At 36.4% G+C, this 60948-nt stretch overlaps 2 pseudogenes; one reads left to right on the top strand and one right to left on the bottom strand.

Annotated features, from left to right (window-relative positions):
• The first annotated feature begins 12701 nt into the window (after positions 1 to 12701).
• LOC102128071 (olfactory receptor 10J1-like) lies at positions 12702 to 13576 on the top strand (annotated as a pseudogene).
• A 39259-nt stretch (positions 13577 to 52835) lies between these two features.
• On the bottom strand, positions 52836 to 56312 carry LOC102135005 (olfactory receptor 10J3-like; annotated as a pseudogene).
• Between the last annotated feature and the right edge of the window lie 4636 nt (positions 56313 to 60948).

Genomic DNA, 60948 nt, shown 5'->3' with positions numbered 1-60948 from the left:
TAAGGGCTTTTGACATGACAATTTCCATAAAATTAAAGCAACTGAGTTAGAAGTAGATTAATAAAACACTATTTATTTACTCTTCCTCACTTCAAAAATTTTTTTCTTAAATCAGGGTGAATTTTAGACCCAATTTGTGGAACAAAATATGTGATGATTAAAACTATGATTAATAGTTATAATTACTGACCAAATTAATGTTACAATACTAAGATATTTATAAGAAGACATACAAGAAATATATGAGTACGCAGGATTCTCATTGTAAAATATTTTTAAAATGCAGAAATGTCAAATAAAATGTGTAATCTAATTGTGAGTTATATATGCTATCTATGCAAGTGTGTACAAAGGTTACTTTAAGAAAGTTCTGCAATTCATTCTACTTTGTGTTTCTCAGTTCCCAAACTGCTTGATGAGAAAAAAGCAATCTAAACCTTTTCATGTAAACACAAGCAATGAATGATTAATAAGTCATGTTATGAGTAAAAACAATAAAGTTAAAGGTTTTTCTTCTCCCCTTTCTTCCACTTCCTCATTATACTTGGGGTGAATCAAGTTCAGGTCAAGGTTTCCAGCTTTCTGAAAGAAGAAGAACTTTATCCAGGTTCATTTCCACCTCCTCAGATTGGATTATCTGGAGATACATGAGCCCCAGTGGCCATCTCTGTTGCCATTAATAGAAATGATTCTGGTCTTGCCATGGTCCTTATCAGTATAGTCCCTGCACTTCCCATCTTCCTTATGACCATTTTGAGGCTACTCTAGGTTCTCTGGCCTTCTCTCTGCCACTTCTTTAGGGCACCTGGTCATTTAACTGCACCCTTGATCCTGTAGAGGAGTGGATGAAACTCAGTGAGGTGTCATTGAGCTATCACCTGCTGCCTTACTCACCTATTTCTACTCCACCAGTATTCAAGCCTTTTCTAAGAGGCTTCTCTGAAAAGTGAGGGTCATACCTTCTCTGCTTCAATCAGATCCCTTCCTTCCTTCCTTCCTTCCTTCCTTCCTTCCTTCCTTCCTTCCTTCCTTTCTTCCTTCCTTCCGGGTTTATTTGGGGTAGGACCAAGAGTGGGCTTTCCACAATGTCTAACCGTGGTTAGATCTTCTCCAAAGGCTGGATTATTATGTTTTATTTTGGCAAAAGAAAAAAAAAAAAAAAGAAAGCCTGAGTTCTTTCCAACTCCACAATGCACAGTTTACATTTCATATACAAAGTACTTCAGTACTTAGGCTCTTGATATTCAAAATCATTCTTTGTAAATTAAAAGAGGTTTTCCACTCTAGAAAAGTGTGCTAAACTTAAAAATTATTTCAGCTTTCAATACAAATGTTTCAGTTATGAGTTTTATAAAATTATTTTTGAAATTCCGTTGACTTTTTCCTGCATTCTTTTGGGTTTATCCTTCCCTGGGGCAAATAAATGTGCCCTGGAATAATAAGAATTTTAAAAAGAAGGGAAACATTAGGTTATTATCTTATAACATTATTCCATAATATTTCTTCCAAGAGTATTTTTGTGGTGATTCATAAAACATTTGCTCCCCAGAATATAAAATTCTATTTAAAAATATGACTCTCCAGTAATAGGTGAGTCTTTAGCCATAGGGGATGGAGTTCCAGACTGGAAGATACTTATATTTACCAGCAGCATCTACCTCCTACATGGTGGGTAAAGTTTTCACCTCCCCTAGGAGAAGGTGAAAACTTTTTGCACATGGCCAGCTCCTCAGAGTGCCCAATACAACCCTTGTGAAGTTATCAAGTCCTGGGCTTTTCTTTGACAGAAGACTTGTTACTGCTTCAAAATCATTACACATTATTAGTCTATTCAGGTTTTATATTTCTTCATGATTCAACCTCAGTAGGTTATATGTTCAGGAATTTATGCATTTCCCCTAGTTTCTCCAGTTTGATGGTGAATAGTAGTTCACAATGCTCTTTATTGATCCTTTGTATTTCTGTGGTATCAATTGTGATGTTTTTTTCATTTCAGATGTTATTTATTTGGGTCTTCTCTCTTCTTTTCTTGGTTATTTTAGCTAAAGGTTTGTGAATTTTATCTTTTCAACAAACCAACTTTTTGTTTTGTTGCACTTTTGGATTATTTTCCTAGTCTGAATTTCCTTTATTTCTGTTAAGATCTTTATTTTTTTCCATTCTACCTTTTTTGGGTTTGCTTCATTTTTGCTTTTCTAGTTCCTTAAAGTGCATCATTAAATTGTTGACTTGGAGTCTTTCTATTTTGGGGATGTAGGCATTTATTGCTATAAAATCCCCTTTTAATAATGCTTTTGCTGTATCCCAAAGGTTTGGGTATGCTGTGCTTCCATTTTCATTTATTTCAAGAAATTTTTAAATTTCCTTCTTAACATATTTGCTGACTCATTGGTGATTCAGGAACATGTTCTTTCATTTCCACGTATTTGTACAGTTTTAAAGGTTCCTGTTATTGTTTTCTAATTTTACACTGTTGTGATCAGAAAATATATTTGATATGATTTTGATTTCTTCTAATTTTTCAAGACTTGCTTTAGGCTCTAATATGCAGTGTCTCCTGGATAATGTTACATGTGATGATGAGAAAAAAAATGTACATTCTGCCGCGATTGGATAAAATATTCCGTAAATGTCTGTCAGACCCACTTAGTCTAGAGTGTAGTTTAATTCTGATGTCCATTTGTTGATTTTCTGCCTGGATAATCTTTCAAGTGCTGAAAGTGGAGTGTTGGAGTCCCCTACTATTATCATATTATAGTCTATCTATCTTTTAGATTTATTAATAATTGCTTTATATATTAGGGTGCTCCAGTATTGGGTACTATATATTTATTATTGTTATAACTTCTTGCTGAATTAACTCTCTTATTATTATAGTGATCTTCTTTGTCTCTTTATACAGTTTTTGACTTAAAGTCTATTTTATCTGATACAAGTATAGCTATTCCTGCTCTTTCTTGATTTCCATTTGCATGGAGTATCTCTTTCCATCTCTTCCCTTTCAATAAATATATGTCTCTATAGATGAACTGAGTCTTATAGGCAGGATATAGTCGGGTCTTGTTTATCCATTCAGCCACTCTATGTCTTTAATTGGAGAATTTAATCCATTTACATTCATTGTTATTATTGATAGGTAAAGCCTTGCTACTGCCATTTTGTTACTTCTTTACCAGTTGTGGTGTTACTCCTCTCTTCTTTTCTAACTGCCTCTCTTTATATTGAAGTTATTTTCTCTGGTAAAGTATTTTAACTTATAGCTTTTTATTTTTGGTGTATCTATTACATGTTTTTGCTTTTTGATTAGCATGAAGCTTACACAAATATTCTATAGTTATAACACACAATTAAAAACTTTTATTTAAACTTAGCTTTGATCACAAGAAAATAACAGAAACAAAGCAAAAACAAAATAAAACAAAAATGTGTACAGACTACCTTCTCCTCCACACATTTTGAATTTCTGATGTCACAATTTAAAATTTTTATATTGCCCATACCTTAAATTGCTGTAGTTATTGTTCTTAATTTATTTTCTCTTTCAGTCTTCTTAATAAAGATAGAAATGGGTCAAACACCACAATCACAATATCAATATAACAATCGTGTTAGCATCCTTTCCTTTGGGTTTGAAGAACTTTCTTCAGCAGAATACTCATTTTTCTCAAATGAACATGGAAAATTCTTTAGGATAGATCACATGTTAAATCACAAAACAAGTCTTAACAAGTTTGAAAAAATGGAAACATATCCAGTATTTTTTAATACCACAATGGAATGAAATTAGAAACCAATAACAGCAAGAAAATGGAAAAATTTACAATTACATGGAAATCAAACAACACACTACAACAGGTCAAAGAGAAAATCAAAAAGGAATCTAAAAAATATGTTGAAAAAATGAAAACAAAATTAAAACACGCCAACACTATACGATGCAACAAAAGCAGTACTAAAAGTTTACGACAATAAATGCCTACATTTAAAGAAAGACAGACCTCAGATGCAAAAAACTTAACTATACACCTCAAGGGACAAGAAAAAGAAGAACAAACTACACCCAAAGTTAACAGAAAAATAAAATAATAAAGATTAGAGCAGAAATAAACAGAGAATAGAAAAAAACATAGAAATATTAACAAATCTAAAAGTTGTTTCTGTGAAAAAGATAAATAAAATGGACAACCCTTAGCTAGAATAAAAGAAAATAAGAGACAGAAGACTCAAATAAATTTAGAAATGAAGAAAGAGACATTACAACAGATGCCTCAGAAATAAAAAAGATCATAAGGATTTCTATGAACAATTAAATGCCAACAAATTATATTTGTATAACCTGGAAGAAATTGATAAATTTCTAGAATTATACAGCCTACCAAAACTAATCAAGAAGCAGCAGAAAACTTGAATAGACAATAATAATCACTAGATTGACTCAGTATCAGAATCCTTCCAACAAAGAAAAGCCCAGAACCAGATGGCTTTATGAATGAATCCTAGCAAACAGTCAAAGAAGATTTAATATAGGTCCTCCTTTTTTTTTTTTTGACGGAGTCTCGCTCTGTCGCTCAGGATGGAGTGCAGTGGCACAATCTCGGCTCACTGCAAGCTCCGCCTCCTGGGTTCACGCCATTCTCCTGCCTCAGCCTCCTGAGTAGCTGGGGCTACAGGTGCCCGCCACCGCACCCGGCTAATTTTTTGTATTTTTAGTAGAGACGGGGTTTCACCGTGGTCTCGATTTCCTGACCTTGTGATCCACCCGCCTCGGCCTCCCAAAGTGCTGGGATTACAGGCGTGAGCCACCGCGCCCGGCCTAATATAGGTCCTTCTTAAACACTTCTAAAAAATAGAAGAGAAAATACTTCTATACTCATTTGATAAGGCCAAAGCCAAAGACACCACAAGAAAAGAAAACTACAGGTCAAAATCTCCGATGAATATAGATACAAAAATCCTGAATAAAATACCAGCTATCTAAATCCAATAGTACACCACAAAGATTATACACCATGACCAAATGGGATTTATCTCTGGAACGCAGGGTGAATTCAACATAAGCAAATTAATCATTGTGATACATCACATTAATGGAATGAAATTCACTAAAGGTACAGGATACACATTCAATGTACAAAAATCAATAGCATTACTTTACATCAAAAATAAATTATCCACGAAGAAAATTTTTAAAAGTCTCATTTACAATAACGTAAAAAAGAATAAATTACTTAAGAACAAATTTAACCAAGGAGGTGAAAGATTTGTATACTGAAAACTAAAAAATATTGATGAAAGAAATTAAAGAAGACACCAATAAATGGAAGGATATCCCATGTTCATGGATTGGAAGAATTTATATTAAATCTATAATACCTAAAGTGATTTATAGATCAAATATAATCTTTATTAGAATTTCATTTTTTTTTTTACAGAAATAAAAGGAAAAATTCTAAAGATTTGTGTGGAACCACAAAAGATTCCAAATAGCCAAAGTAATCTTGAGAAACAAGAGAAAAGCTGAAGGCATCACACATCCTGATTTCAATATATTACAAAGCTATAGTAATCACACAGTATAATACTGGCGTTAAAACAGCAACATAGTTCAATGGAACAGAGTGAAGATCCCAGAAATAAAGCCACATGTACAAAATCAACCAATCTTCAATAAGGGCACCAAGGATATAAAATGGGGAAGGGACAATCTGTTTAATAAATGGTGTTGGTAAAATGTGATATCCACATGCAGAAGAAAAGAAAACTACAGGTTATTATTTTACAGTATACACAAAAATTAATACAGAACAGATTAAAGAATTAAACACAAGACCTGAAATCATAAAAATTCCTAAAAGAAAACATAGGAAAAAGACGCTTAACATTAGTCTTGGCAACGATTTTTTTTTCATGTAACACAAAAAGCACAGGTTAACAAAAGCAAAAATAAGTGGGACTACGACAAACTAAAAATCTTCTGTTTAGGAAAAAAAAAGAACGTTGTGTCTATACTGAACATGCAAAGACTTTTTTTTCTTGTCATTATTCTCTAAGCAATACAGTACAACACCCATTTACATAAAACTTACATTTGATTAGTTATTATAAGTAATCTAGAAATGACTTAAAGAAAATGGGAGGATGTGCATAGGTTGCATGCAATTATTATGCCATTTGATATAAGGGACTTGAGCATTCTATGATTTTACTATCCATAGTGCATCTTGGAACCAATCTACGTGGATACTGAAGGACCACTGTATACCTTACTTTGTTTCTTACAACCAAATAAATTTCAGATGAATCAATAATGAAGCATACAAAGTATATAGGACAGCGTGGGTACTTTTTAAAAATAATCTTGGAGTTAGGAAGTTCCTTTTAAGCACTAATCAAAATGCATAAGCAGTAAAGTTTGATTTCAAGAGATAAATACATGAATATAATATTGAAAAAATTTCAAACACAGAAATCCAGTAAAAATGATAGATGGAAGAAAAATATTTGCAATATATATGATAAAAGGCATATTTTATTATCTTAGCACTCACGAGAAAAAGACAATTAACACTATGAAAAATGAGCAAGATACGTAAATGGACATTCACAGCAAGTAAAGTAGAAATTGCTAATAAGTATATGAAAAGATACTCAAACTCATTTACAATTAAATAAATTTAAATTCAAAGGAAAAAATAATAAGCCACTTTTACCTTTAAGTTTTCCCAGTTTTTAAGGAGTTGGTAATACTAATCATTGATGAAAGTGTGGGTGAGGAAGCATTCTCAGTGTTGCTGAGTGTGTAAATGAATGTATCCTATTTTGGTTTCAGTTTAGCAATAGTTATTACGATTTTAAAGGCACATATTACTGATCAAGGAATTTTACTTTCAGGAATGTATCCTATAGATATGCTGCCAGAAGCACAGAAATATATACGAACAATTCTATTATTCCTCAACAGTAGAATGGATTTAAAAATTGTGATATATTCACATAATGGAATAGTATGAGGCAGTTAGTGAACTACAGCTCTTTCTGGATATTATTAGTGTAACTGAATTATAAAAAGAAGCAAGTCTTAGAAAAGTATATGTATGTTTAAAAATACTTTAGCTACACCTACATTTTATAAAGCTCAAAAGTAGGTATAGCTAAATAATGTATTTTTAAACATACATACATATGTCATAAACGTATAACAATAAATAAGATAATATAAAAATTAGAATAATAGTAACCACTGGTGGGGGTGAGGGGTACAGTGTGAACAAATATGGAGGTGGGATAAATGAAAAATACATAAGTAAGTGTAGCTCTTGGGTTGAGTTGAGTTGAGTGATAGATTCCTAAATGTTTATCTTACTGTTATGCTCCACAACTTACACACAGTGTTTTGTAAACATCAAGTGTTATATTAAAAATAACAAAAATATATTTTTTTACATTAGAAAAGATAATAACATATGCCAAACCTATATGTGGACACAGAACGCTTAGGCAAATCACAACTAGTGGCTTCTTGCTTGCCTAGCCAGAGCTTTGTTAACTTTGATAGTTGTTTAGAAACTTTAGTCTTGCCTTTTACAGTTATCGTCTAGTCCACTAAATGTATATCTTTTACATTTTCCAACTCAAATTGATATCATCTTGAGTTTCTAATAGGTTAGCAGGTGATCTAGAACCTCCCTTTTTGGTGTCTTACGTTTTCCCTTTATTTTTCTAATCCCTGTAACTTAAGTATTACAATAGACTGATGAAGTTTGCATAAACACTTAAGTAGGGAGAGTCTAGAGTCTGATTTGTCTTTTTTTTTTTTCTTATTTCCCTTTGAGCGCGTCTAATCTAAATTGTCCAAGAGAAGATACTGGCCATCTGCTAATTTACTGTGGCAGACTCTATTTTCAGAAAATGGACATATCTCTTTTATTCCTCATGCTCTTCTTAGAGTGTGCCATTCCCTCATTAAGAGGTGAAATCTGTACTCTCACCCCTTGAAACTGAGTGGACTTTTGTTACTTCTTGACTAAAGCAGTGGGGAAGCCCAGGACACACAGAAAGACCATGTGTAGGTATCTCAGTCAATAGCCAATATCAGCTGACTGGCATGTGAGTGAGCAAGCTCCATCTACCTCCTGACCAAAATTGTATGAGAGACTCTAAGTGAGAATAGCCCAGTTGAAATCAATCACCCCTAGAGAGGTAATTACAAATGATTGTTGTTGCTGTATGCTCGTAAGTTTAGGGTACTGTGTTATGCAACAATAGATGACTAGGACATCTGGGTTACAGTACAAGCAATTATGGATATAGGCAGCTACGCTTATGCATGGGGACAGTCCTACATACTCAGTGCTAAGCAGAGGTAGAGGCATCAAGCATAGATCCCAGAGACATTGCACTTCCTGGTTCTCAGCCCTGTCAGTTGTTTATACAGCCGGACCTTGAGAAACCTGCCAAATAGGAGTTAGAAGTTATTTGACCATCAAACTCCTAACAGACCCCTGCCTACTGTCCTTCATTTTCCTGGTTATTTGTAAACACAGAATTTGGCTAGATTTCATATTAAACCCTTGAAACATGAAAGGACAGCCCTTTACTGGTAATTAAGGTTATTAGTACATTCACCCCCAAGATGGCCTCCTAATCTATTGATAGGAAGTTCAGATTGCTACAATACAAAGTTCTCTCTATCCTTTTTCTGTGTTGATAAAGCTGTCCTAATTTTCTCTGCTCAAAGGGGCTTTATATCTACTTCCTGTCTAGGGGAGGGAGCCTCTTTATGCCTCCGTGCAGATTTGTGTCTTTAATGATAACTAGGGTAACAGTTTGGCCCCTCTCTCACTAAAGCAGATAAAGAAAACCACATGTTTAATCAACAGAATGACACAAAAATGAATGATCCAATCATAATTCGACCCCCCAAGATAGTGCAGGTTTTAGTGCATATGAAGGTACTACTCAGCTGCAAACAATAAGGAAAAATTTGGGATGTTAACTTTATCAATGATGATTGAATTATAAATATTGGAGGTTTCTCCAGTTTGGCCAATATTTTCTTATGTCTATGAACTAATAGGAGTAAAAGCAAATGCTATTACCATTCTTATATTTGCTATAAACATTTTGATTTTATAATTTTTTAGATCTAAAACTTACCACAAACTGAGTGTGGTGTCTCATGCCTGTAATCCCAGTGCTTTGAGAGGCTGAGGCAGGAGGATCACTTGAGGCCAGGAGTTTGAGACCAGACTGTGTAGTATAATGAGACCCCCTTTCTAATTTTTTTTTAAGTTAGCTGAGTATGGTGGCACACACCTGTAGTCCTAGCTTCTCAGAAGGCCAAGACAGGAGGATAGCTTGAGCCCAGGAGGTTGAGACTGTAGTGAGCTATGATTGCTCCACTGCACTCCAGCCTGGGCAACCGAGCAGGAATTTGTCCCTAAAAATTATTTCTTTTAAGTTATGACAAATACGAAATATAAAACACAAATGAAAAAAGTCAGTATAAGGAGCATTTTTCAAGTTTATTAAGATATTAATGCAGCTACCTTATTTTTGGCCAAGTACAGAAAAATTAACTTGGAGGAGAATTGGCAGAATTTGTGATGAGATAGACATAAAATTAAAAAAAAAAAAATAGAATAAAGTACCGAGGGTTGTGGCAGGAAAAGCAGTGTGGGGATAACCCCAGATTTGGCTCATGAAACCCAGTGTATGTAACCATTTGCCTGATGGTCCCTTGGGATGAAGTCCTGGTTCATGTTTTTGGAGCACTAAAGTGGCCTCCTGGCCTTCTAGAGAGATTTCTATTGTCTAATGAGTTTTGATCTTCCATATCTGAATCCTACAGGACAAAAACTGGCCAAAATTGAGGGTTTTTTAGTTCAGAGAAGAAGAAAAAAAGCACAGCTTATAATATTGAACAAGGTTTTTAACGATAGAAAGAGCTGCAGGGTTTCCTGGAATCCAAGACAGTGCTCTTAGCTAGAGCTCGCTTGGGCTTCGTAACCATGGTTTTCCAAGGCTCAACTGTATAAAAATAGAATATTTATTTAAAAAATAAAACATGACAAATAAGCCACTGCTATTTCTACTTGCAGTGAAAACTGCCTCAAGTCTGCCAAAGTACAAGTTCATATAATCTGGTAAATGTGCCGCACACATAACGAGGTTCCCTGGTACTGGCAGTCTGCTTCCTCTTAGTCACAGGGTGACTCTTAAGAGTGCTCAGTGAATGACGCCGAGAAACCCTGAAACCCTGAAAGCTGTTCATCAGAGAGCCTTTCTTGGCATCCAAAGGTCCTCCTCAAGCTGGAGGAAATATCCAGTATCCAAAGAGCCCCCTGTAACTGTCCTTCGACCTCATCCCTAGACTGGTCCTACAGCAGATGGAAGGACTACATTCCGATGCCTTTTCTTCATAATCTTGATCTGTGAATACATGTGATCAAGGGGTCACATCTTTGACCTCTACCTCAATTTTTCTGTTGAGCCACAGATTTGCAGGAAGAGAAGTAAGTGATTTGGAAAGAGACTTCAATGTTTAGCAGAGGGAGCTTTATAAGAAATAAAATACATGCATGAGGGTTTTTAAAATCATTGTTAAAGAGCAAATTATATTAAGCTGGAAAGAATCCTGATGTCTATGAATATTTGGGTTTTCCTTGATTTATTACTTTCAAGGATCTCCTGTTAATCCTAAAGAACTAAAATTTATCAGGATTAAAGAGTGCCCTGATTAACATGATAATAAGGAATGTGGCTCTGCCACTTATCAGCTATGCATGCTCCCTTGTCTATATTCTTATCTTCAGACAATCCATAGTCCACAGAGACACGGTTTAGAAAGCTTCATAAAGAATGTTTACAGTTACTTACCATGCTGCACACATCACAAACAACTTTTCCTGTCAAGAAATGGTCTCCGATGTCTAACACAGAATTTATTTTTTGCAACCTCATCTGATTTTCTTTCATATCATGCACTGAGGAGCTGAGGCACAACCATGCACCAATTTCCTATAAATACTTTTTGTAGATTTTCTATGAAAAGGGGTATATTTCTGAAAAAGAGATAAATTGAATTTAATTTTAAAAGCACTAAAGAAGCTTACCTTTGAAATTCACCCAGTAGTAAATCATTTTGTGATGTGGATTCATTTGCTTTACTTCCAACAAATTGTACTTTTGAAGCAATTCCATCATTACATTTCTAAATTTATCTTTTTTACAATGAACCTATTATGTTATTATATAGTGATTACTGATAAGGCAAAGGCTACTAGAAAAGTTTTATTACCAGGGTATTTTTCTATTACTTGTTAATAATGTCATACTTTCTTCTAGTGTTATAATTCCAATGTTAAAATTTAGCCCAATTATTTAGTTGTTTGTTGCTATCACAGACCTAGACATCATAAAAAGTCAAAGATTAAAAACATTTATGCCTTCTCTTTGAAAAGAAAATCATTATAATGCTCCAGTATTCTACTTTCTAACAGACAATTTGTATGAAGGAGCAATGACTCATAATGATTCTACCAGAAGATATTTGTCCGCTATAGTGGAGTGGCCAACCTGGGGTCATAAAAAGAGGGAATACGTGGTCCCTGCTTAGCTATAGAGGGGACGGTTTTATAATGCAGTTTGGTGTAGTGGAAGGAACAATGGACACAGGGTCAAAAGATTTGAATTCCAATCTTGATTTAATCCTTTGACACCTGTCTGTCTAAAAATAATTACCTAACTAGAGCTGTTCTTCAGTTTTTGCATCTAGAGAGAAACAGTTCATCGTTGTCCTCCCTGCTCCATTGGATGTTAATAAGATTAAATAATGTATGCAAAAATATTTTGTAATCACAATTTCACTGTAAGGGGCTTACAATATAAAAATTTAAAAACCAGTAAATAGTTCTATGCCACTTGCATGTGCAGAGACATATAGGCCCCAGAGAGAGAGAGAGTAAGGAGAAAAAGATTTTTTTTTTTTTCTCCCTCTGCTGCCCAGGCTGGAGTCTGTGGCACGAACTTGGCTCACTGCTACCTCCACCTCCCGGGTTCAAACAAGGAGAAAAAGATTTTTCTAGAGGACATGGGTTTTATTTGGCTTTGAAAAATGAGTGGTGTCTAGGGAAGAAGAGCATAGAACAGAGTTGAGAGGAGCAATATAATCAGAGTCAAAATAATGGAATGAAAATGCAATGTGGAAATTACAGTAACACAGGCTCTATTCAAACTTTAGAAGCTCAAAAATTATCGGGTAGTTTGTGGAGCCTGGAGTTCTGCATGATACCACTGAACTCACATTTATTCAATGTTGTTTTTAAAATTCAAATATGAGTATTATAATTAGTATATGATTTTTCCATCAACAATTCTATAATGTTATCACTCTTACATCCAAAAGATGAGAAAACTGGTCTTGTAAATAAGTCCTTGCCCAAGATAAGTTAGCATATACTAGAACTAGGAAATTAGTTTGCAACATTTGACTTTTAAAGCCTTGTACTTTCTTCTGAATGAGGAAAGAACGTTTCTCCACTCTCTACTCCTAAAAGAAATAAGTATGAATGTCAATATAAAAAAGCAGAGACCTAAGGTGTATTAATCACAGGAATTTTCCCAGTCTATTATTTGACAGAAATCATCCATCTAGTTTCCTTACATTATTTTTTTCTTTCTTAGATATCATGTGTGATTTAATGAAGAAAGAGAATCATTCTTTGGTGAGGGTGTTTATTTTTCAAGGTTTCTCCAGCTTCCGTGAGCACAAGCTCACCCTCTTTGTTGTGTTTCTTACATTGTACATATTCACCCTGGCAGGCAATGTTATTATTGTGAGTATCATTAGTATTGATCATCACCTCCACACCCCTATGTACTTCTTCCTCGGCATGCTGTCAGGTCCAGAGACGAGTCAGCCCATTTCTTTGGCAGGTTGTGCCACTCAAATGTTTTTCTTCTTACTTTGGCTATCAACAACTGCTTCCTGCTCACAGCAATGGGGTATGACTGCTATGTGGCCATCTGCAACCCCTTGAGGTACTCAGTCGTCATGAGCAAGAGTGTGTGTATGCAGCTGGTGTGGGACGCCTGCAGCATTGGCCTAATTGTAGCAATGACACACCTGTCAGCTGTATTCAGGCTGCCTTTCTGTATTCCAAAGGTGCTCCTGCGATGAAGCTCTCCTGCATTGACACCACAGTCAATGAAATCCTGACTATGACCATCAGTGTGCTGGTGATCCTGATTCCCAAGGGCTTGGTTTTCATCTCTTACATCCTCATGATTTCTACCATCCTCAAGACTGCATCTGCTGAAGGCAGGAAAAAGGACTTTGCCACCTGTGCTTCTCATATTACTGTAGTTATTGTCCACTACAGCTGTGCCTCCATTGCCTACTTCAAGCTCAACTCAGAAAACACTAGAGATCAGGATCAGCTGATATCAGTGACCTACACTGTCATTATCCCCCTACTGAACCCTGTGGTGTACACTCTGAGGAACAAAGAGGTCAAAGACGCTCTGTGCAGAGCAATAGGTCAAAAACTCTCCTAACAGAATAGGCCCATTTCAAATAGAGTCTTAGAAGATTTTTTAGAGAAGAAAAAGTGGAACAGTGTGCACGGTCAATAGAGTTAAAAATTTGAAGCCTGTCAAGCAGTGGTTGGGCAAGAGGAGGAGAAAACAAAAGGATTCAGCCACTTGAGAAGGGGGAAGGTTCTCCAAAGCACAGCAGGTCTCCATCTCATAAGAGAACAGGGATATTATAGGGTACAAATGCAGAAGAAAGAACTCAGTGGTGTTGGAAAGTAGAAGGGTTGTGTGAGCAGCATGGGACAGAATGAAATCAGGAGAGCAGACAGAGTTAATGAGGGGAGGTTGCTCTAGGGCAAGGTTCAAGTTTTTTTTGTTGTTGTTTTTTGCTGTTTTTTGTTTGTTTGTTTTTCTGAGACAGAGTCTCACTCTCTCGCTCTGTGGCCCAGGCTGGAGTGCAGTGGCACTCGCCATCTCGGCTCACTGGAAGCTCCGACTCCTGGGTTCAGGCCATTCTCCTGCTTCGGCCTCCCAAGTAGCTGGGACTACAGGAGCCCACTACCACGCCTGACTAATTTTTTAAAAAATATTTTTAGTAGAGACAGGGTTTCACCGTGTTAGCCAGGATGGTCTCGATCTCCTGACCTCATGATCTGCCTGCCTCGGCCTCCCAAAGTGCTGGGATTATAGGCGTGAGCCACCGTGACCGGCCAGTTCAAGTTTTAAATATATTCTGTAACACTGCTTTTTGGATGTGGTGTTTCACCTTACCCATTTAGAGCTAAGTAGATTTAACACCTAATTGAATTAATTTCTTTATGGGAAATTTAAGGTTTTTTAAATTGACCAGTGACTATAAATAAAATGAGTATCAGAGATAATAAGCATCTGTAAAATTCAGCAGCCTTTGAAGTCTGGGTCTTTTTTATATAAGTTCCAAGTTGACCATATGAGAAAATGGATATCTAAGTTTTCAGGATCCTGTTTTAGAAATATTTTTGGAAAGTAACTAAAACCCCTTGGTGATAGAGTAAAAGAGGTAGCACCAAGTAATCATATTGCCATTTATTTTATGAGAATATACAAAGGTTGTTGGTGATATTGTATGTGAGTGTCTGAACCCAGGGTAAAGAAATTAAAATTTGCCTTTAGAAATCCTTGCAGAACAGAAAGAACAACTAGTGGATGAGAGTCAAAGAGGGAATCTAGAGCATAGATCATGGATTAATGGAATGAGAGATTTCAGAGGATTAAATGGGTAAGGAGAATGTAGCCATCAGGCAACTCAATAATTCAACAAAAGAAAAAGACTCATCAAATCATCAATCCATTTAAAATCCTCTAGGATGTGAACTAATACACCATGCTTCACCAGTCATCTCCACTTCCATCAGCTCCTTTCCTTACAGTCTGTCATCCACATCCACATAGCGCACAATCCAACAATACCTAATGACTGAGGGTTTCCCATTTTATTCTCATGCCTTAATACAGCTTATTGTTAATGAAAATCTCTTACTGATGCCCTCACTGCCCACTCATCAGAGTGTTCTCTGGCTCACTTTGAAATAACAACCTGAACACCCCTATTTTTATGAACCCTCTGATGAGATACCCACAAAGAAACAAAAGCACTCCTTTTACTCCTTCACATCACAACCTCCAAACACATATTGATATAAATGACCATAATGAACATTTCCCATAATGTCTTTATGAATGAAAGCATGAAATGGGTAGTGCGTGATGTTGTAACTGGGTGAAGTCTTACCTGGGTGGACAGTTACACCTGCTGTTTAGTGTTTCACTTGTACCAAGTGGTGAGTTTTTCATAGGACACATTCTCCTTTATGTTAATTTCTAAAGTTAGGGCTGTGTTCAAATACATTAATTTCTCAAATAGCCCATTATGGTTTAGTCTTACAAAGATTCAACTACATTTTTGAGGAAATTTATGGTGAAATGCAAGATAATCCAAAATGAAGTTACCCTGTAATTGCCAATGGTCACTTTTACTTTTACTCAGTAAATACAAATATCTTATTTTTATTTCAAATTGTAGTCTCAAAAATACTGCCCTATACCATCAGCCTTCTCAGTAATAGATAATCTATATTTGCAAACTTAGTTACTGAAAATATTAGGCAGAAGTCTTGAGAGATCAGCAGAATGAAGTGGAAAGAACATAACCATTTGAAGAAAAATACTCTATTTTCAGGCCTGGCTCTAATTTTATATACCGTAAATATTTGAATTAACTATTTAATTTCTTTGAGCTTCAGTTTTCTCACCTATAAAACTTATATTCAAAATTTATTGTCAAATGCATGAAATAATAAGTATAAAAATATTATGAAGCAGGGTCAGATATTCTTTATTCTTGTTAGAGTAAAACAGCTACACTCCCCATAAAGTGAATCTTTCCTTATCTGCAAAATGGAGTTACCAGTTGTTACTCTGCTTTTTTCTGTCAGGTTATTGTAAGAATCAAATACACTAGAATAATCACAGTAGAAATTGCTGTGATAACTGGAAAAAGTGTTAAGAAATATTATATATTATTATCATTATCATCACTGCTATTAGTTAACATAGTCCATATATGTTTACCTCTCTGATTTGTCTTGGCCATTTTATATTATTTAACTAAGTAATTTTGACTCCTACCTTCCTCCCACCTACTTTTAACTTCTAATTGCTATTGCATCTTTCATTAAGTCTGCAGGTCATATTATTTTGGTTCCTTACAAAAGAACATTTTCAAAATTTTGCATTATTTTCTTTTGTTAGCAATTCCAGAAGTTAATGCCTATCCTCCTGCTCCAAATTGAGCATCTTTTTTTTCCCTACTAGATCAGCGAATGTTAATCTCTTTCCCATGATCCATGGCCCTCAGTACCAAAATGCATGTTATCACATAACCCAGTATGTGTGTTATACTCACATACACAAACTGAAATCCAACAGTCACAAAACAGTACTTAGCCTTACTGCATGCAATGCATTTTGATGTTTCTCATTCTAGTCTATTCTGTTCAATTCTTTTTAGTTTTGTAATAATGTTAATGAATAGAAGTGCATCTAATATACATTTTGGCCAAATGCTCAATGCTTGAGAGTTAAAAATCTGTGTTCAGCTGAAGTCAGAGCTGGAGCCCAATATCAACAGACTGTTTTCCTGTGTTACTAAAATAAAATTGAAATCTTGTTTTAAAACAATGAAATTTAACTATTAAACATTTAGTAATTGAGTTTAAACATTTGAATTCTTAGAGGAAGAACATTTAGTCTTCATTGTCAGCTTCTAGAGTCTTCTAGCAGTCATTAAAACACATATTCATGATACTGGGTACATGTTCACTTTTCAACTGAGAAACTGAGATTGGTGGAGCAGCAAAATATCTTGGGGGGAAAATATCTTATTTTTCTCTAACTTTTTTCTTCATATTTTTTTGTTAAATATAGATTAAAAATAATTTATCCTGGATATTATCTTTTATGATTTTGGTGGCAAATTAGAATTCTGCTGTAAATTCATCTAGAAGTGTTCAAAAAATTCACTGCTTAAGTGGAATTAAGAAGCTAAAAATTAATAGAGTGCTTAAAACTAGCTCAATATTGCCAAATGATTTTAATTTTATAAATACTTATTGACTCTACAAGGCCATAATATGCTTTCTAAAGCTATCTAATAACCAACACACCATCTCTTATATTTATGTGAAATATTCATTTCTTTTCTCATTTATTTTACTACATAAAACCCTTGTTTGTCCAGAAAATTAACAGCTCTCACAAATATCATAGATTATTGCATTTTGCTCTTTCAATAATAAATATAATGTATATTTTAATTGACTGATAGAATTTCAACAAATAAAGCATATAAAGCTAACTCTAAGTGAGAGAATGACTGTATTTGACAATGCATTTTCAAATTTTTAAAAATCCAAATGACTCTCTTTATTCAGATTACTGATGCTGTTAGACTGATTAGAGCTAATAACCTGTGGTATCACGTGATCTTTTTTTCATCTAAATATTTAGGAATGCCCAAAAAATGCCACAGAAGAAGGTTTTCAGCTATTGAGTTTAAAGGGTGAAGCCAACATAGCAAACAAATAGCAGATTTTGTCTAAATACCAAAAGCAAATTACACTGATGTATCCCTCGTATGATCCACTACATTCAAGAAAAACAAAGAATATGGACACCATAAGAGAATACTCCAAGTGAGTGATTCACTGAGTTGGCTGAAATGGTAGCAAAGCATCTGAGAAGTAGGCCTCCTCTTCTTTTTATTCTTCTATTCTGAAATGATGGTACATTAATCAGTATTTTTCTGATTCAAAAGCTGTACCTTCTCTGTGAAAAAATTCAGACAACTGTAAGGAAGAAAATGGAACCTCTGGGCTTTGAATGTTTACTATGGCACACTGAGTATAGGTATCATTTATTCTCTCTATACTTCCCAACTCTGCCCCTACCAAATCCTAGAAGTGATAGGAAAGATTTAAGTAGGATTTTGACTAGTGCTTAAAAACAAAAATGGAATTTCTAATGAACTAGCAACTATGAGGAATGAAAGGAAGACTCGAAACAATGCAGTTAGATTGATGAGCCATCTCAGAAGTATATGAGAGTTAAAAGTAGAGTCCCGTAACAAAAGTTGAGGGCAACGCAAAAGTTATTTCATGTCCTGAGGTGAAGAAAAATAAAAATAATTTAGGTCTCCAGGGTAAATTAACAGGGGATATTAGCCCAGAGAAAGTAGTCCTCCCCATCACTTCTTGCTCCCAGACAAGCAGAAATAGACAGTGTTGGTGGTTTCCAGTTGAGAACTGCGCTTGGAGAGAGAGGCATGGTAGGGCACAAGAGTTTGGCAATAACAAAGATGTAGGGGATAAAGAACAGGACAAAAATACAGGAGAAAACAACTAGATACTAGAAGTATTGAACTAAAAAGTATTAATATTTTGTTTTTTAAAAATGTATTTGTTATAAGAAAAGTAAACTCAAATCTCTCATCTATCATTTAAAGCTTCACATACTGGAAAATACCCACCATTATTTAAAACAAACAAAGTTTTACAAATTATGTTCAATATAATTTAAAAGTAGATAGAATACTGATTAAATACAGATGTTACATGCCAATTATTTGCTTCTTTTTCTTAAAAACCCTATTAAATTTGAGTTAAGAAGGAAAATAGACTCACATCCATAGCAAAAGAGAATAGAAGATGAAAGCAAATAGAGCTCAACAAAATTTTGGAATCTGGAAAGCCCATTAATAAACCGTTATTGCCTCAGCACATAGGAGAATGCTGATTAAAGCCTGAGGCAGAGAAAACAACAAAAATGCCAATTTATCACCCAGAATGCCAGAAGTATTCAAAAGCTGAAAGTAGTAAGTATCTCTGAACATAATGCTGTGCAATTGGTCTAACAAACTAGAGTTGCTTGAAAGTTTTTATGACATGTTGCACAATCAGAGCCTCACCCCAACCTCAGCAGAAGGCTGGAGAGTTACTTTCCGGAAAGACTTGCAGAGATGAAGTGAAGCAGAGGGTGCTATATAATAATAATTTTTTAAAAAGTGGAGGAGAGGTAAAAGAACATCAGCAAACCTCACAAGATACCAACAATAAGCGTTATAGCTATCAATCAGAAAAGTGAAGGATTTTGCCCTGTGGAAATGAGCATTTCAAGGGCAAAGACTTACAAATCTAGACACTTCAATGTCCTATTTTGAAAAAGTAACCTTACCCTAATAAAACTAGCTACATCACATTACCCAGTTTTATCACACTAGTAAATAAAGCCCAGCAGTCTGCATATCCCACCCCACCACACACACACATATACTTGCACACAGAGCTTTCTCACAGTTTGTTAGTACATCACTCTAGTTATGAATGGACTTGAAAGGATCACCATGATTTGAAGAAAGACATTAACATAAAAAAATAAATATAATAAACAAATAACAAAGAAACATGGGAGAAGCAGGGTATGAAGTCTTTTGAAAGATAAGTATTTAACATTTTTAGAAGGATAAGACAAGATAATGGTGAAATAAAGCAGAATATTATATAAAAGCCAAGTTCTGAGAAGCAAAAAGAAATTTTACAAATAAAAAAATACATTAGCAGAGACCATGTGAGGGGAAGATGGCAGAGTAGGGAGCACTAGGAATCTGTTTTCCCACCTAGAAAATAACTGTGCTGGCAGAATCTATCTGATGTAAATATTTGGGAATTACGGAGTCTATTAAAGGCTTGCAACATCCAGAGGAAGGTATGAACTACAGTTCATTCTGGTCAATTTCGGTTCTATGCACAGTTGCAGCTACCCACCTGCCCACAACCAGCCACTTGGAAGACAATCTTGCACCTGTGCTGGGAGCAACCTGCACACAGCTTGCAGGAGCCAGGGTTACCCTGTCTTCCAAATGTCAGGGATCTGTGCTCTGATCACTGATTGTTACTTCCGATCGTAGACATACAAATAAAGAAGTAAGAGTTGTTGCATCTCCCCTGTGTTATTGCCAGCTCCTCCTTCAGCTGATGTGACTACCAGGGGATTTAAAGGGTCAGCACCTCTCCTTCAGTTTTATTTTTCTCTGTTTTTCTTTGGAGAACCAGACATTAAAGACTAGAACATTGAAAACCAACTGCATTTACAGGGAAAATCAGAAAGTAATCATCCATGCTCAGGGCAGGGTGCAGGCTCAGAAAAGACTTCAGAAGACCTTAAGTTTATAAACCAGGCTGATCTTTGGGACAAAGTTTACAATAACAAGAACAACAATAATAAAAATAACAAAAAACAGCAAACTCTGGGAAAGAAAATAATCTAATTTCTAGAGTTACCACATTATTAGATTCATGTCCAAAAATCAATAAACAATGAAAACGTGTAAAAAACAGGAAAGTATGTCCCATTCAAAGAAAAAAAATAAATTAACAGAAACATTCTCTCAAAAAGACATAATGACAGGTCTACTAGACAAAAACTTTAAAACAATTGTCTTAAAGATGCTCAAAGAGCTAAAGGAAGATATAGGGAAAGTCAAAAAATGCCATATGAAAAATTAGAAAAATTAAGAGAAAACCTAAAAGGAAAAAGAAATATTAGAGCTGAAAATTGCAATAAGTAAAATGAAAATCCATTCAAGGAAGTAAAATATTTGAGCAGGCAAAAGAAAGAATCAGCAACTTGAAGACAGGACAATGAAAATCACTGAGTCTGGGGAAAAAAAAAGTTGAAGAAAGGTAAACAGGGCCTCAGAGACCTATGAAACACCATTAAGTGGACCAGTATACATGCTGGGAGTTTCAGAAGGAAAACGGATAAAGGGGTTGGGAGACTATCTCAGAAATAATGATGGAAAACTTTCCAAATTTGGTGAAAGACATTAATATAAATATGCAAGAAGCTTAATAAAGTATAGACTCATACCAATACACATTATAAGCAAACATTCAAAGGCCAAAGACAAGACTATCTTCATAACAGCAAGAAAAAGCTACTCGTCACATGCAAACTATCCTCAGTAAAATTGTCATCAGACTTTTCGTTAGAAACTTTGGAGGTCAGAAGGCAGTAGGCCAATATATTCAAAGGGCTAAATGAAAAGAACGTCAACATAGAATTCTATATCCATCAAAACTTTCCTTCAAAAGTAAAATAAAATTTAAAAAAAACTTTTTATTTTTTATTTCAGTACGTTTTTAGGGGGACTGGTGGTGTTTGGTTACATAAATAAGTTATTTAGTGGTGATTTATGATGCTTTGCTGCACCCATCACCTGAGCAGTGCACACTATACCCAATGCGTAGTCCTTTATGCCTCACCACCTTCCACCCTTTCCTCTGCGTCCCCAAAGTCCAATTTATCATTCTTATGCCTTTGCATCCTCACAGCTTAGCTCCCACATATGAGTGATAACATGTGATGTTTACTTTTCCATTCCTAAGTTACTTCACTAAGAATAATAGTCTCCAATTTCATCACAGTTGCTGCAAATGTGATTATTTTGTTTCTTTTTATGGCTGAATAGTATTCCATGGTGTGTGTGTGTGTGTGTGTGTATGTGTGTGTGTGTATAGTTGACCACATTTTCTTTATTCACTTGTTGAGTGATGGCATTTAGGCTGGTTTCATATTTTTGCAATTGCAAATTGTGCTGCTATAAACATGTGTATGCAAGTATCTTTTCTGTATAATGACTTCTTTTCCTCTGGGTAAATATCTAGTAGCAGGATTGCCAAATCAAGTGAAAAATCTACTTTTAATTTTTAAAGGAATCTCCACACAGTTTTCCATAGTGGTAATACTAGTTTATATTCCCACCCACAGTGTAGAAGTGTTACCTTTTCATTGCATCCATGTCAACATCTATTATTTTTTTGAATTTTTGATTATGGCTATTATTGCAGGAGTGAGGTGGTATTGCATTGTGGTTTTGATTTGCACTTCCCCAATAATTAGTGATGTTGAGCCATATGCTTGTTTTCCATTTGTATATCTTATTTTGAGAATTTTTTTTTATGTCCTTAGCACACTTTTTGATGGGATTGTTTGTTTTATTCTTGATGATTTGTTTGAGATTTTTGTAGGTTCTGGATATTAGCCCTTTGGCAGATGTATACATTGTCAAAATTTTCTCCCACTCTGTGGGTTGCCTTTTAACTCTGCTTATTTTTTCTTTTGCTGTATAGAAGCATTTTAGTTTAATTAAGTCCCATCTATTTATCTTTGTTTTTGTTGAATTTGCTTTGGCGCTCTTGGTCATGAAGTCTTTGCCTAAGCCAATGTCTAGAAGTGCTTTTCTGATGTTATCTTCTAGAATCTTTACGGTTTCAGGTTTTAAATTTAAGTCTTTTATCCATCTTGAGTTGATTTTTTTGTAAAGTGAGAAATGAGGATCCAGTTTCATTCTTCTACACGGTGCTTGCCAATTATCCCAGCACCACTTGTTGAGTAGGGTGTCCTTTCCCCACTTTATGTTTTTGTTTACTTTGTCAAAGATTCCCAAAGTAACAAAAGCTGAGAGAGCTGGTTGCCACTAGACCAACCTGCAAGAAATGCTCAAGGTAGTCCTACAGAGTAAAATGAAAGGAAACTTGGTAGTCACTCAAAGCGAAATAATTAAAAATCTCAATAAAGGTAAATACATGGACAATTATAAAAACTATTATTTTAACAATGGTTTGTAACTCACTTTTTGCTCTCTACATTATTTAACTAACCAATACATTAAAAATATTTACCTAAAAGTTAGTATTATCGCATCTTTGGTTTATAACTTCACAACTTGTTTTCCACATAATTTAAGAGACTAATGCATTTTAAATGATTATTAATTTATTGTTTTGGATACACTGTATAAAGATAAAATTTTGTGACATCAACAGACAAAAGATTTGAAGATGGAACTGTTAAAGGAGCAAATTTTTGTATGTTATTGAAATTAAGCTGATATAGATACAAATTTGAGTGTTATAACTTTAGGGCATTAAATGTAGTCTCCATGGTAGCCACATATCTTAGAGATATTGTGGGTTTAGTTTCAGACCACTGCAGTAAAGTAAATATCACAATAAAGTGAGTCACACAAATTTTTGGCTTCTCAATGAATATAAAAGTTATGTTAAACTATACTGTAGTTTATTAAGTGTGTAATGGAATTATGTCTTAAAGACAATGTACAGACCTCGATTTTAAAATACATTACTGTTTTTAAAAATGCTAACAATCATCTGAACCTCCAGCGAATCTTTGTGCTGATAGAAGAGTTTGCCTTAATGTTGATGGCTGTTACTGAGCAGAGTGGTGGTTGCTGAAGATTGGGGTTGCTGTGCCAATTTATTAAAATGAGACAACAATGAAGATTACCACATCAATTGATTTTTTTTAGAGACAAGGTCTTGCTCTGCCATCCAAGCTGTAGTACAGTGCTGTAATCATAGATCACTATAAAGTCCTGAGCTCAAGAGATCCTCCCGCCTTGGCCTCTTAAAAAGTTGGGACTACAGGTGTAAGACACCACACCTGGCCAATTTTACTTATTTATTTGTAGAAATGGGGTCTCATTACATTGCCCTGGCTGGTCTTGAACTTCTGGCGATAAGCTATCTTCCTGCCTCCACCTCCCAAAGTGCTGGGATAACAGGTGTGAATCACCATGGTCAGGCTTAATTGACTCACAAAATATTTCTCTGTAGCATGCAATGCTGTTTGATGTCACTTGACCCACAATAGAATTTCTTTCAAATTGGAAGTTAATTCTCTCAAACCCTGCCATTTTTTTTTTTTTTTTTTTTTTTGAGACGGAGTCTGGCTCTGTCACCCAGGCTGGAGTGCAGTGGCGCGATCTCGGCTCACTGCAAGCTCCGCCTCCCGGGTTTACACCATTCTCCTGCCTCAGCCTCCCGAGTAGCTGGGACTACAGGCGCCCGCCACCTCGCCCGGCTAGTTTTTTGTATTTTTTAGTAGAGACGGGGTTTCACCGTGTTAGCCAGGATGGTCTCGATCTCCTGACCTCGTGATCTGCCCATCTCAGCCTCCCAAAGTGCTGGGATTACAGGCTTGAGCCACCGCGCCCGGCCGCCATTTCTTTAACAACTAAGCTTAGGGAATATTTTAAATCATTTGTTGTCATTTTAGTAATGTTCACAACCTCTTCACCAGGAGGAGACTCTATCTCAAGAAACTACTTTATTTGCTTATCCATAAGAAGCAATTCCTCATTTGTTAAAGTTTGATTATCAGAAGGCAGCAATTCAGTTACATCTTCGAGCTCCACTTCTAACTCTAGTTTTCTTCCCATTTCCACCACGTCTACACCATGAAAATTGAAATAAGCTCCCTCTAAACTCCTGTTAATGCTAATATTATGAACTTTTCTCATAAATCATGAATGTTCATAATGACATATAGAATGGCAATTTCTTTTCAGAAGGTTTTTAATTTACCTCACCCAGATCCATCAGAGGAATCATTATCTATGGCAGCTATTACCTCATTAAATATATTTTTGAATAATGAAACTTGAAAGTCAAAATCACTTCTTGATAGATGACCTGAAGAATGAATGTTGTGTTAACAGGCATGAAAACATTAATCTCCTACCACATCTACACCAGAACTTTTGGGTGACTAGGTGCATTGTCAATATTTTGAAAGATATCTTTTTTTTTTTTTTTTTTTTTTCCTGAGCAGTAGATCTTAAGAGAGACTTACAATATTCAGCAAACCATGGTTTAAACAGATGTGTTGTAATTCAGGCTTTGTTCTTCCATTTATGGAGCACAGACAGAGTAGATTTAATATAATTCTTAAGGGTGTTAGAATTTTCAGAGTGGTAAAAAACCATTGACTTCAACTTAAAGTCAACATCTGCATTCATCCCCTAACGAAAGAGCCACTTGTCCCTTGAAGCTCTGAAGCCAAGCATTGGCTTCTCCTCTGTAGCTATGGAAGTCCTAGACAGCACTGTCTTCCAACGGAAGGCTATTCTTAAAATATGTTATTTAATGTAGCCATCTTCATCAATTATCTTAGTTATATTTTCTGGATCATTTGCTCTAATTTTTGCATCAGCACTTGCTGAATTACTGTGAACTTTTATGCTATGGAGACAACTTATTTCTTTAAATTTTATAAACCAAATTCTGCTAGCTTAAAATCTTCTTCTGCAGTCTCTTCACCTCTCTTAGCCTTCGTAGAAGTAAAGAGACTTAGGGTCTTGTTCTTAATTAGGCTTTAGCTTAATGGAATGTTATGACTGGTTTGCTCTCCTATACTGACTTCTAAAAGTTTCTTCATATCAGCAATAAGGCAGTTTCACTTTCTTATTTGTGTGTTAACTGAAGTAGCAAATTTAATTTCCCTCAAGAATGTTTTTCTTTGCATGAACATCTTGGCTAACCATTTAGCACAAGAGGCCTAGATTTTGGCCTATCTCAGTTTTTGACCAGCCTTTCTCACTAAGCTTAACTATTTCTAGCTTTTGATTTAAAGCGAAACACACTCAGCTCTTTCATTTAACCACTTAAAGTTGATTGTAGGATTACTAATTCATCAATTTTCAATATTGTTATGTCTTAGTGAATAGGGAGGCCAGAGGAGAAGCAGAAAGATGGGAAAATGGCCAGTCAGTGGAGCAGTCAGAACACATACAACATTTATCAATTAAGTTTGCTGTCTTATATAGGTTCAAACAAAACAATTATAATAGTAACATCAAAGATCACTTACCAAAGATCACAATAGCAGATATAATAATGATGAAAAAATTTAAAATATTATCAGAATTACTCAAATGTGATACAGAGACATGAAGTGAGCACACACTGTTGAAAAAGATGGTGCTAATAGCCTTGCTCAATACAAGATTGCCACAAACTTTCAATTTGTAAAAAACACAGTATCTGTGAAGTGCCATAAAACAAAGTGCAGTAAAATAAATTGTGCCTGTACTATAGAATATATACAGAAAGAAATGAGTAAACAGTTTAATCCTTTCATTGTAAAAAATTATCTAAGCACAAAAGAAGACTGCAATGCAGGAAATGAGGGACAAAAAACCTATAAGGCATATAGTAAACAAATAAGAAATGACAGGAGTAAGTTCCTCTTTATCAGTAATTACTTTAAATGTAAATGGATTAAACTCCCTAATCAAAAGATCAGATTGGTAGAATGGATTAAGAAAATATGCTCCAATTGCATGCTGTCTACAAAACACTCTCTTTAGATCCAAAGGCAAATATATATTAAAAATAAAATGAGAGAAAAAAAATTTTATACAAATAATAACCAGAAGAGAGCAAATATGGTTGTATCAATTTCAGATGAAACAGGCTCTAAGTAAAAAAAAAAATTACAAGAGACAAAGAAGGACATTAAATATTAACAAAAGACTTAATACAGAAAGAAGATGTAACAATTGTAAACATTTAAGCACCTAATGATATTTAAGCACCTAATATATATACATATGTATGAAAAGTTGATGGAATTGAAGGGAGAAATAGGCAGTTCTACAATAATAGTTGAAGACTTCACTATCCCACTCTCAAAAATAGATAGAAAAATCAGACAAAAGATAAGTCAGAAAATAGATTACTTGAACAGCACAATGAACCAACTAGATCTATCAGACATATTACTCAATAATAATAGCATACACATTCTTCTCAAGTGCAACTGGCACATTTTCCAGATTATACCACAAATTAAGTCTCAGTAGATTTTAAAATATAGATATCATACAATGTATCTGTTCTGACAACAGCAGGATGAAATTAGATATCAATAACAAAAGTAAAACTGGAAAGTGCATAAATTTGTGGATATTAAAAAAACATGCTCTTAAATAATCAATGGATTAAAGAGGAAATCACAAAGAAAATTTGAAATTATTTAGCAACATATGAAAATGGAAACACAACATACCAAAGTTTATGGAATGCAGCTAAAGCGGTGTTAAGGGGAAAACTTCTTCCAACAAACAAAACTCCAAGTGAGGAGAGGAAGAAAATAATAAAGATTAGAACAGAGATTAGTGAAACAGACAATAGAAAAACAATAGAGAAAATCAATAAAATTAAAAGTTGGCTTTTTGGAAATTTAACAAAACTGACACACCTTTAGCTAGATGGACTAAGAAAAAAGGAAGAAGACTCAAGTTACTAAAATCAAACGAAAGTGGAGACATTACTACTCATTCTATAGAAATAAAAAGGATTAGAGGTACTATGAACAATTGTACATCAACAAATTGGATAACTTAAATGAAATGGTTTGTGAACACAAAATCTATAACAACTAAATTAAAAGGAAACAGAAAATCTTATTAATGTAAGGATATTGAAGCAGTAATCAAAGATCACCCAGCACAGACAAGCTCTGAATTTGATGGCTTCACTTCATTGGCAACCTTATAAAGAAGAACTAAAACCAATTCTCAAACTTTTTCAATAATTTGAAAAGGAAAAAACTCTTCCTACCTCCTTCTCTAAGTCCAATTTTACCCTGATACCAAAGCCAGACAAAGACAGTAGAATAAAAGAAAACTACAAACCAATATCCTTTATTAACATTAGTGCAAAAATCCTCAATAAAATGCTAACAGATTGAAATAAGCAACATATTATAAAGATTATACAATATGACCATGTGAGATTTGTTCCTGGATGTATAAATGGTTTAATATATAAAAATTGGTCAATATAACACATTAACAAATGAATGGAAGAAAACACAAACACCTCAATTGATGAAGAAAAAGGATTTGGTAAAATTCAACACTCTTTCATAATAAAAACTTAACAGACTATTAACAGAAGGAAACTACCTCAACTTAATAAAATTTGTATGTAAAAAATCCACAGTACACATTATCAGTGGAAAGAGTGAAAATTTTTTCTCTAAGATCAGAAGCAATGCAAGAATACCCACTTTTGACATACCGATTTCACATAGTACTAGAAGACTTAGTCAGATAAATGAAGCAACAAACAGAAACACGAGGCATCCAAACTGGAAAAAGAGAAGTAAAATTATCTATTCACAGACTATATAATTGTATACATATAAAACATTGTAGATTCCACAAAAAAATCTATCAGAACTATTAAATAAATTCTGCAAAGTGCAGGATACAAAGTCAACATAAAAAAATCAGTTACATTTCTATATACTAACAATGAAAAATCTGAAAAGACAATTATAAAAACAATCTCATTTACAATATATCAAAAAGAAAAAAATACTTAGAAATTAATTTAGCCATGGAAGTGAAAGACTTGTACAATTAAACTACATAACTTTCCTGAAAGAAATTAAGGACAGCCTAAGTAAATGAAAGTATATTCCATATTCATGAATTGGGAGACTTATCATTGTTAAGATGTCAGTATACCCAATGCCACCTACAGATTAAATGCATTTCCTACCAAAATTTCAATGACTTTTTTGAAAAAATAACAAACATTCATTCTAAAATTTATATGAAATATTGAGGAACCCCAAATAACCTAATCAATCTTGAAACAGAAGAACAAAGCTGGAGGATTTACACATACTGACTTGGAAACTACTACAAAGCTATAATAATCAAAGCATTGTGGCATTGGCATAATTATAGGCATACTGGTAAATGGAAGAGAATGACGAACTCAGGAAACAGTTCCAACTTATGTGGTTAAATGATTTTTATAAGGGTGCCAAGATCATTCACTGGGAAAAGGACAGTCTTTCCAACAGTGCTGGGAAAACTGAATTTCCACAAGCAAAACAATGAAGCTCAACCCTTACCTAACATTATATACAAAAATTAACTCAAAATGGATCAAAGACTTAAAGGCTTGGTGGAAGAAATTTCTAAGCAGCAAAGTATTCAAGAAGTAGCATGGCTGCTTCTAACAGCCTATGCTCAGATGTGGGAGCAAAAAAAGTAAGTTGGAAATTATATTTAAAGGAAAGCAGAGAGTAAATTTTGAAAAATTTGCAGCCTAGCCATGTGGCAGAGAAATAGAAAGCTTTTTTTAGGAAAAGAGTTCAAACAGTCTCTAGAGAAATGACATTTTAGAGATATTTGCATAAATAAGAAGAAGCCAAGTGCTGATAGCCAAGACAATGGGATAAAGGACTTGAAAGGATTTTAGAAACCTTCACAACAACTCCTGCCATCAAAGATTCGGAGGCCTAGAAGTGGAAAATGGTTTCATAGACCAGACCCAGAACCCTGCTGCCCTGTATAGCCTCAAGAAACTGCTCTCTGAATCCCAGCTGCACTGTCTTCAGCATTGGCTCAAAGGGCCCCAGATACAGGCCCAGCTGCTGCTTCAGAGCATGAAAGCCATAAGCCTTGACAGCTTTCATGTGGTGTTAAGCCTTTGGGTGTACAGAGTGCAAGAGTTGAGGCTTGGGAGTCTCTGCCTAGGTTTTAGAGAATGTATGGAAAAGCCTGGGTGTCCAGGCAGAAATCTGCTGCAGGGAGCCCTCATGGAGAACCTTTACCAGAACAGTGCAGAGGGGAAATGTGGGGTTGAAACTCCCACATAGAGTTCCCCCTGGGGCACTGCCTAGTGGAGGTGTGAGAAGAGGGCCATCATCTTCCAAATCCAAGAATGGCAGATACACTGACAGCTCACGTCCTTCACCTGGAAAAGTCACAGGTGCTCAACTCCAGTTCATGAGAGCAGCAGTGAGGGCTGAATCTTGCAAAGACACAGGGACAAAGTTGTCCAAGGCCTCAGGAGCTCATCTTTTGCACCAGTTTGACCTGGATGTAAAACACAGAGTCAAAGAAGATTATTTTGGAGATTTAAGATTTAATGACTATACTGATGGGTTTTGAATATACATAGGGCCTGTAGCCCCTTTCTGTTTTCCAATTTCTCCCTTTTGGAATGGGAATATTTACCTAATGCTCATACTCCCATTATACCTTGGAAGTAACTAACTTATTTTTTATTTTACAGGCTCATAGGTGGAAGAAACTTGCCTTGTCTAAAATGACACTTTGAACTTTTGACTTTTGAGGTAATGCTGAAATGAGTTAAGACTTTAAGGGGCTATTGGTAAAGCGATGTATTAGTCTATTCTCACACTGCTAATAAAGACGTACCCGAGACTGGGTAATTTATAAAGAAAAGAGGCTTAATTGACTCACAGTTAAGCATGACTTGGGAAGCCTCAGGAAGCTTACAATTATGATGGCAGTGGAAGCAGACATGTTCTTCTTCACATGCCAGCAGGAAGGAAAATGAGAACTGAGCAAAGTGGGAAGCCCCTTATAAAACCATCAGATCTTGTGAGAACTCATTCACTATCCCAAGAACAGTATGAGGGAACACAATCCCATGATTCAATTATTTCCACCTGGTCCCACCCTTGATCCATGGGGATTCTTACAATTCAAGATGAGATTTTGGGTAGATACACAGCCAACCATATCAAGCAATAACTGTATTCTGAAATGTAAGGAGGACATGAGATTTGGGAGGGGCCAGGGGTCGTATGATATGGAGGGAGGGTCCAGGGGTCGTCTGGATATTTGTCCCTGGCCAAATCTCATGTTGGATTGTAATCCCCAATGTTGAAGGTGGGACTGGATAGGAAATAATTGGATCATGGGGGAGTGGATTTCTCATGAATGGTTTAGTACCATCTTCTTGGTGCTCTTATTGTGATAGTGAGTAAGTTCTCACAAGATTTCATTGTTTAAAAGTGTGTGGTTCCTTCTCTCTCTCTTTCTCTCTCTCTCTCTCTCTCTCTCTCTCTCTGTGTGTGTGTACGTGTGTGTGTGTCTCTTGCTCCTGCCACATGGGACACCTACTTCCCCTTTGTCTTCTTCCATGAGTTTAAGTTTACTGAGGCCTCTCTAGAAGCAGGTGTCTGTGTTATGCTTCCCATACAGTCTGTGGAACCATAAGCCAATTAATATTCTTTTCTTTATAAAATACTGAGTGTCAGTTAGTTCTTTATAGCAATGTGAGAACAGCCTAATACACTCAATATCACTAAACTTTATGGAAATGCAAATCAAAACTTCAATGAGATACTACCTCACATCATTAGAATGACTATTACCAAAACAAAAAACAAAAAACAAACAAATAAACAAAACCAGAAAATAACAAATATTGGCAAAGATATAGAGAAATAGAACCATTTAGCATTGCTGGTAAGAATGTGATATGAGACACCTGTTGTAGAAAGCAGTATTAAAGTTCCTCAAAATTTAAAAATACAGTTACCATATGATACAGCAATACCACTTCTAATTATATAACCAAAAGAATTGAAAGTAGAATCCTAAAAAGACAAATGTACATCCATGTTTATAGCAGCATTATTCACAATAACTAAAACACTGAAGCAATAAAGTGTCCATTGGTGGAAGAATGGATAAACAAAATGTGTTATAGACATACGATGGAATATTATTCAGCCTCTAAAAGGAAGGAGTTCCTCTTAAAGGAATTCCTTTAAAAGGAAATTATTATTTCATTTCATTATTAAATTATTTTCTATTATTATTAAAATATTAATAACATGGATGAACCTTGAGAACATTAACACTTAGTAAAATCAGTGGGCCACAAAAAGGCAAATATTGTATAACTCCACATATGTGAGGTACTTAGAGCTGTCAAAGTCATTGAAACAGAAGTAGAGTGGTGGTTCCCAGGAACCAGGGAAAGGGAGAAATGGAGTCATATGCTTTGGCTGTGTCTCCACCCAAATCTCATCTTGAATTGTAGTTCCCATAATGTCCACATCCCATGGGCGGTGATTGAATCACAGTGGAGGTCACCATCATGCTGCTGTTCTCATGATAGTGAGTGAGTTCTCATGAAATCTGATGGTTTTATAAGGGGTTTTACCCCTTTTGCCTGGCACTTCTTTTTTGCCTGCTACCATGTAAGATGTGCCTTTGCTCCTCCCTCACCTTCAGCCATGATTGTGTGGCCTCCCCAACCATATGGAATTGTGAATTCATTAAACCTCTTTTCCTTTATAAATTACCCAGTCTCAGATATGTCTTTATTAGCAGTGTGAGAACAGACTAATACAGTAAATTGGTGCCAGTAGAGTGGGGTGTTGCTGTAAAGATACCCAAAAATGTGGAAGCAACTTTGAAACTGGGTAACAGGCAGAGGTTGGGACAGTTTGGAGGTCTCAGGAGAAAATAGAAAAATGTGGAAAAGTTTGGAACTTCCTAAAGACTTGTTGAATGGCTGTGACCAAAATGCTGATAGTGATATGGACAATAATATCCAGGCTGAGATGGTCTCAGATGGAGATGAAGAACTTCTTGCAAACTGCAGTAAAGGTCACTCTTGCTATGCAAAGAGACTGATGGCATTTTTTCCTTGCTCTAGAGATCTGTGGAACTTTGAGTGTGAGAGATGATATAAGGTATCTGGCAGAAAAAAAAAGATTCTTAGCAGCAAAACATTCAAGAGAAAGCAAAAGTTTGAAAAATTTGCAAAATGACAATGCAATAAAAATTAAGAAACCCTTTTCTGGGAAGCAATTCAAGCCTGCTGCAGAAATTTGCATGAGAAACAAGGAGCTAATGTTAATCACCAAGACAATGAGGAAAACATCTCCAGGCCATGTCAGAAAGCTCCATGGGAGCCCCTTCAATCACAGGCCTAGAGGCCTAGGAGGAAAAATGATTTTGTGGACTGGACCCAGGACCCCTCTGCTATGTGGAGCCTAGGGATTTTGTGGCTCTGCATCCCAGATGCTCCAGCTATGGCTAAAAGAGGGCAAGGTAAAGCTCAGACCATGGCTTCAGAGGGTGTAAGCCCCAAGCCTTGGCAGCTTCCACGTGGTGTTGAGCCTGTAAGTGCACAGAAGTTAAGAATTGAGGCTTGGAAACCTCTGCCTAGATTTCAGAGGATGTGGAGAAACAAGTAAATGTCTAGGCAGAAGTTTGCTGTAGGTGTGGAGACCTCATGGGGAACCTTTGCTAGAGCAGTGTGAAAAAGAAATGTGGGGTTGGAGCCCCCACACAGAATCCCCACTGGGGCACTGCATAGTGGATCTGTGAGACGAGGGCCGCCATCCTCCAGACCCCAGAATGGTAGATCATCCAACAGCTTTTACCAGGTGCCTGGAAAAGCTGCAGACACTCAAGACCAGCCCATGAAAGCAGCCAGAAAGGGAGCTGCATCCTGGAAAGCCACAGGAGAGGAGCTGCCCAAATCTATGGGAGTCCACCACTTGCATCACCACACTTTGGATGTGAGACATGAAGTCAAAGAGGATAATTTTGGATCTTTATGGTTTAATGACTGCCCTATTGGATTTTGGACTTGTATGAGGCCTGTAGTCTCTTCATTTTAGCCAATTTCTCCAATTTGGAATGAGTGTATTTACCCCATGCCTCTACCCCAATTGTACCTAGGAAGTAACTAACTTGCTTTTGATTTTACATGCTCATAGGCAGAAGGGACTTTCCTTGACTCAGATGAGACTTTAGACTTGGAATGAGTGAAGACTTTGGGGGCTGTTAGGAAGGCATGATAGTGTTTTGAAATGTGAGGACATGGGATTTTGGAGGGGCCAGTGGTGGAATGATATGATTTGGCTCTGTGTCCCCCACCTAAATATCATCTTGAATTGTAGTGTCCATAATCCGCAAGTGTTGCAGGAGGCAAATGGGAGGCACAATGGGAGGTAATTAAATCATGGTAGAGGTTACCCCATGCTTCTGTTCTTGTGATAGAGAGTGAGTTCTCATTAAATCTGATGGTTTTATAAGGGATTTTCCCCCCTTCTGCTCAGCACTTCTCTCTTGCCTGCTGCCATGTAAGACATGCCTTTGCTCCTCCTTCACCTTAAGCCTTGATTGTGAGGCCTCCCCAGCCATGTGAAACTGTGAGTTCTTTGAACTTTTTTTCTTTTAAATTACCCAGTCTCGAGTATGTCTTTATTAGCAGCATGGGAACAGACTAATACATGAAGAGTTATTGTTCAATGGATATAGAGATTCAGTTATACAAGATGAAAGGAGTTATGGAAACAAATGATGTTTGAAAGTTACACATTTGACAATGAGTTACTATCTAAAATGTATAGAAAACTCAAAGAACTCAATAGCAAATAATAAAATAGTAATTTTTAAATGGACAGAAGACGGATAGACATTTCTCAAAAGAATACATAAAAATGTCCAACGAGTATATGAAAAAAATGCTAATTATCACTAATCATCAGGAAAATGCAAATCAAAATCACAATAAGATGTCATCTTATTATATTAGAATGGTTATTATTTAAAAAGTCAGAAACAACAAGTGCTGGCAAGGATACAGAAAACAGGAAACCCTTATACACTGAGGGTGGGAATGTAAATTAGTCTGTACAACCATTAGAGAAAATAGAAGAAAGGTTCCTCAAAAAATCAAAAATAGAACTATAATGTGATACAGCAATCCCACTACTGAGCATGTAACCAAAGAAAATGAAATTAGTATGTTGAAGAGATAGCTACACTACCATGTTTATTGTTGCCCTGTTCACAATAGCCAAGATATGGAATGAACTAAGTGTCCATCAGTGGATAAATGGATAAAGAAATGTGGCATATATGCACAATGGAGTAGTATTCATCCATGCAAAAAATGAAATCCTGTTCTTTGCAGCAAAGCAGCTGAACCTGGAAGACATTATGTTAACTAAAATGAGCCAGGTACAGAAAGACAAATGCCATATAATCATTTCTGGAATCTTAAAAAAATTGATCTCACAGAAGTGTAGAGTAGAGTAGCGGCTACCAGAGGCTTTGGAAGGTGAGCTTGAAGGGAAGATGGATAGAGGTTGGGCAAAGGGTACATAAATACAGTTAGATAGGAGGAATACATTTTAAAGATCTATTGTACAGCAAGGCAACTATAATAATGACAATTTACTGTATTCTTGAATAATGCAAAGAGAGAGAATGTTAAGTGTTAGCGCAAAAAGGGTAACTGTGAGGCAATACAACTGTTCATTAACTAAAATTACTCATTACACATGTACATATAGTTCAAAACATCATGTACAAGACAAATGCCTGCAATTTCTCTGTCAAATAAAAACATTTAAAAAATTTTTAAAATTTAAACAAAAAGAAGACATAGAAAAAGAACAAAATAAACCCAAGGTAAAATGAAATAAGATGATAATAACATGAAAATTTAATAAATAAATAAAAATTAAATAAACATATCTTAAAATAATTTAATAAAAATTACAACAAAGGCCGGGCGCGGTGGCTCAAGCCTGTAATCCCAGCACTTTGGGAGGCCGAGACGGGCGGATCACGAGGTCAGGAGATCGAGACCATCCTGGCTAACACGGTGAAACCCCGTCTCTACTAAAAAATACAAAAAAAACTAGCCGGGCGAGGTGGCGGGTGCCTTTAGTCCCAGCTACTCGGGAGGCTGAGGCAGGAGAATGGCGTGAACCTGGGAGGCGGAGCTTGCAGTGAGCCGAGATCTGGCCATTGCACTCCAGCCTGGGTGACAGAGCCAGACTCCGTCTCAAAAAAAAAAAAAAAATTACAACAAAAATAGGTCTTGAAAAGATTATTGACATATAACCTTTGGTAGGCATGATGAAAAGCAAATGGCAAAAGGACCACTTACAATAAAAATACTTCCCAAAAAGGACATAACTAAAAATACAAATAAAATTTTAAAAATTGTCAGATAATAGCATGGAAAGCTTTAAATCAATAAATTTGAAAATGTAGATTAAATGTACAATTTATTTAAAATATAAATTTACACTATTGACCTGAGATAAATTAGCAAATAAACACACAAATAAGCCAAAACAAATAAAAATAATTGTTAAAACATACATTGCATACCCGCTCAAGAGAAAGGCATGAGAACAGATGCTTTTCCAGGCTAGTTTATCAAATCTTTTAAGAGAAAGATATGCAAATTATTTCAGGTCACACAAAAAGAATCTCCTCAACACAAATCATAAGGCCACTAGCCTCCAAAACCCTTATATTTTTACCAGATATAGGCAGTTAAAAATAAAAATTAAATACCTTTGTCACCTATAGATTGGAGCAAATATTCTAAATAGAATTTTAACTAAAGGAATCTATAGTTAAATTAAGCATGTCCAAATGTGTTTAAGCTAGAAAGACAAGGGTGACTCAACATTTAAAAATATATTAACATAATTTACTATCTCAAAAATTAAAGAATAAAACACATGATTATCTCAAAGGATGAAGAAACTTAAAAATATTACAGACTCAACACATAATTGATTTTAATCATTTTTACCAAACAGAGGCTAGAAAGGAACTTTCTTTTCCTATGAGTAGCTGTCAGAAATCTAGGCCAAATATCAAACTTCATGACAAAACATTTTGAGCATTCCAACTAAAGTCAGAAAAAGACAAAAATAAATATACATGGATAAAAAAAGACAGTATAATTTTTTTCTACTCTTTTCTTCTGTTTGATTAAAAATGCAAATGCAAAAAGAAATAACTACAAAAATGTGTTGATAAATTTGTATAAAGATGTTATATGTATAACAATAATTGCGCAAAGAGAGATGAGGGAATGGAGTCATATTTCAGTAGTTTTTGTACACTAAGCAAATTAATAGGAATAGGAATAGGAAATAGATTATTGCAAAGTAACAAGTTAATTATAATCCTTGAAGCAACCACTAAGAAAATATTTAAATATTTAAATCTAGTAAAAATGTTACTTAAATTGTGAAACTAGAAAATATCTATTTAAATGTAAAAAAGGCAATAATGAAAGACTAGAGGAGTAAAAAGGCATGACATATGGAATAAAAAGGATAAAATGGTGAACATAAATCCTACCTGTTCAGTAACTACTTTAAAAAGAAATAAGTTAAATCATCCAATCAATAGGCAGAGATTGACAGAGTAGATTTAAAAATATGATTCAACTGTATGCCTCTCTACAAGAGACAGACTACAGATTCAAAGGCATAAACAGGTTATAAGTAAAAGGATGGAATAAAATATGTCATGTAAACAGGTGCCTAAAAAGATCTATGGCTACATATTGATATCAGACAAAATAGATTTCAAGGCCAAAATTGTTATAAGAGAAAAGAAGGATACTTTATAGTTGTAAAAGTTCAATTCATCAGGAAGACTTAACACTTGCAAATTAAATATGCACCTAAAAATAGAGCTTCAAAATACATGAAACAAAAACTGACAGATTTGGGCTGAGCATGATGGCTCATGCCTGTAATCCCAGCACTTTGGGAGGCTGAGGCGGGCACATCAATTGAGGCCGGGAGTTCAAGACCAGTGTGGCCAACATGGCAAAACCCCATCTCTACCAAAAATACAAAAATTAACTGGGGGTGGTGTCATGCTCCTGTAATCCCAGCTACACAGGAGGCTGAGGAAGGAGAAGTACTTGGACTCAGGAGGCAGATGCTGCAGTGAGCTGAGATTGCACCACTGCATGCCAGCCAAGGTGACAGAGATTCTGCTACCAAAAAAAAAAAAAAAAAAAAAAAAAAAAAAAAAAAAGCTTTATCAAGACTAAGCAAGAGAAAAAGAAAGAAGATGCAAATCACTAAAACAAGGAATTAAAAAGAGGACATCTTAAGTTTCCTGTGTGGTTACTAAAAATAAATAAGTAAATAAATAAATACTAAAAAGTGGCCATCACCTTTAAAAAATATAAACTATGTGCCACATTTTCTTAATCCAGTCTGTCACTGATGGACATTTGGGTTGATTCCAAGTCTTTGCTATTGTGAATAGTGCCGTAATAAACATATGTGTGCATGTGTCTTTATAGCAGCATGATTTATCATCCTTTGGGTATATACCCAGTAATGGGATGGCTGGGTCATATGGTACATCTAGTTCTAGATCCTTTTGAGAAGGGATAGAAAATCTGAATAATCCTCTAACAAGTAAAGACATTGCATCAGTAATGAATAAACTTCTCATAAAGATAGGTCAGACCCACATGGCTTCACTTGCCATCCTCTGGGGACAGGGCATAGCTAAACAAAAAGCAGCAGAAACCTCCGCAGAGGTAAATGCCCCTGTCTGATAGCTTTGAAGAGAGCAGTGGATCTCCCAGCATGGAGGTTGAGATATGAGAACGGACAGACTGCCTGCTCAAGTGAGTCCCTCAATCCTGAGTAGCCTAACTGGGAGACATCCCCCACTAGGTGCAGACCGACACCTCACACCTCTCACGGCAGGGTACACCCCTGAGATGAAGCTTCCGAGCAAGAATCAGACAGCAACACTTGCTGTTCAGCAATATTCTATCTTCTGCAGCCTCTGCTGCTGATACCCAGGAAAACAGAGCCTGGAGTGGACCTCAAGAAAACTCCAACAGACCTATAGCTGTGGGCCCTGATGGTTAGAAGGAAAACTAACCAACAGAAAAGACACCCACACCAAAACCCCATCAGTACATCAAAATCATCAAAGACCAAAGGCAGATAAAACCACAAAGATGGGGAAAAAGCAGAGCAGAAAAGCTAAAAATTCAAAAATTCAGAGTGCATCTCCCCCTCCAAAGGAACGCAGCTCATCACCAGCAATGGAACAAAGCTGGATGGAGAATGACTTTGACGAGTTGAGAGAAGAAGGCTTCAGTTGATCAAACTTCTCAGAACTAAAGGAGGAACTACCTAACCAGCGCAAAGAAACTAAAAACGTTGAAAAAAGATTTGACGAATGGGTAACTAGAATAACCAATGTAGAGAAGTCCTTAAAAGAACTGATAGAGATGAAAACCACAACATGAGAACTACGTGACAAATGCACAAGCTTCAGTAACTGATTTGATCAACTGGAAGAAAGAGTATCAGCGATTGAAGATCAAATGAATGAAATTAAGTGAGAAGAGAAGTTTAGAGAAAAAAGAGTAAAAAGAAATATGAACAAAGTCTCCAAGAAATATGGGATTATGTGAAAAGATCAAACCTACATCTGATTTGTGTGCCTGAAAGTGATAGGGAAAATGGAACCAAGTTGGAAAACACTCTGCAAGATATCATCCAGGAGAACTTCCCCAACCTAACAAGGCAGGCCAACATTCAAATTCAGGAAATACAGAGAATGCCACAAAGATACACCTCGAAGAGCAACTCCAAGACACATAATTGTCAGATTCACCAAAGATGAAATGAAGGAAAAAATGTTCAGGGCAGCCAGAGAGAAAGGTCAGGTTACCCACAAAAGGAAACCCATCAGACTAACAGCAGATCTCTAGGCAGAAAAACTACAAGCAAGAAGAGAGTGGGGGCCAATATTCAACATTCTTAAAGAAAATAATTTTCAACCCAGAATTTCATATCCAGTCAAACTAAGTTTCACAAGTGAAGGAGAAATAAAATCCTTTACAAGACAAGCAAATGCTTAGAGATTTTGTCACCACCTGGCCTGCCCTACAAGAGATCCTGAAGGAAGCAATAAACATGGAAAGGAACAAACGATACCAGCCATTGCAAAAACATGTCAAAATGTAAAGTCCATCGATGCATTAACTAACGAGCAAAACAACCACCTAATATCATAATCACAGGATCAAGTTCACACACAACAATATTAACCTTAAATGTAAATGGACTAAATGGTCCAATTAAAAGACACAGACTGGCAAATTGGATAAAGAGTCAAGACACATCAGTTTGCAGTATTCAGGAGACCCATTTCACAGGCAGAGACACACATGGGCTGAAAATAAAGGGATGGAGGAAGATCTACCAAACAAATGGAAAACAAAAAAAAGCAGGGGTTGCAATCCTAGTCTCTGATAAAACAGACTTTAAACCATCAAAGATCAAAAGAGACAAAGAAGGCCATTACATAATGGTAAAGGGATCAATTCATCAGGAAGAGCTGACTATCCTAAATATATATGCATGCAATACAGGAGCACCCAGATTCATAAAGCAAGTCCTTAGAGACTTACAAAGAGACTTAGACTCCCATACAAAAATAATGGGAGACTTTAACACCCCACTGTCAACATTAGACAGATCAACGAGACAGAAAATTAACAAAGATAACCAGGAATTGAACTCAACTCTGCAACAAGCAGACCTAATAGACATCTACAGAACTCTCCACCCCAAATCAACAGAATATACATTCTTCTCAGCACCACATCACAATTATTCCAAAACTGACCACATAGTTGGAAGTAAAACCCTCCTCAGCAAATGTACAAGAACAGAAATGATAACAAACTGTCTCTCAGACCACAGTGCAATCAAACTAGAACTCAGGACTAAGAAACTCAATCAAAACTGCTCAACTACATGAAAACTGAACAATCTGCTCCTGAACGACCACTGGGTACATAATGAAATGAAGGTAGAAATAAGGACGTTCTTTGAAACCAATGAGGACAAAGATACAACACACCACAATCTCTGGGACACATTTAAAGCAGTGTGTAGAGGGAAATTAATAGCACTAAATGCACAAAAGGGAAAGCTGGAAAGATCTAAAATTGACACCCTAACAACACAATTAAAAGAACTAGAGAAGCAAGAGCAAACACATTCAAAAGCTAGCAGAAGGCAAGAAATAACTAAGATCAGAGCAGAACTGAAGGAGATAGAGACACAAAAAACCCTCCAAAAAATCACTGAATCCAGCAGCTGGTTTTTTGAAAAGATCAACAACATTGATAGACCACTAGCAAGACTAATAAAGAAGAAAAGAGAGAAGAATCAAATAGATGCAATAAAAAATGACAAAAGGGATATCACCACCGACCCCACAGAAATACAAACTACCATCAGAGAATACTATGAACACCACTACACAAATAAACTAGAAAACCTAGAAGAAATGGATAAATTCCTGGACACTTACACTCTCCCAAGATTAAACCAGGAAGAAGTTTAATCCCTGAATAGATCAATAGCAGACTCTGAATATGAGGCAATAATTAATAGTCTACCGACCAAAAAAAGTCCAGGACCAGATGGATTCACAGCCGAATTCTACCAGAGGTACAAGAAGGAGTTGGTACCATTCCTTCTGAAACTATTCCAAGCAATAGAAAAAGAGGGAGTCCTCCCTAACTCATTTTATGAGGCCAACATCATTATGATAGCAAAGCCTGACAGAGATAAAACAAAAAAAGAGAATTTTAGACCAATATCCCTGATGAACATCGATGCAAAAATCCTCAATAAAATACTGGCAAACCGAATCCAGCAGCACATCAAAAAGCTTATCCAACATGATCAAGTGGGCTTCATCCCTGGGATGCAAGGCTGGTTCACCATATGCAAATCAATAAACGTAATCCAGCATATAAAGAGAACCAAAGACAAAAACCGCATGATTATCTCAATAGATGCAGAAAAGGCCTTTGACAAATTCAACAGCCCTTCATGCTAAAAACTCTCAATAAATTCAGTATTGATGGAATGTATCTCAAAATAATAAGAGCTATTTATGACAAACTCACAGCCAATATCATACTGAATGGGCAGAAACTGGTAGCATTCCCTTCAAAAACTGGCACAAGACGGGGATGCCCTGTCTTACCACTCCTGTTCAACATAGTGTTGGAAGTTCTGGCTAGGGCAATCAGGAAAGAGAAAGAAATAAAGGGTATTCAGTTAGGAAAATAAGAAGTCAAATTGTCCCTGTTTGCAGATGACACGATTGTCTATTTAGAAAACCCTGTCATCTCAGCCCAAAATCTCCTTAAGCTGATAAGCAACTTCAGCAAAGTCTCAGGATACAATATCATTGTGCAAAAATCACAAGCATTCTTATACACCAGTAACACACAAAGAGAGAGCCAAATCATGAATGATCTCCCATTCACAATAGCTTCAAAGAGAATAAAATACCTAGGAATCCAACTTACAAGGGATGTAAAGGACCTCTTCAAGGAGAACTACAAACCACTGCTCAGTGAAATAAAAGAGGACACAAACAAATGGAAGAACATACCATGCTCATGAAGAGTAAGAATCAATATTGTGAAAATGGCCATACTTCCCAAGGTAATTTATACATTCAATGCCATCCCCATTAAACTATCAATGACTTTCTTCACAGAATTGGAAAAAACTGCTTTAAAGTTCATATGGAACCAAAAAAGAGCCCGCATCTCCAAGACAATCCTAAACCAAAAGAACAAAGCTGGAGGCATCACGCTACCTGACTTCAAACTATACTACAAGGCAACAGTAACCAAAACAGCATGATACTGGTACCAAAACAGAGATATAGACCAATGGAACAGAACAGAGTCCTCAGAAATAATACCACACATCTACAGCCATCTGATCTTTGACAAACCTGAGAGAAACAAGAAATGGGGAAAGGATTCCCTATTTAATAAATGGTGCTGGGAAAATTGGCTACTCATAAGTAGAAAGCTGAAACTGGATCCTTTCCTTACTCCTTATACAAAAATTAATTCGAGAAAGATTGGAGACTTAAATGTTAGACCTAAAACCATAAAAACCCTAGAAGAAAACCTAGGTAATACCATTCAGGACATAGGCATGGGCATGGACTTCATGTCTAAAACACCAAAAGCAACAGCAACAAAAGCCAAAATTACAAATGGGATCTAATTAAACTAAAGAGCTTCTGCACAGCAAAAGAAATTACCATCAGAGTGAATAGGCAACCTACAGAATGGGAGAAAATGTTTGCAATCTAGTCACTGACAAAGGACTAATATCCAGAACCTACAAAGAACTCTATCAAATTTACAAGAAAAAAACAAACAAACACATCAAAAAGTGAGCAAAGGATATGAACAGATACTTCTCAAAAGAAGGCTTTCATACAGTCAACAGACACATGAAAAAATGCTCATCATCACTAGTCATCAGAGAAATGCAAATCAAAACCACAATGAGATACCATCTCACACCAGGTAGAATGGCAATCATTAAAAAATCAGGAAACAACAGCTGCTGGAGAGGATGTGGAGATATAGGAACACTTTTACACTGTTGATGGGACTGCAAACTAGTTCAACCATTGTGGAAAACAGTGTGGCGATTCCTCAAGGATCTAGAGCTAGAAATACCATATGACCCAGCCATCCCATTACTGGGAATATACCCAAAGGATTATAAGTCATTCTGCTATAAAGACATATGCACACGTATGTTTATTGTGGCACTATTCACAATAGCAAAGACTTGGAATCAACCCAAATGTCCATCAGTGACAGATTGGATTAAGAAAATGTGGCACATATACAGCATGGAATACTATGCAGCCATTAAAAAGGATGAGGTTGTGTCCTTGTAGGGACATGGGTGCAGCTGGAATCCATCATTCTCAGCAAACTATCGCAAGAACAGAAAATCAAATATCGCATGTTCTCACTCATAGGTGGGAATTGAACAATGAGATCACTTGGACACAGGAAGAGGAACGTCACACACTGGGTTCTATTGTGGGAAGGGGGTACTGTGGAAGGATAGCATTAGGAGATATACCTAATATAAATGACGAGTTAATGGGTGCAGGACACCAACATGGCACATGTATATATTTGTAACAAACCTGCATGTTGTGCACACGTACCCTAGAACTGAAAGTATAATTAAAAAAAAAAAGAAACAGTAAAAAAAGGAAAAAAAGGTAAATTTTATGTTAGCTGAATTTTATCTCAATAAGGTTATTATTTTAAAATATCCCATTTAAATAACAACAAAACACCTGAGCATCTTATAAAAACGTATCAAAAATACACTATATCCTTATGTAAAATCTCATGTAAAATATTATGTAACTTTAATGAAGGATGTAAATGAAGAGCCATATCCATTGATGGCTTTTCTTTAAAGTACACAACAATGTCAACTCTTTCTTTTTTTTTTTTTTTCTTGAGACAGTCTCACTCTGTTGCCCAGCCTGGAGTGCAGTGGCACAATCTCGGCTCACTGCAAGCTTCACCTCCTGGGTTCATGCCATTCTCCTTCCTCAGCCTCCTGAGTAGCTGGGACTACAGGCCCCGCCACCACGCCCGGCTAAGGTTTTGTATTTTTAGTAAAGATGGGGTTTCACCGTGTCAGCCGGGATGGTCTCTATCTCCTGACCTCATGATCCACCCGCTTCGGCCTCCCAAAGTGCTGGGATTACAGGCATGAGCCACTGTGCCTGGCCAGATGTCAACTCCTGCTGAGTCAATCTACAAGTTCAGTGTAATCCTAAAAAATAAACCCAGTGAGACGTTGTGTGAATACTAACTCTAAAATTAGTTCAGAAGTATAAACTCAATCCTTTAACAAGTATTTACTGAGTACTTATACTATGTCAAGCATTATTAAAGTTGTTAAGTGTATAATAATTGAAATAACAAGCTTTCATGGAAATTATATTTAGTAATGCACTAAAATAGACAAGATTTTTAGAAATAAATTACAATGAGTTTCTTGATCTAGCAGATATCAAGATATATATCATCAATATTAATTAAAGAAGCATAAAACTGGCACAAAAATGGCCCAAATAGATTTGTACAACAGAATATAGCTCAAAAACAGATGTGTACAACACATATGCTAATTTTGCATATGAGAAAGAGAAAAGGAATGTGATTAAATGGACACTGCTTTGATAAGTGAAAACATGAAGCTCTCTTTGAATAGATTTTATTTTAATGAACTTTTTAGCTCTGAACTCCAGTGTGCTTAGAGCAAGTAACTATATATATATATGTGTGTGTGTGTGTGTGTGTGTGTGTATGTATATATATATGTATGTATGTATAAATCCATCTCCCTGTTCAATATTAGCAGTCCAAAGAAAGGGTCTCAATCGATTATCAGTTGATGCTATGAAGCAAAATATAGACTCTAGTTGGCTGATTGGGGTCAAGGAACAAGAGAAAATCAGCAAGAAAACAAGTTTTGGAAATTCCAGCTCTCACTCATATACTGAGCACTAACGGGTAAGAAATCCCCCTTAGAATCTCCTGACTCTGGCTCCACATCCCATATCTTCCCCATCGTCCACTCAAGCATTCTTCTTTCTGATGCTTCTTTTAATGGGCCAAGAAATGCTCAAAGACAATAGAGGTCTGTGACCTTCTCATTAGTTTTGTTTGCTCACAACTCCCAAGAAGTGATGCTTCCTCACCCCCACTTCAAGTTCTTTGTATTTTGTTTTTCTTTCCTTTTTGTATTCTAAAACTGAGTGTGATCAGTGTGAAGAGTGAGAGCATTAATAAATACAGCTCATAGCAAGCAACGGTTTTAAACACTAGTCTAAGTGTGCTCAAACAGTAGTGGGAAGGTCTCTTCCAGGGGGTCTATGAGATCAAACTGTTTTCATAATAATACTGATATTATTTACCTTTTTCATTAATTCCCTCATGAGACAGGAGTTTTCCAGAGGTTACGTAACATGTGATATGGCAACAGATTAGATATAGAAGCACACATAATAATCCAGCTATCTTCTATTAAACCAGACATTAAAGAGATTTGCAATAATGCAAAGTAGTGCCACTCTTCTAAATATATTGTTGTTTTGGTTATTTTTCATAAAAAATGTTATTTATGTTAACACATAATAGGTTCCTTGTTATTTTCAAATAAATTAATAGTTTTACAATATATCAATTTTAATTTCTACTACAGTAAAATAATATAGACTAAAGCTCATAGGGTCCCCAATAATTTTTAAGAGTTGAAAGAGTTCCCGTGATCAGAAAGTTGGTAGTCTTGAAGGTCACCAACCTTCTAAGAGCCAGTCATGGCAGAGTAGCATAAACAGGTAATAAAGCCATCAATAGACATCACTTGGAAAACTGAGTGAATAAAATGATTAATATACTAGGTTTTGGAGAATAATAGTTTAAGTTGGATAATGTGTATGAAATTTCTAGCAAAGCACTTAATGCATAGACAATAATTAATGCATAAGTGCTTTCTTTTCTGACGTTGTAACAAGAACCAGCAGGCTCAGGGAGAGAGGTGGAGCAAGATGGCAGAATAGGAAGGACACCAAGTTAACAACTACCTACACAGGAAAACAACACTAAAAATAAGGTGAGCACTCACAATACCTGGTTTTAACTTCATATTGCTGAAAGAAGCACTGAAGAGATAGGAAAACAGCCCTGAATCGCCCTGAATCACCTATGCCACCCCTCCCCAATCCTCACAAGCATCTGTGTGGTGCAGAGAGCATCTCTAGGTGCTGGAGGAAGGAGAACACAATTGTGAAGCATTGAACTCAGTGCTGTTCTGTTGGAGCAGAAGGGAAAACCAGACAAACTCAGGTGACACCCATACACAGAGGGAGCATTTAAACCAGCCCTAGCCAGAAAGGAATTGCCAATCCCAGTGATCTGAAATATAAGTGCCTGCAAACCTCACCACCAAGGGCCAAAGTGCTCTCAGTCACTAAGTAAACTCGAAAGGCAGTACAGATCATAAGGACTGCAACACTCAGGTGAGTCCCAGGGCTGAACTAGGCCCAGAGATAGTGGACTTGTTGTGGGGGGTGGGCATGGAATAGACTGGGACACTAGCTGGGGAAGCCAAGGGAGTGCTGGCATCATTCCTCCCCTAACCCAAGGCTGCACAGTTCATGGCTCCAAGAGACCCCTTTCTTCCACTTAACGAAAGAGGAGGAAAGAGTGAGGTGGACTTTGTCTTGCATCTTGAATACCAGCTCAGCCATGGCAGGATAGGGCACCAGTCAGTCAGAAGGCCCCTGTTCCAGACCCTAGCTCCCAGCCATCATTTCTAGACACACCCCAGTCCAGAAGGAAACCTTTTGCCTTAAAGAAAAGGACCCTGTCCTGCATTCATTGACTGCTAAATGAAGAGCCCTTGAGTCCTGAATAATCAGCAGTGATACCCACGTACTACATTGAGGGCCTTAGAGAGCCCCTGAGACTTGCTGGCTTGAGGTAAAACTCAGCATATTACTAGCTGTGGTGGCTATGGAGCAAAACTCCTTCTGCTTGAGAAAAGCAGAGGGAAAAGTAAAGGGGACTTTTTCTTGCACCTTAGGTACCAACACTGCGACAGGGTAAAGCACCAAGTCGAATCTTGGGGGTTCTTGATTCCAGAACTGTACTTTTGGATGGCATTTCTGGACCTGCCCTGGGCCAGAGCGGAGCCCACTGTCCTGAAGGGTGAGTCCCAGGCTAGACAACATTCACCACAAGCTAACTTAAGAGATCTTGGGCCTTAAAGGAATATTGGTGGTAGTCTGGCAGTACTCCTTGTGGCCATGGGTGGTGGTGGCTATGGAAGTGAGGTTCCTCTGCCTTTGGAAAAAGAAGGCAAGAGTGGGAAGGACTGTGTCTTGTCGTTTGAGTGCCAACTCAGCTGCAATATAATAGAATACCAGACAGACTCTGAAGGTTTTTGACTCTAGTTCCTGACTCCAGTCCCTGACTCCTGGATGGCACTTCTGGACCCACCTGGGTCTTGGGGGACCTTGCCACCCTAAAGCAAAGGACACAGGCCTGGCTGCCTTTAACACCTGTTGATTATAGAGCCCCAGGGCCTTGAGTGAACATAGGCAGTAGCCAGGGACTGGCTACAGCAGGCCTTGGGTAAGCCCTGGCACTATGCTGGCTTCAGGTCTGTGCAGTCATAGTGATAGTGGTCACAGGAGTGCCTGTTTCACTACACTCCCAGTTGGAGGTGGCTCAGAAAAGAGAAAGAGACTCTGTATGCTTGGAAGAAAGTAAGGGAAGAGAATAAGAATCTCTGCCGGGTAATCCAGAGAATTCTGATAATCTTATCCAAGACCATCAAGGCAATACCTGTATGAGTCTGCAAGAACCACAGCATTATTGGTCTTAGGGTGACCCCTAAAGCAGAAACAGCTTAAATCACAACATCCAAGTCCTTTCAAATATCCGGAAAGCCTTCTCAAGAAGGATGGTTGCAAATAAGCCCAGACAGTGAAGATTACACTTCAGCATATGGATCATTCTCAAGGATAGACCATATATTAGGTGACAAAACAGGTCTTAAAACATTCAAAAAATTTAAATAATATCAAGCATCTGAAAATATATTGACTGGCTGAATGTATGAAAAAACAAGACCTAATGATCTGTTGCCTACAAAAAACACTTTACCTATAGACACACATAGAATGAAAATAAACGGATGGAAAAAGATATTCCATCCCAATGGAAAACTAAAAAAAGCAGGAGTCACTATACTTATATCAAGCATCTTCTCTGGCCAAAAGGGGATGAAACTAGAAATCAATAATGAGAAATTTTGGAAAATATACAAATACAAGAAAATTAAACAATATGCTTCTGAATGACCAGTGGGTCAATGAAATATTGAAAAGCTCCTTGAAACAAACAATAAAGGAACTGCAACATACCAAAACCTATGGGATACAGCAAAAGTAGTACTAAGAGGGAAGTTTTTAGCTATAAGTGCCTGCACCAAAAAAAAGAGAAAAAATTTCAAAAAAAAAAAAAAAAATCTAATGATGATCTTATAGGACTAGAATAGCCAGAGGAAACCAAACCCAAAATTAGTAGAAGAGAAATAATAAAGATTAGAGCAGAAATAAATAAAATTAAAATTAAAAAAACACAAAAGGTCAATGAAATAAAAAGTTGGATTTTTGAAAAGTTAAACAAAATTGACAAACCTTTAGCCAGACTAACAAAGAAAAAATAGAGAAGATCTAAATAAATAAAATCAGAAATGAAAAAGGTGGCATTATAACTGATACTGCAGAAATTCAAAGGATGATTAGTGGCTACTATGAGCAAGTATATGCCAATAAATTGGAAAACCTAGAAGAAATGAACAAATATTTAGATACATACAACCTACAAAGATTGAACCAAGAAGAAATCCAAAACCTGAACAGATAAACAAGTAATGAGATTGACGCCATAATAAAAAGTCTCCAGGAAAGAAAACCCAGGACCTGATGACTTCACTGCTGAATTCTACCAAACATTTAAAGAACTAATACCAATCATACTCAAATTATTCCAAAACGTAGAAGAGGAAGGAATATTTCAAACTCATTCTACAAAGCCAGCATTATTCTGATGCCAAAACCAGACAAAGACACATCAAAGAAGGAAAACTACAGGGCAATATTTTTTATGAATATTGATGCATAAATCCTCAACAAAATAGTAGCAAACTGAATCCAACAATACTTTGGAAAGATCATTCATCATGACCAAGTGGGATTTAATCCTGGGATGCAGGAATGGTTCAACATTTGAAAATCAATCAATGTGATACATTACATCAACAGAATACAGGACAAAAACCATATGATCATTTCAACTGATGCTTAAAAAAGCATTTGATAAAATCCAACATCCCTTCATGATAAAACCCCTAAAAATCAGGGGCTAGAAGGAACATACCTCAAAGAAATAAAAGCCATATATGACAGACTAACAGCTAGTATCATACTGAATTATACTGGCAGAGTGGGAAAAACTGAAAGCCTTTCCTATAAGATCTGGAACACAACAAGAATGCCCACTTTCATCACTGTTATTCAGTATTGTACTAGAAGTCCTAGCTAGAGCAATCAGACAAGATAAAGAAATAAAGGGCATCCAAATTGGAAAGGAAAAAGCCAAATTATCCCTCTTTGCAGATGCTAAGATCTTATATTTGGAGAAACCTAAAGACTCCACAAGAAAACTATTAGAATTAATAAACAAATTCAGTAAACTTTCAGGATAAAAAATCAACATACAAAAATTAGTAGCATTTCTATATGCCAACAGTCAAAAATGTGAACAAGAAATTTTTTAAAAAATCCCATTTACAATGGCCACACGTAAAATCAAATACTTAGGAATGAACTTAACCAAAGATCTCTATAATGAAAACTATAAAACACTGATGAAAGTAATTGAAAAGGACACCAAGAAAAGGAAAAAGATTCCATGTTCACGGGTGGAAGAATCAATATTGTTAAACTATTTATAGTACCCAAAGCTGTCTACAGATTCAATGCAATCCCTATGAAAATACCAATGATATTCTCCACAGAAATAGAAAAACCAATCATAAAATTTATATGGAACCACAAAAGACTCAGAAGAGCCAAAGCTATCTTAAGCAAAAAGAACAAAACAGGAGGAATCACATTACCTGACTTCAAATTATACCACAGAGATATAGCAACCAAAACAGCATACTAGTGTCATAAAAACAAACACATAGAAGAATTGAACAGAATAGAGAACCCAGAAACCAATCCACACACCTACAATGAACTTATTTTAAACAAGGGACCAAGAACATAAACCAGGGGAAAAGACTGTCTCTTCAATAAATGGTGCTGGGAAAACTGGGTATACATATGCAGAAGGATTAAACTAGACCCTATCGCTCACCGTGCACAAAAATCAAATCAAAATGGATTAAAGAATTAAATCTAGGACCTCAAACCATGAAACTACTGCAAGAAAACATTGGGGAAAATCTCCAGGACATTGTTAACCTGGGCAAAAATATCTTGAGCAATAACCCACAAGCACAGGCAACCAAATCAAAAGTGGACAAATGGGATTACATCAAGTTAAAAAGCTTCTTCATAGTAAAGTATACATTCGACAAAGTGAAGAGACAACCCACAGAATGGAAGACAATATTTTCAAACCACCCACGTGACAAGGGATTAATAAAAAAAATATAAGGAGCTCAAACAACTCTATAGGAAAACAATCTAATAATCTGATCAAAAATAGGCAAAAGATTTGAATAGACATTTCTCAAAAGAAGACATACAAATGGCATGCAGACATATGAAAAGGTGCTCAACATCATTGATCATCAGAGAAATGCAGATCAAAACTACAATGAGATATCATCTCACCCCAGTTAAATGGTTTATATCCAAAAGACAAGACAATAGCAAATGCTGGCATGGATGTGGAGAAAAGAGAACAACTACACACAGCTGGTGTGAGTGTAAATTAGCACAACCATTATGGAGAACTTTTTCGAGGTTCTTCAAAAAACTAATAATTGAGCTACCATATGATCCAGCAATACGACTGCTGGATATATACACAAAAGAAAGGAAATCAGTGTATCGAAGAGATTGTACTCCTATGTTTGTGGCAGCACTGTTTGCAATAGCTAAGATTTGGAAGCAACCTAAGTGTCCATCAACACATGAATAGATAAAGAAAATGTGGTACATATACACAATGTAGTACTGTTCAGGCATAAAATTAGAATGCGATCCAGTCATTTGCAACAACAGGAATGGAACATTATGTTAAGAGAAATAAGCCAGGCACAGAAAGACAAACATTGCATATTCTCACTTAGATCTTACTTTAGATCTCACTTGTTGGATCTAAAAATCAAAACAATTGAACTCATGGACATAGAGAGAGACCAGAGGCTGAAAATGATAGCTGTGGGCTTGAGGGGGAGATGGGGATTGTAAATGGGTACCAAAAATATAGAAAAAATTAATAAGACCTACTATTTGACAGCATGACAGGATGACTATAGTCAATAATAACTGTACCTTTTGAAATAACTTGAACATTCTCTTGAACAGGCCTGAGTTGGGGAAACTGGAGGTATTTCAGCCAATAATAGCATTTAATATCTTAACACCTCTTAGACAATCCAGGAATGAATATAGACCCTGGGAAAGGAACTAGGCACCTATTGCCTATTGTCTCCAGTATCCTTTTTCATACCCATAGTTAGAATTGCAGCGTAGGATTCTGCAGGTTGTGCAGTGCACGACAGTGCCACATCCAAAGGAGTATCATTTACAGCTCAAGCATCATAGATTTGTGACAATTTATTAGGCGAGGGCAGTAAAATTATTACAGCAGTTTTCAACAGAAATGTCTAGAGAAGATGCTTTTTTCCCCTAAAATGCATAGACATGCTTCATAGAACAGTGAGAGCCTTGCCCGTACATGGTCTTCTTGAGAAGACCATGATTTTTCTCAAGAAGTTCCTGCTTCATGTTACTCCATTCATTACAAAAAGCAAGTGACAATGATAAGCGAACTAGATCCAAATCCTATCACTACAAATGTCTAGTTTTGTGTGCCTGGGCAGATAAATTCTGTCTATATGTGCTTTAGTATTTTCAGGTCTAAAATAGGGACAATAACATAATTGTTTCCCAGCTTACTCTATAGGGTTCATTAAGGATCAAGTGACATCCTATGTGTGAAAGTTCCTTATAAATTATAAAGTGATGTACAAACATATAGAACTTTGTTGTCAGTGTGATATTAATTCCTCGTCTTTATATCCTATGATAATGGTGGTGCAGAACATGAGGTAGCACTATCGAGGAGAAACAGCATATACTCATGGCTCACCATGGGCTCCATGGGGTGAGGGTGATGTCCACACCACTGAAAGAGGAACTAGTAAACTTATACTAAAGTTTGTGAACAAATAAAGACATAACGCAAAAAGGTGGATCTAAGGGGGAAATTGTATAAAAAACAACTAAATTAACACATTCCATTTTCCCCTCTGAAGGTTCCCTAGCCTCAAAATAGAATAACATATCTGAAGCTTTTTACAAGGTGTCCAACATGAATCTTCCATTTTTGTGTTATTTGGCAGGAGTAAGAACTGGTGAAACTCATAGGCCCTTTTACCTGGTTTCATGGGAATATGACTACTAATCTGAGAGAAGGCATGTCCTGTGATGACATTCCAGGAGCAGGCCCCATAGGAGGCTCCCTGGATTGTGAAGAATCACAATATTCCTGACTGCCAAAACTTCGGAGAAGTAAGCACACGAAGGGAGGCCATCACAGTCTTGACACACTGAACAGTTTCTTCTTCATGGCTCTGCACAGAGCATCTTTGAGCTCCTGTTCCTCAGGCTGCACATGACAGAGTTCAGCAGGGGAGTGATAATGGTGAAGGTCACAGAGATGAGTCTGTTCTTCCCCAGAAAACTCTGGGACTTAAGCTTCAGGTAGACGATGGAAATACAGCCATAGTGGCTGATGACCACTATGAGGCGGGAGGTGCAGGTGGCAAAGGCCTTCTTCCTACCCTCAGTTGAAGCAATCTTAAGGATGGTGCAGATGATGAGGTCATAGGAGATAAAGATCAGGCCCATATGTAGGACAAGGACACACACACTGACAATAAAGTTGATGATCTCATTGACAGTGGTGTCTGTGCAGGCCAGATTCAGCAGGGGTGTCACATCACAGAATAAGTGGGAGATGACAAAGGTATCACAAAAGGGCAGGCCAAACAGGGATGCTACTTGGACAGTGGCCATGCCCAGGCCAATCCTCAGTGACCCAGATCTCAGCCAGACACAAGCCTTCTTACCTATGAATACTGTAGGGGGTTGCAGATGGCCACATAGCAATCATATCCCATGGCTATGAGCAGAAAGCAGTTGTTGATGTCAAAAGTCAGATAGAAGAGCTGAGTGACACAGCCTTACATGACAATAAGCTAGTGAGGATTCAAGAGGTGAGAAAGCACATGGGGAATAATGGCCACCATGCAGCAGGTCTCAGAGATAGACAGCAATGCTCAGGAAGAAGTACATGGGGGTGTGGATGTGATTGTCCAGACGAATAATGGTCACAATAATCACATTGCCAGAGAGAGTTAGCAGGTACAAAGTTAGAAAGACATCAAAGAAGACAAGTCTGTGCTGTCACATGAAGCTGGAGAAACCTTCAAAGAAGAGCTCAGTCACAGCAGTGGACTTTGACCTTGGCACTGAAGAATGTCTAAATCTGAAGGAAATGGACAAAGGAAAAACAGAGGTGAGGCTCCAACTATGTAACAGCTTACACAGTGGTCTAAACAGCAACAGTTTTTTGGATTTCTTGGGTAATGTTCCAGGCACAGGGGTTATCTTTGCTCCTCTACTGATCAAGAGCTCAGCACTCTTGGAAATAAACTAAGAAACTTCTAATGACCTACTGGATTAAGGGCAGAGATCAAAGGGAAGGAAAATTTCAACATAATGTGAACAATGAAATTACGAAAACAGCTATCCTACTTCACCATTAAAGAGGTGGGTCCAGGTCCGAGAGGAAGAAAACGTTGAATGGGCCAGGCACTTCAGTTTCCTCTGTACTTAACCTCCATCTGAATCTTTGATGACACAATAAGGAGGCAGAGATAGTGAAGACTGATAAATATCTGGGGTGATCCATTCATTTCCATCAGTATGAATTGCCAGGAAATACTGCCCTGGGAGGGTCCCAGATCAAGCATTCTTCCCAAATATCTGGAGTCCTGGGCATTACTTTCCTTAGCTCTGCTCCTTTAGATGACTAATGCAAAGCCAGGCTATGGGAGAGACATTCAAACTATCATATTGGCCATGTTTTCAGAAATAGAGGTCAATGTGTTGGTCTTCTTTTCCAGTTGTTACCATAACAAACATTTCTGCAATAGAAAACTTTGTAACATGTCATTTCACACGTAAGTGAGTAACAGGTAGTGAAAAAATGCAAAGTCAAAGGTTATGAGCATCTTCAACTTTGATAGAGTGCCATGTTTCTCTCCATAAAATTTTTACCAAGTGATCTCTCACAAAAAAATGTGTCAAAATGCAATTTTCCATTGTTATGCCTCAAAGAGGAAATAGAGTGTAATGGGAAGCAGTGTGCACTCTGAAGCCACACTGCCCCGAATTTAATTTTGTTTCTGCCAGGTCCTAACTATGTAACTGTGGGCAAGTTATTTAACTTGTCTGTGTCTCAATTGCTTTATCTCTAAAATGGGCTTAATGATAGCACCTTCTTTACAGAGTTATTGTGAGGATTAAATCCATTAATATCTCAAAGTGCTTAGAAAAGTGGCACCTAGTGAATGCTAGGTGGTAGGCTGTAAGTGTACATAAAGTCTGAAGCATTCCATCAGCAGAGATATTAAAGAAGGTGTGTTTAACCAGGAAGACTTCCAATGATGATTTTAGAAAGAATTGGAAGGCAAAGACAAAGGGCAATAATTACAACAACTGTGCATGAATACAATCAATTTTATAATCTATTCAATGTGGTTATGCAGTTAATTCTTATATTTCTCAGTGAGATCTGTGACAAAGTTCACAACTGATTCTTAAAGGGAGAAGTACCCCAAAGAAGAGCATTAATTAATTTATTTATTCATCAAATATTTCTTATTCCCATACTATTTGTCAAGGTCTATGAATTCAATGGCTAGTACATTTTAGTTTCCCAGTAATTATTTACTGAGTGAATAAAGAATTGGAAAGAGTCCCTGATGTTAAATAACTCACAATATCAATAGAAGAGAAAGGTAAATGGGAGTAACAATGTAGCGAGCAAGGGGTGCTATGATAGAGCTTAGTGTAGGATGCTATGGAAACATGAAGAAGGGTTCCTGACTCAGTCTTAGGGTCAGAGAATACTATAAAGGAGGTATTATCCAAGATAGTAAAGGAAAAATGAATAAGGCATATGTTGCAGGCAGCATCAAGTAAGAGGGCCCAGCATTTCAAGATCCAGATGAAGCAGCATGAAAATCACTGTAGCTCAGTGGTTACACATGGAGGACCCGGAAACAGAAGGCCTGACGATGAATTCTCATTCCACCTTGGGCAAGGTCTGAACCTGTCTGTAACACAAGGTCCTCCTGTATAAAATGGATAATGTTAGTACTTAACTCATAAGAATATTGTGAGGCTCAAATAAATTAATGCATAAATCATTGAGCTGAGTGACTGACACATAGCAACGTCCCAAAAAAATGTTGGCCATAATTATCATTATCATGATTAGGGAAGATTATGTCATGTTTAGGGAATAAAAGAGTAGTTCTGAATGGGTGTAGGACTATGTGCTTCATAGCAACGTCAAAGAGGCTGAGTCCTTGGGAACTGCTATAAGGAAGAAAGAGAAACTAAGTTGTGACCCTGGGATTGAAAACCACCTTGGTATGTGGGATTTTCCAAAACACAGATGATGAATTTGATATGTCACCATGTACTTCCTAGTATTGTGTGAGTTGAATGAGCCTATGTTAGCTCTGTGCACTCCATTCACAACCGTATTTAAATGAATCACATCCCTTCTCTGCTTCTTTTACTGCAGACTTCAGAGTCTCCTCTTATCAGGCTACTTGCATACTGGAGCTCTTGCTACTCTCACCAGGGTATTTCCCCAGCTATTCTCGGAATCTTCTGGAGTAGTGTGAATGAGGAATTCACCTGCGCTGCATGAAGCTGACCAAGGAGTTGCACGAGGATTCTTTTCTTTTGACTGCTCCCGGATTAAACCCATCTCCATTTTGTTTTTAACTTTTTAGGCCTGTATACTTGGGAATAGCCTATTGTGGCATCAAATTCCCCTTTCTTTTTAATTAGTAAGTCAGAATATTGTGCTTTAAGTATACTCCATACTCTCTTTTTCTAATACATTATTTTGCAATTTCTCACCGAGACTTACCTGCCTCTTCCTACCAGCTGCAAAGAGATTTTGGTCATTCATTTCCATTGATTTTATAGCTTCACAAACTTTGAGGAGTCTACCTGTACATTTTCATAAAGATAAATAACCACTTAACTTTACATGTATTATCTATCTCTAATGTATCCATAACGATAAAGTCTCTCCATTATTTTAATGGCTCAAATGTTGGAGACAGCTTTTCCAATTTTTAAAAAACTATATTACTTGTTTTTATTAACCTTTCTTAAATGTATGTATAGCTCATACTTCTTCAATGAGTTTTTTAGGTTTTTAAATTGACACATAATATTTTACATATTTATGGGGTACATGTGAGTATTTGTTACATGCAGAGAAAGTATAATGATCAAATCAGGGTGTTTAGGGTATCCATCACCTTGAGTATTTATCGGTTCTATGTGTTGGAAACATTTCAAGTCCTCTCTTCCAGCTACTTTGACATTTACAATACGTTGTTACTAGCTGCAGTCACCCTAACCTGCTGTGGACCATGAGAATTTATAACTTCTAACTGTATGTTTGTACCCATTGACCAACCTCTCTTCATCACCCCCCTCCTACCCACACACCCTTCCTAGGCTTTAGTATCTACCATTCTGTTCTCTACCTCGACGAGATCAACTTTTTATAGCTCCCACATATGAATGAGAACATGTAAAATTTTCCTTTTTGTGTCCAGCTTACTTCACTTAATGACATCCGCTTCCATCCATGTTGCTTTAAATGATGAGATTTCATTCTTTTTTTGGTCGAACAGTATTCCATTGCGTTTATATACCACATTTACTTTGTATATTTGTCAGTTGACGGACACTTAGGTGAATTCCACATCTTAGCTATTTTAAAGAGTGTTGCAATAAACATGAAAGTGTAGAATCCTCAATATATTAATTTCCTTTCTTTTCAACATACACCCAACAGCAGAATTGCTGGATCATATGGCAGCTCTATTTTTAGCTTTTGAGAAATGTCATACTGTTTTCTATAGCAACTGTACTAATTGACATTCCCACCAATATTGTATAAGAGTTCCCTTTTCTTTGCATCTTCTGTTATTTATTTTTATTAATAGCCATTCTAATTAGAGTAAGAGGGTATATCTCATTGTGGTTTTGATTTGAATTTCCCTGATGATTAGTGATATTAAGCATTTTTTCATATATGGTTGGTCATTTGTATATCTTCTTTTGAAAAATGTCTATTCTTGTCCTTTGCTCACTTTTTAATTTGATTTTTATTTTTACCATTGAGGTGAGTTCTTTGTATATTCTGGATATTAGTCCCTTGTGGGATGAATAGTGTGCAAATATATACTCCCATTCAATGTGTTGTTTCTTAACTCTTGTTTCCTTTGCTGTGAAGAAGCTATTTAGTTTTATAGAGTTCAATTTATCTGTTTGTTTCTATCTATGCTTTTGAGATCTTCACCATACATAAATCTTAGCCTACACCAGTATTCCGAAGTGTTTTCCCTACATTTTCTTCTGGTTATTTCATAGTTTTGGGTCTTACATTCAAGTCTTTGATCCATCTTGAGTTGATTTTTTTATATGGTGAGAGATAGAAGCCCACTTTTATTCTTCTGCATGTGGACATCCAATTTTCCCAGTACCACTTATTGAAGAAGGTATCCTTTTCCCAGTGTATGTTCTTAGTGCCTGTGTCTAAAATCAGTTGACTGTGAATAAATGAATGTATTTCTGAATTGTCTATTCTGTTTCACTGGTCTGTGTGCCTGTTTTTATACTAATACCATACTATTTTGGTTATGATAGCCTTGTAACACATTTTGAAGTCAGGTCAGGTGATGCCTCGAGCTTTGTTGTTTTTGCTCAAGATTGCTTTGGCTATTCAAGCTCTTTTTTGGTTCTATACAAATTTTTGGATTGCTTTTTCTAATTCTATGAAAAATGACATTGATATTTGAATGGAGATTGCATTGAATCTATAGATCACTTTGGGAAATATGGTAATTTTAATGATATGAATATGGTAATTAATTTTTAATGACTAATATTCAATTTCAGTGATATTATGTTAATGATATTAATTATTTTAAGAATGTGAAAATATTAGTATGATTATTTAATGATAATTGTTTAATTTATGAACATGAAACATCTTTTCATTTTCATTTGTTGTGTACTCTTAAATTTCTTTCATCAATGTTTTATAGTTTTTCTTGCTCAGTTCTTTCACCTCCTTGGTTAAATTTATTCCTAGGTTTGTTTTTTTTTTCAGTTACTGTAAATGGGATGGCCTCCTTTATTTCTTTATTCACTAGGTCATTTTTCATGTATAAAAATGCCATTGATTTTTGTGTGTTGATTTTGTATCTTACAACTTCACTAAATTTATTTATAGATTTAAGAGGTTTTTCTGGTAGAGTCTTTGGTTTTTTCTAGATGTAAGATTATATCATCAGCAAAGAGGGACAATTAGACTTATTCTTATCCAGTTTGAATACCTTAATTTTCTCTTGTTTGATTGCTCTGGCTAGGATTTCTAGTACTACATCAAATAAGAATGGTGAAAGGGAGAATCCTTGTCTTGTTCCAGTTCTTAGAGTAAAGGCTTTCAGGTTTTCCCCATTCAGTACAATGTTAGCTGTGGGTTTGTCATAAGTGGCCTGTATTATCTTCAGGTATGATCTTTCTTTGCCTACTTTCTTGAGACTTTTTATCATGGAGGAATATTGCAAAATGATTTTTCTTCATCTATTGAGATGATCATATGGTTTTTGTCCATTATGTTGATGTGATGTATCATGTTTATTGATTTGCATATGTTGAACAATTCTTGCATCCCTGGTAAAAATCCCACTTAATCCTGGCACATTATTATTATTATTATTATTATTATGTGCTGTTGGTTTTGGTTTGCTAGTATTTTGTTGAGAATTTTTCTGTCTGTGTTCATCAGAAGCATTTTACTGTAGTTTTCTTTTTTGTTGCATTCTTGTCTGGTTTTAGCATTAGGGTAATGCTGCCTCATACAATGAGTTAGGGAAAATTTTCTCCTTTAGATTTTTTGAAATAATTTGAGGAAAATTGATGTTAGCTCTTTTTTGAAAGTTTGGTGGTACTTTTCAATGAAGCCATCCAGGTCTGTGATTTTCTTTGTTGGGAGGCCTGTTATTACTGATTCAATCTCATTTCTCATTATTGTTATGTTCAAGTTTTTTATTTCTTCCTCATTCAGTCTTGATAGGTGATATCAGTCTAGAAATTTATTCATTTCCTTTAGATTTTCTATTTTGTTAGTGTGTATTGCTCATAATAGTCTCCGATAATCTTTTCTAATTCTGTGGTATCAGTTGTAATGTCTCCTTTTTCATTTCTGATTTTACTTTTGTGAGTCTTCTCTCTTTTTCTTTTAGTTATTCCCCCTAGCAGTTTATTGATTGTGTTTATCTATTAAAAAACATTTCTTTTCATTGTTTTTTTGTTTTTTAAATCTATTTCATTTAGTTCTGCTTTGATCTCTATTCTTTCTTCTACTAATTTTCAATTTGTTTTGTTCTTGCTTTTCTAGTTCATTGAGGTAAATCATTAGATTGTTTATTTAAAATATTTCTACTTTTTTCTATATGTGTTTATTTCTATAAAATTCCCTCTGAGCACTGCTTTTGCTGTCTCCCACAAGTCTTGGTATGTTGTGTTTCCATTTTATTTGTTTCAATAAATTTGATTTCCTCCATAATTCCCTTCTTGATCAAATGGCCTTTGAGGAGTGATATGGTTTGACTCTGACCACACGCAAATCTCATCTTAAATTGTAGCTCCCATAATTCCCACATGTCATGGGAGAAACATCGTGGTAGGTAACTGAATCATGGGGGCAGATCTTTCCCACACTGTCCTCATAATAGTGAATAAGTCTCATAAGATCTGATGTTTTTATAAGTGGGAGTTGTCCTGCACAAGTTTTCTCTCTTGTCTGCTGTCATGTAAGACATGCCCTTTGCTTTCTGCCATGATTGTGAAGCCTCCTCAGCCATGTGGATTTGTGAGTCCATTAAACTTCTTTTTTGAAGATGACCAAATAGGAACAGCTCCAGTCTCCAACTCCCAGCGCGAGCGACACAGAAGACAGGTGATTTCGGCATTTTCAACTGAGGTACTGGGTTTATCTCACTAGGGAGTGCCTGACAATCAGTGCTGGTCAGCTGCTGTAGCCCGACCAGCGAGAGCTGAAGCAGGGGGAGACATGGCCTCAACTGGGAAGCGCAAGGGGGAAGGGAATCCCTTTTCCTAGCCAGGGGAACAGACACACAACACCTGGAAAATCGGGTAACTCCCACCCCAATACTGCGCTCTACCAAGGATCTTAGCAAACGGGCACACGAGGAGACTATATCCCACACCTGGCCGAGAGGGTCCCACGCCCACGGAGCCTCCCTCATTGCTAGCACAGCAGTCTGCCATCTCGCGGCAAGATAGCAGCC

This window comes from Macaca fascicularis, chromosome 1 (genome assembly GCF_037993035.2).
Source record: "Macaca fascicularis isolate 582-1 chromosome 1, T2T-MFA8v1.1".
Lineage (NCBI taxonomy): Eukaryota > Metazoa > Chordata > Mammalia > Primates > Cercopithecidae > Macaca > Macaca fascicularis.
The sequence above is the reverse complement of the archived record's forward strand: the minus strand, read 5'-3'. Positions and strand labels throughout refer to the sequence as shown.